Genomic DNA, 72089 nt, shown 5'->3' on the forward strand with positions numbered 1-72089 from the left:
TGATATGCGCTCCGCAGCAGGTTGGAGCCCGGTTTTCCTCTCAGCGTGCAGTGAATGTCAGAGGGATGTGAAGAGAGTATTGCCTATTTGAATTCAATGATCTCCTTCTACGGGGTCTATGTCATAGGTTCTCTGTTATCGGTCGTAGAGATTCATCTCTTACCTCCCTTTTCAGATCGACTATATACTCTTATATATACCATTACCTCTACTGATTCTCGTTTCAGTACTGGTTTCGCTTTCTACTACATGTAGATGAGTGTCCTGGGGTAAGTAAGTCTTATTTTCTGTGACACTCTAAGCTATGGTTGGGCACTTTTATATAAAGTTCTAAATATATGTGTTCAAACATTTATTTGCCTTGATTCAGGATGTTCAACGTTCCTTATTTCAGACAGTCAGTTTCATATTTGGGATAATGCATATGAATAAATCAATTTTTTTCTTACCTTAAAATTTGACTTTTTTTTTGTTAGGCTCGCGGGGGCTGAAAATGCTTCATTTTATTGCGTCATTCTTGGCGCGGACTTTTTTGGCGCAAAATTTTTTTTCTTTGTTTCCGGCGTCATACGTGTCGCCGGAAGTTGCGTCATTTTTGACGTTTTTTTTGCTCCAAAAGTGTCGGCGTTCCGGATGTGGCGTCATTTTTGGCGCCAAAAGCATTTAGGCCCCAAATAATGTGGGCGTCTTTTTTGGCGTTAAAAAATATGGGCGTCACTATTGTCTCCACATTATTTAAGTCTCTTTGTTTATTGCTTCTGGTTGCTAGAAGCTTGTTCACTGGCATTTTTTCCCATTCCTGAAACTGTCATTTAAGGAATTTGATCAATTTTGCTTTATATGTTGTTTTTTCTAATACATATTGCAAGATGTCCCAGATTGACCCTGAGTCAGAAGATACTTCTGGAAAATCGCTGCCTAGTGCTGGATCTACCAAAGTTAAGTGTATTTGCTGTAAACTTGTGGTATCTGTTCCTCCAGCTGTTGTTTGTAATGAATGTCATGACAAACTTGTTAATGCAGATAATATTTCCTTTAGTAATGTTACATTACCTGTTGTTGTTCCATCAACATCTAATACTCAGAGTGTTCCTGTTAACATAAGAGATTTTGTTTCTAAATCCATTAAGAAGGCTATGTCTGTTATTCCTCCTTCTAGTAAACGTAAAAGGTCTTTTAAAACTTCTCATTTTTCAGATTAATTTTTAAATGAACATCATCATTCTGATTCTGACAATGATTCGTCTTGTTCAGAGGATTCTGTTTCAGAGGTTGATGCTGATAAATCTTCATATTTATTCAAAATGGAATTTATTCGTTCTTTACTTAAAGAAGTCTTAATTGCATTAGAAATAGAGGATTCTGGTCCTCTTGATACTAAATCTAAACGTTTAAATAAGGTTTTTAAATCTCCTGTAGTTATTCCAGAAGTTTTTCCTGTCCCTGATGCTATTTCTGAAGTAATCTCCAGGGAATGGAATAATTTGGGTAATTCATTTACTCCTTCTAAACGTTTTAAGCAATTATATCCTGTGCCATCTGACAGATTAGAGTTTTGGGACAAAATCCCTAAGGTTGATGGGGCTATCTCTACTCTTGCTAAACGTACTACTATTCCTACGGCAGATAGTACTTCCTTTAAGGATCCTTTAGATAGGAAAATTGAATCCTTTCTAAGAAAAGCTTACTTATGTTCAGGTAATCTTCTTAGACCTGCTATATCTTTAGCGGATGTTGCTGCAGCTTCAACTTTTTGGTTAGAAGCTTTAGCGCAACAAGTAACAGATCATAATTCTCATAGCATTATTAATCTTCTTCAACATGCTAATAACTTTATTTGTGATGCCATCTTTGATATCATTAGGGTTGATGTCAGTTATATGTCTCTAGCCATTTTAGCTAGAAGAGCTTTATGGCTTAAAACTTGGAATGCTGATATGTCTTCTAAGTCAACTTTGCTTTCCCTTTCTTTCCAGGGTAATAAATTATTTGGTTCACAGTTGGATTCTATTATCTCAACTGTTACTGGAGGGAAAGGAACTTTTTTACCACAGGATAAAAAATCTAAAGGTAAATTTAGGTCTAATAATCGTTTTCTTTCCTTTCGTCACAATAAGGAACAAAAGCCTGATCCTTCACCCACAGGAGCGGTATCAGTTTGGAAACCATCTCCAGTCTGGAATAAATCCAAGCCTTTTAGAAAACCAAAGCCAGCTCCAAAGTCCACATGAAGGTGCGGCCCTCATTCCAGCCCAGCTGGTAGGGGGCAGATTACGATTTTTCAAAGAAATTTGGATCAATTCAATTCACAATCTTTGGATTCAGAACATTGTTTCAGAAGGGTACAGAATTGGCTTCAAGATAAGGCCTCCTGCAAAAAGATTTTTTCTTTCCCGTGTCCCAGTAAATCCAGCGAAGGCTCAGGCATTTCTGAAATGTGTTTCAGATTTAGAGTTGGCTGGAGTAATTATGCCAGTTCCAGTTCTGGAACAGGGACTGGGGTTTTATTCAAATCTCTTCATTGTACCAAAGAAGGAGAATTCCTTCAGACCAGTTCTGGATTTAAAAATATTGAATCGTTATGTAAGGATACCAACATTCAAAATGGTAACTATAAGGACTATCCTGCCTTTTGTTCAGCAAGGGCATTATATGTCCACAATAGATTTACAGGATGCATATCTGCATATTCCGATTCATCCAGATCACTTTCAGTTTCTGAGATTCTCTTTCCTAGACAAGCATTACCAGTTTGTGGCTCTGCCATTTGGCCTAGCTACAGCTCCAAGGATTTTTACAAAGGTTCTCGGTGCCCTTCTGTCTGTAATCAGAGAACAGGGTATTGTGGTATTTCCTTATTTGGACGATATCTTGGTACTTGCTCAGTCTTCACATTTAGCAGAATCTCATACGAATCAACTTGTATTGTTTCTTCGAGATCATGGTTGGAGGATCAATTTACCGAAAAGTTCATTGATTCCTCAGACAAGGGTAACCTTTTTAGGTTTCCAGATAGATTCAGTGTCCATGACTCTGTCACTAACGGACAAGAGACGTCTAAAATTGATTTCAGCTTGTCGAAACCTTCAATATCAATCATTACCTTCGGTAGCCTTATGCATGGAAATTCTAGATCTTATGACTGCTGCATCGGACGCGATCCCCTTTGCTCATTTTCACATGCGACCTCTTCAGCTCTGTATGCTGAACCAGTGGTGCAGGGATTACACAAAGATATCTCAATTGATATCTTTAAAACTGATCGTACGACACTCTCTGACGTGGTGGACAGATCACCATCGTTTAGTTCAGGGGGCTTCTTTTGTTCTTCCGACCTGGACTGTGATTTCAACAGATGCAAGTCTGACAGGTTGGGGAGCTGTTTGGGGGTCTCTGACAGCACAAGGGGTTTGGGAATCTCAGGAGGTGAGATTACCAATCAATATTTTGGAACTCCGTGCAATTTTCAGAGCTCTTCAGTCATGGCCTCTTCTAAAGAGAGAATCGTTCATTTGTTTTCAGACAGACAATGTCACAACTGAGGCATATATCAATCATCAAGGAGGGACTCACAGTCCTCTGGCTATGAAAGAAGTATCTCGAATACTGGTATGGGCGGAATCCAGCTCCTGTCTAATTTCTGAGGTTCATATCCCAGGTATAGACAATTGGGAAGCGGATTATCTCAGTCGCCAAACGTTACATCCGGGCGAATGGTCTCTTCAGCCAGAGGTATTTCTTCAGATTGTTCAAATGTGGGGACTTCCAGAAATAGATCTGATGGCTTCTCATCTAAACAAGAAACTTCCCAGGTATCTGTCCAGATCCAGGGATCCTCAGGCGGAAGCAGTGGATGCATTGTCACTTCCTTGGAAGTATCATCCTGCCTATATCTTTCCGCCTCTATTTCTTCTTCCAAGAGTAATCTCCAAGATTCTGAAGGAATGTTTGTTTGTTCTGCTGGTGGCTCCAGCATGGCCTCACAGGTTTTGGTATGCGGATCTTGTCCGGATGGCCTCTTGCCAACCATGGACTCTTCAGTTAAGACCAGACTTTCTGTCACAAGGTCCTTTTTTCCATCAGGATCTCAAATCCTTAAATTTGAAGGTATGGAGATTGAAAGCTTGATTCTTAGTCAAAGAGGTTTCTCTGACTCGTAAATCTGTATCTAGGAAGATATATTATTGAGTCTGGAAGACTTACATTTCTTGGTGTCTTTCTCATCATTTTTCCTGGCATTCTTTTAGAATTCCAAGAATTTTACAGTTTCTTCAGGATGGTTTGGATAAAGGTTTGTCTGCAAGTTCCTTGAAAGGACAAATCTCTGCACTTTCTGTTCTTTTTCACAGAAAGATTGCTAATCTTCCTGATATTCATTGTTTTGTACAAGCTTTGGTTCGTATAAAACCTGTTAAGTCAATTTCTCCTCCTTGGAGTTTGAATTTGGTTCTGGGGGCTCTTCAAGCTCCTCCGTTTGAACCTATGCATTCACTGGACATTAAATTACTTTCTTGGAAAGTTTTGTTTCTTTTGGCCATCTCTTCTGCTAGAAGAGTTTCTGAATTATCTGCTCTTTCTTGTGAGTCTCCTTTTCTGATTTTTCATCAGGATAAGGCGGTGTTGCGAACTTCTTTTAAATTTTTACCTAAGGTTGTGAATTCTAACAACATTAGTAGAGAAATTGTGGTTCCTTCATTGTGTCCTAATCCTAAGAATTCTAAGGAGAGATCATTGCATTCTTTGGATGTAGTTAGAGCTTTGAAATATTATGTTGAAGCTACTAAGGATTTCCGAAAGACTTCTAGTCTATTTGTTATCTTTTCCGGTTCTAGGAAAGGTCATAAAGCCTCTGCCATTTCTTTGGCGTCTTGGTCGAAATCTTTAATTCATCATGCTTATGTCGAGTCGGGTAAAACTCCGCCTCAAAGGATTACAGCTCATTCTACTAGGTCAGTTTCTACTTCCTGGGCGTTTAGGAATGAAGCTTTGGTTGATCAGATTTGCAAAGCAGCATCTTGGTCTTCTTTGCATACTTTTACTAAATTCTACCATTTTGATGTGTTTTCTTCTTCTGAAGCAGTTTTTGGTAGAAAAGTACTTCAGGCAGCTGTTTCAGTTTGATTCTTCTTCTTATAATTTCAGTTTTTTTCATTATAAGATTTAAACTTTATTTTGGGTGTGGATTATTTTCAGCGGAATTGGCTGTCTTTATTTTATCCCTCCCTCTCTAGTGACTCTTGCGTGGAAGATCCACATCTTGGGTAGTCATTATCCCATACGCCACTAGCTCATGGACTCTTGCTAATTACATGAAAGAAAACATAATTTATGTAAGAACTTACCTGATAAATTCATTTCTTTCATATTAGCAAGAGTCCATGAGGCCCACCCTTTTTGTGGTGGTTATGATTTTTTTGTATAAAGCACAATTATTCCAATTCCTTATTTTTTTATGCTTTTGCACTTTTGTCTTATCACCCCACTTCTTGGCTATGTGTTAAACTGATTTGTGGGTGTGGTGAGGGGTGTATTTGTAGGCATTTTGAGGTTTGGGAAACTTTGCCCCTCCTGGTAGGAATGTATATCCCATACGTCACTAGCTCATGGACTCTTGCTAATATGAAAGAAATGAATTTATCAGGTAAGTTCTTACATAAATTATGTTTTTGTCCTTTTTAAGCTTTTGGAATAAAGTTCGTTTTTTACTTTGCTGCCTGGAATCCTTCATTGTGTATACAGCGCTTTCTATTGCTTCTTCATAATAACTTTCCTTTCTATCAGAGCACCATCTCTGCACCTTGTATTATATTTACATTTAAGATTCAAGCAGTGACTAAAAAAATGCACTTGAGTTGGATTTTTTTTTTTTAAATTGCATACTGTTTCGGTTTCATATCGCGGCAATTTAAAATCCTGATTAATCACATCATGCGATTAATCATGCAGCCCTACTCTATATCCACTCACAGTAACCTGTGTCCTTCCTAGACAGGGAATATAATGATTAAGCTAAACACTGGGTATGAGGTCACTAGAAAAGCTAGCGGTGTGGTAACTCAATGGAAAAGCACAAATTTGTATAAACACATCTATTGCCTTCATAATACAGATACCAACTCATGTCTAAAAATATCTTCAAATTTAATAACTGTTGAGAATTCATAAAATCTAAGTATCCTAATATATAAAATGTTAATAATCAATATATATATATATATATATATATAAAAAGCAATAAATATGTATAAAAATGGGAACTTCTCCCCATATAGCAGAAATAATTATCCAGTAGCGAATCCTGATGGATGTATCAGTCTGAATGGCCGTGGCAAGTTTGTACCAACATAGGTTACCACCAAGGGAATACCTCCAAGAAAAAACACACAATCTCGTCTAAAAGGATACTTTGACAAAATTACACTGTCTCAGTATAGCACATGTAGTTTTAACGCTGTATCAGCCGTCAGTTTTAACTTCTTATACAAAGTTTCAATGTCTTGGTGTGATAGATTTAGTAGTACCGCTGTGTCAACCGTTTAACTTTATCTTCCCAGTCAGGCCAGTTCCCTGACAGGCGTCTCACCAAAGGTCCGTGTCTGATGACGTCACAATCCGTTTCATATTTGAGCAAGTATCTTTACCGGAGGGATTCTTTAACTTTGCTATGGAGCAATTTCCTGTCCCCCTGCACTTTAGTACTTTGTGAACGCAAGGGCTGATCCTCCCTTAGTAGCAGAATCCAGGTGGCAAAGTTCAAATTAACTTCCATTGATGCTAATGGCTTGAGCGAGTTATTTCCCAATATGTCAGTAATTCCAACCAACACTGCCTTCAACGTGTTTCACCCTTATTTGGGCTTTATCAAGATGCTCAGTGTCAGTTGATTGCAGTAGAGCTGCAACAACTAATCAATATAATTTATTATTAAAATAATTGTCAACTAATGTCATTATTGATTAGTTGGTTTGCAATTAGTTGGTCTCTGCACAACACCAGCTGCTTCACTCCAATGAGCTCCTGCACATGGTATTGTGTTTTATGGTTATGCCTTTAGCCTAAAGGGCATCTACATACGTGTACTTTTCACTTTTTCAGGTACTTTTCACTTTTTCAGGACAGTATAAGTTTGCAACTACTCCTGGCTTATGTGCAACTCAGAAATAATAGAGGATTCATCAATTGGATTGTTTATATTAAATCAGGTAATTTTGGACTATCCATTGCATCATCAAGTGCTGAGCTAGTTATTTACACATAGCCCCAGATGTATGGGATTTGTTATTTGAATTGATGTGCACTATTATATGTTGGCACAATTAGCAGATCGCTTGCTATTGCTGATTATATCAACAGTATAGATAAAGGCTTTGCGCGTTTATTGATGTATAGTCCTTAGCGCTTTTGACTTTTTTTAATAGTTTTTTTTTTTAAATATTTTTAATTAATTGTAATATGTACCAAATTCAACCTTTATAAGTATATATCTGTAAAGAGCAGACTAGATATGTTTTCCCTAACCTTATAGCTTGGTATTTACCATTGCATAAAGATATTCAAGATATTTTTATGTTAGAATGAAGTCCAGGCTTACTGTGTTAAGAGGCCCCTTGCATTGGTGGAGCTAACAAAGATAAATATCCTACTTTGGCGAAATTGGCAAAACTCTACTCATGCATCTTGGGCACCTCAACACCATCTTAGCGCCTCTTTTCTGCTGCAGGCAAAATAGCTTACAAAAAGAGAGCCAGCCTCAGCCAGGCGCATGTAGCCATGTTGACATTTTTGCATTTTAATGCAAGGTTTCTGAAAGAGTGAATAACAGAATGTTATAAACAGTGCTAGCCTACCTCTTTCTAGTTCTTCCTCTTTTCAAAGAGTTTGTGGTTCTGCTTTGCTTAATTATAAAAATTTGTATTGCTGCTTAAAATGTTTATTTTATCCGATAAGTCGATTAATTGAAAAAATAATCGGCTTATTAATCGATTATGAAAATAATCGTTAGTTACAGCCCTAGATTTCAGATTTAAATACCCTTTTCCAGTATTCTCATTGGTTGAACAGTCTCTCATTCCACTTTAAATAAAGACAGAATTTCCTGCGGAATCTGTTGGTGCTCTACAAATAACCGATAGTAATAATAATAATAACTGTGTATGTACTGTAAATATTTCACATTCAAATGTTCTTATATATATATATATACAGGTAGCCCTCAGTTTACGCCGGGGTTAGGTTCCAGAAGGAATGGTTGTAAATCGAAACCGTTGTAAATTGATACCCAGTTTATAATGTAAGTCAATGGGAAGTGAAGGAGATAGGTTCCAGGCCCCTCTCAAAATTGTCATAAGTAACACCTAAATCATTATTTTAAAAGCTTTGAAATGAAGACTTTAAATGCTAGACAGCATTATAAACCTAATAAAATAATCACAATACACAGAATATATAATTAAACTTAAGTTAAATAAACAAAAACTTTTGCTAGACAGCATTATAAACCTAATAAAATAATCACACAACACAGACTTCACTTGCATTTTTCTGCAAACAGTTCTTTCTATGCATTCCAATCTGGACTGAGTCGATAGCTCAGGTCTGGTTAAACTGATTAATTTCAGCTTGCTTGGCTTTGCTGCGACACAAGCGGACAGCTCCACCTACTGGCTATTTTAATAAATGCACTGCTTCTCAATGCTTTTCAATAGCAGTTACATGACTGGAAACAAAAGGTTGTTATTCTGAAACGGTGTAAATTGAACCGTTGTAAAACGAGGGCCACCTGTATGTATGTATATATATATATATATATATATATATATATATATATATATATATATATATATATATATATATATATATATACCTATTTATATAGGTATAGCTATATATGTTACCAAAAATTAATCAGGTATATATATAGAAATATGTATTTATGAATAAATAGAGCATATTCTACTATGTGAAGAACATTGGAATGTGAAATATTAATATTTCATGTTGGGTTAGCGCACTTGAGAAAACGCAATCTGGTTTGCGCGTCTTGGGTGTTTTTTTTCCACGTTTTGCATTCCATTGAAGTCTACGTTAACACGGTCTCGATATTCCAAGTTCATTTTTTTGTCGGGTCAGTGTCAGGTTAACGCTCGTGCAAAAACTTTTTACTTTCAACTTGTAATATGCACGCTACCGACTCGCGAAAAACTTCTAGCAGAGTTAGAGCAGGAACAATAAATAACACTCCACTCGTAATCTAGCCCTAGTAAGTCCCAAATTTCAATAAATTAACAGTACAGTTTCCATTTCCCACCAACCATGTTCACAAAATTGCTTTGTTTTTTGCTAAAACAATAACGTGGGAATTCTGATCCCTTTTATAAAATAATCAGAGTAGGGGAGAACTTTTTTTGGTAACATATGTTATTCTTAATGTTACTGGGTTTCTTTACATGGCACAGCGTGATTTAAATAAAATTTCTCATCACAACATTTATTCTACTTTCAAAAGTAATGGGTGTATGTAGCTTTTAATTTAAGAAGCAGCGTACTTGACTAAGAAATTTCAGTTGTGTACCAGATTCTGAATTTTACAGTGAATTTGTTGAATTAGTACTAAAACAAATTGATTCTAAAGTGGTAATTTTAAGATTTTGTCTGCTTAGTTGTTTTGGTGTAATCAGAGTTTATAACCGTCTTTGTACTACATACTTCCTTCTATGTCCTTTCAAAATACTCACTAATGCTTAACATTCAGAATAAAACTGACATAAATAATAGATCATTTAAGACAGTAACAGTGTCGGGTTTCAGCTATAGTGCAAATGGTCCATGTGGGGGGAAAAAAAAAGTTAAGTTTGAAGGCTGTATAGGCCAGTTTGCTAAAATTTAATTTTACTTTGTTTAATATATATATATATATATATATATATATATATATATATATATATATATATATATATATATTTATTGTAACATTTAAAAAAAAAAAAAATATATATATATATATAAATACAAATATAAGACTCTGCACTTAATATGAATAAATAAATGATGAATGCGTAAATGAGCATAAAGAAAGATTTAATGAAAACAAAAAAGCAAGACAAACAAATCCTTAGTTGCACTGCATACAAGAACCAAGATGCAACAACCATACATACAAACATACAAACTGGGCGTCTCCAGTTATCAAGCAGCAATGGAGTGGTGGAGGTCAGATTTAGAGCAAAAAGCAAAACCCTGGTTATATATGAAAAGCCATGGGTATATTTGTATAGGATGCAAGCACTGAAGGAACAAAGTTAAGGCAGTTCATGCACTTTTAGCAGTTCATGCAGTATCAGATGCAGTGGTTAGTAGGCTGGCAGTAACAAAATATGCCAAGAAATCACGGGTATATAGCAATTAAAGCAGTTCATGCACTTTAATCACTGCATCTTATACTGTATGAACTGCTTAGAGTAGCAAAGATGACAAATTATGCCCAGCAATCACAGGTATGTAGCAATATGTTTCCAAACATGTCAGCAGTATTCATGCATAAACTATTGCTATATTGGTGCAGCTCCGGCACTCGAGGACCAAAGTCCGCCGGAAAATGGAAGCTGTGTACGTATAACGCTCTATGAGCGATCTCACCCAAACCGTGTCAGGTTTAAGGACATCAAATGGATACTGTCCTTTAAAAGAATCCAGTAGCAGTAGTGATTCCAGCAATGCTCAGCATGTATCAAGCTGTCAGCGATCCAAACCAACGTGCAAGTATCCAGCTCTATTGGCGTCTGATGTCACTTCCACGACAGCAGGCAACGCGTGTTTCGGGCTCCGCCCTTCAACTTGGCCTGTCAGAATTCGGATAACCACCTCCTTTTAAAGCTTGCTCACTGTGTGTAGTAGTCACGCCCACCTGGCGTAACCACTCTGAATATCATGGACAAGTGTCAGACACATCACAGACATGCGCGAATATACATAGATGCAAACAGCTGATGTATCAGACACAAAGATTTCATGTGATGAGCAGTAATATGTGCCATTTATGAAATGAAGGTGAACACTTAATCGTCACATTATAACACATTCTACTCATATGTAAACGTTGATATCGGACACAGGAACTAAATGTATTGAGTAGTGAAATGAACCATTTGCTGAATGTAAATCAACAATTGATCGTCACTTTGTGACACCTACTACTTACATATGAAAGCTATTTTTAGAGGTAACATACATACAAACATTGTGGATATAATCAAAAATAAAAGAAATAAAAAATAAAAAGCATAATAATGCTTAGTTGAAAGGACAGAAAATACATGTTTCAACAAATAAACAATAATTTTTGCAGGGTTCTATGTCACAATTCAAACTTCCATATAACTATCCACACTCATCCAAAAAGGAAGGGTGAATCCACAGTCCCTAGACAAAGGTACCCCATGTAATCTCTCTATTTAGGGCATAGGGGGTCAAATAATCCATTTTTTGGATCCAAAGTGCTTCCTTTTCAAACAGTAATTTTTGTCTATTACCACCTCTCCTTAAGAGGCCAACCCCATCCACCACCTGAAATTTGAGTTGACTTTTGTTGTGACCTAAAAGTGTGAAATGATGGGTGACAGGAGCAGAAGGATCAAGTTTACCAATGGCTACTTTATCTGTTTGATCCTTTCTCTGATAGGTTTGGTGGTCTCGACAATATAGGCTAGACCACACGGACATTTAATTACATAAACCACGTAATTAGAATCACAAGTAAAATGTCCTCTGATAGATGGGTGTTTCCCCGATCTAGGATGTGTGATTGTATCACCTAGTTGTATGGAATTACATTGTGCACAATTATTGCAGGGGAATGTGCCATGTGCAATGGGATTCTCGACTACTCTAGTATGCCCAGTTCCTATGTCAGCTTTGACCAAGGTGTCTCTCAAATTGCGATTTCTCTTATATGAAAATAATGGAAAATCCTTGAAAGTACTAGCAAGAAGTCTGTACTCTGATAACAGACCCCAGTGTTTCCTAAAAATCATTTTCAAAGGTGGAATGTGGTAACCATAAGGTACCACAAAGGGAATTCTATCATTCAATGTTTTTTTAGAGGATTTTTTCTGTATAAGGTTAGCTCGGGGAATTAGATCTACCTTTGATTTGTGAACATGTAACAAGTCAGCTGGATATCCCCTGCTCTCAAAGCGATCAAAAAAGTTTTTGAATTGTTCGTTCAAACGTAATTCATTATTAACTATCCGTTTGACCCTTAAAAGTTGACTGAAAGGAAGGCTCTTAATGGTTTGTGGAGGATGAAAACTAGAAAAGACCAAAAGGTTGTTTCTATCTGTATCCTTCCTGAACACATCTGTCAACAAGGAACCATCTCTCAAGGAAACAGTTATATCAAGAAAGTTTAGTGTCTGAGAGTCATAATTGATGGTAAATTGAAGATTTGGATCAAATGTATTCAATTCATGAAAAAAAAGACATCAATGAGGTGTTATCCCCTGTCCAAACCATAAAGACATCATCAATATATCTTTTTCCAAAATTTGCAATGTTCCGTAAAACTTTCATTGTTATAAAGAAACTTATTCTCAAACTCATGTACATAAAGGGATGCGTATGGGGGGGCCATATTGGCCCCCATAGCCGTTCCCTTAGTTTGCAAATAAAAAGATTCTCCAAAGAGAAAATAGTTCCTTGTTAGCACTATTTCAAGTAGATCCATAATGAACATACGTTCCCTGGGTGAGTAGAGAGCCATTCTATTAAATTGTTCACCAATACATTTCATACCCTCTCGGTGTGGTATGGATGTGTACAATGATTTAATATCCAATGTTACAAGGATAGAGTCCCTATTGAACTGTAAGTCTTCAATTTGTCGCAAGAAGTCTGAGGAGTCTTCCAAATGCGAAGGAACATCATCCAAGAGTGGTCGCAAAAGTTTGTCAAGAAATATTGAAATAGGTTGAAAAATGGAATTGGTGCTGGCCACAATTGGCCTACCCGGAGGGTTATTTAAGCATTTATATATTTTGGGCAAAACAATAGATTACTGGTATGACGGGATCTTTTTGAATTAAGAAGTCTGCTTGTTTCTTAGTAATAATGCATTGGTCTAATGCCATGTCTACTATAGAATGTATATAAGATTGAAATTTAGCAGTAGGATTGAATGTTAACATCTAACTAATTTTGGACCTCTGTCATATATTGGTAACTATCCATGACAACTAAGGCCCCGCCCTTATCGGCCGGTTTGATGACCAGATCAAATTTGGAGTACCCATTTTAGTGCCCTTGGTGCTAAGTTTCTCAAAGTCTTTTTTAACTAGTGTAATAAAGGATTCTACCGTGCTGTTTGTTACTGGCGCGTGTGCTGTACTTTTGGATCTAAGGCTTTGAACCTGTGTATGAAATTGACTCAAAGTATCTACAAATGCTTTGTGTTTGTTTTCCTGAGGGTGAGTAGCAAAAAAAGCTTTGAATCTAAGATTCCTAAAGAATCTCTGCAGGTCCGCTTTTAAAGAAATTCGGACTTGTTGTGGGGATAAAGGATAATCCTTTTTGTAGAACTGAAGTAGTGAGGGGGTCAAGTGTAATAGAAGAAATATTAATTACCAAATCCTCAGCTATCTTTTGCTGTGTCTTGTTTGCATATATATATATACCTCACTTAAGCATAATGGTTCTGGTAGAGTTGCATTTATGGCTATGGGAATAGTATTTTACTATTTTAGATGCACATAATAATCAGGAGCAATTTTGATATGTTTATTACATTATAGTAGTGCAACCATAGCCAATGTTTGATCAAAGTAGGTCCATTAGGAGTTAATCTAGGACAATCGGATTTTAAAACAGGACATTCAAACTGAAATTTATTAAATTTATTTCTGTCTTCAAAGTCAGAGTTTCAGATTAAAAGGGATTTTATAAAAAAAAAAAAAAACACTTGGATGGAAGACAATCTGGGAAACTATTCTAGATACCTTGCAGACATTTTAAAAATATGTAGGTAAACTATCACTTTCATTGCTATAAACAAGAGCTCAGAAAATCACGAATCCAGCTGTGAATTCTATCGATCTAATGACAGAAAATAATGAGCATACATTATTATTATCAGAACTGTAAATGAGATTTAGAATGCATTTGAACAAAGTATAAATTTGTTTGAAAGTTGTTCTGACCTCGGTACCATTACCTTTCTGATATTTTTTTCAAGCTTGTTTATTGAAAACAACATAAGGACAAAATCTACGTATTACCAAATAATGATGATGATGGTTCCTGATTACTCTATAAGTAGTTCAAGAATAACATTTCAAATTGGCTAAATACAGACATATGTTACATTGTAATATTTGTTTTCAAACAATTGAATTTCACAAGCCAGACAGATAATATAGAGATGAAAGATATTGCCCTTATTTATTAATTATATGTTCATAATAATAGTCAAAGGGACATGAAACCCAAAATGGTTTTTTTTTAACAAATTTCCAATTTACTTCTATTATCTAATTTGCTTAGTTCTCTGGGTATTCTTTGTTGAAATGGACACTTAGGTAGGTCCATGAGCTGGGTGCTAGCTGCTGATTGGTGGTTGCACATATACTGCCTCTTTTCATTGGTGTACCTATGTTTTTAGCTAGCTCGCAGTAGTGCATTGCTACTCCTTCAATAAAGGATCCCAAGAGAATCAAGCAAATATGTTAATAGGAGTAATTTGGAAAGTTGTTTAAAAATGCATGTTCTATCTGAATCATACAAGATCAATTTGGGCTTTCATGTCGCTTTAATGTATCAATAGAAGCTAAAGTGATGTGTTTAAATCATCTACCCAGAGGCAGAACTTTTTTCACTTTTTGCGATGAGATTTTCTTTTTTAATTATTTTTTTTTTCGTTTAATTTGCTGTTGGTCTAATGTCACATAATTATAAGGTAAAATGTAGTTAGAAAAAAAAAGTGCATTGCTCACAGGAAAGTCTTACATTCAGGAGTCTCAGCTTTGCAGACTGGGAAAGACTGAGAGCCAATCATCAATCAATACACTTCTGCTTTCCAGCACTGCATTTGGTGTACTGTGTTAAGGAAAACTTACACACTGCAGCCAGAGCACAGCACTGTTTGAAAAGAAAAAGCACTAACAGTTCCTCCATTTAGGATAAGCTGCATTTTCTGTGATGACATCTCAGATCACAGCATGTCTTGTCTTGGGGACCATCTAGTTTAATATTTTCCATTTCATAGGTTAATATATGTCCCTATATCTTCTCTAAGTGTTTAAGCCTTTAAAGGGACATAAAGCTGTAAAAAGAAAATGTTCCAATGCATTAGAGCATTTTAGTATGGTAATATTGCTTGCATGTAACTATGTGTTTAATCTGCAAAGGTATTAACCCCTTAGTGACCACACCACTTTTCCATTTGTTGAACGTTTGGGACCAAGGCTATTTTTACATTTCTGTGGTGTTTGTGTTTAGCTGCAATTTTCCTCTTACTTATTTACTGTACCCACACATATTATATACTGTTTTTCTCGCCATTAAATGGACTTTCTAAAGATACCATTATTTTCATCATATCTTATAATTTACAAATTTTTTCTAACTTTGACCCCCAAAATCTATTACAAATCTACAACCACCAAAAAACACCCATGCTAAATAGTTTATAAATTTTGGCCTGAGTCTAGAAATACTCAATGTTTACATGTTCTTTGCTTGTAGCACTTTGCTATTTTCAAACCATTTTTTTTTTCAAAATTAGCGATAGTTACATGGAACACTGATATCTGTCAGAAATCCCTGAATAACCCTTCACATGTACATATTTTTTTTTACTAGACAACCCAAAGTATTGATCTAGGCCCATTTTTATATATTTCATGCCACCATTTCACCGCCAAATGCGATCAAATAAAAAAAATTGTTAGCTTTTTCACAAACTTTAGGTTTCTCACTGAAATCATTTACAAACAGCTTGTGCAATTATGGCATAAATGGTTGTAAATGCTTCTCTGGGATCCCCTTTGTTCAGAAATAGCAGACATATATGACTTTGGCATTGCTTTTTGGTAATTAGAAGGCCGCTAAATACCGCTGTGCACCACACGTGTATTATGCCCAGCAGTAAAGGGGTTAATTAGGAAACTTGTAGGGTTAATTCTAGCTTTAGTGTAGTGTAGTAGACAACCCAAAGTATTGATCTAGGCCAACTTTGGTATATTTCATGCCACCATTTCACCGCCAAATGCAAATAAAAAAATAGTTAACTTTTTCACAATTTTAGGTTTCTCACTGAAATTATTTACAAACAGTTGCAATCATGGCACAAGTGGTTGTAAATGCTTCTCTGGGATCCTCTTTGTTCAGAAATAGCAGACATATATGGCTTTGGCTTTGCTTTTTGGTAATTAGAAGGCTGCAAAATGCTGCTGCACACCACACGTGTATTATGCTGATGGCACAAGTGGTTGTAAATGCTTCTCTGGGATCCTCTTTGTTCAGAAATAGCAGACATATATGGCTTTGGCTTTGCTTTTTGGTAATTAGAAGGCTGCAAAATGCTGCTGCGCACCACACGTGTATTATGCCCAGCAGTTAAGGGGTTAATTAGGTAGCTTTTAGGGTTAATTTTAGCTTTAGAGATCAGCCTTCTACCTGACACATCCCACCCCCTGACCCCCCTCAAACAGCTCTCTTTCCTCCCCCACCTGACAATTGTCACCGCCATCGTAAGTACTGGCAGTACCCAGTTTGCCCAAATAAATGTGTTTATTTTTATATATATATATATATATATATATATATATATATATATATATATATATATATATATAATTATCAATTTTCTGTAGTGTAGCTGCCCCCCCTCAATACCCTCCCTCTCCCAGATCCCTTCCACAAACATGTATTCCCCCCTCCCTCTCCTTTCTTCTTCCGATACATTTGCCTTCTAATAATGCAAATGTAGCATACGCACGCCCCCGCCGCAATCACGACTCAACGTGCACACATCGGTGTGCCAAGAACCGGAACTAGAAATTGATGAGCCACCCACCCGCCTCCCTGCTGCTGCACCCACCCACCCACCAATGATCGGCACCATCGATGGCCGATGCAGAGAGGGCCACAGAGTGGGTAAAAAAGGAGATTGCAGTGATGCCTCAATATCGAGGCATCACTACAATACCCTGGAAGAAGCTGGCAACAATCACGATCGCTTCCAGCGCTTCAAACCACAGTGGACGTGCCAGGCACGTCCTTGGTCTTTAAGGGTAGTTTTTTGGAGGACGTACCTGGCACGTCTTCGGTCGTTAAAGGAATACTAAACCCAAATTTTTTCTTTCATGATTCAGATAGAGCATGAAATTTTAAGCAACTTTCTAATATACTCCTATTATTAAAATTTTATTTGTTCTCTTGCTATCTTTATTTGAAAAAGAAGGCATCTAAGTTAAGGAGCCAGACAATTTTTGGTTCAGACACCCTGAACAGCACTTGTTTATTGGTGCTGTCCAATCAGCAAGGACAACCCAGGTTGTGAACTTAAAATGGGCCGGCTTCTAAACTTACTTTCTTGCTTTTCAAATAAAGATAGCAAGAGAATGAAGAAAAATGTATAATTGGAGTAAATTAGAAAGTTGCTTAAAATTGCATGCTCTATCTGAATTAGGTTCAGTGTCTCTCTAAACAAATATTTAAGTCAAAATAAAACTTTTATGATTTAGATAGGACATGCAATTTTAAACAACTTTCCAATTTATTTTTTAGCGTCAAATTTGCTTTGTCCTCTTGGTATTCTTTGTTGAAAGCTAAACCTAGGTATGCTCATAAACTGATGCTCTTTGCATCTCAACAGTGGTACTACACATGTGTTTAGAAGTGCATAGTACCCCATAGAACCTTCCCTGCTAGCAACCTCCTAGTAGTGCATTGCTGCTCCTGAGCCTATCTAGGTATGATTTTTCAACAAAGGATACGAAGAGTAAGTAAAGTAAGTTTATAAATAGAAGTGCATTGAAATGGTTTTTTTTTAAATTGCAAGCTCTGTCTGACCATGACCATATTCTGTCTATTTCACCAGCTGGTCATACCTGATCATCAGCCATATTCTTGATGATTCATCAGCTGGTCATCTTTGTATATTGCTGATCACTATCATATTTTGTATATACCTAACTTGCTGACATACCTGCCTGTGTTAGACCTCAGTTTATACTTGTCTAAACTAAAACTGGTGCCAGACCATTATTGCTTTGACTTGTCTGTACCTGGATGCTAATTTCTATATCTGCTGTCACCCGACATCTGGCTATCTGCCTGCCCCTGGTTTCTCACAATTTCTATTTCAAGCTAAGGTATTGCTAGTAGCCTATATCTTGCCTCTAGTTGTACATCCATTTGATCCTTTGTAGGTCTAACCATATATATCAACCATATGCCATTTCCTGTATTTGTTATTATTGTTATTACCAACCAAAACAGAGCGCATTAGTGGAAAAACATGTCAGAAACAGGGTTATCACTAAATGGAGCATTTTACATCATAAATTAAATAAGCTATATAAAGTTTTAAGAACTTTGAAAACAAAGTGTTTCTATATGTTTTATGCTGACACATCTATAATTTCAGTACACAGTAAGTCATGCTTATAGGCAACCTAAAGTAGGCAGTGATTAATGGAGATATTTTATTGTTCTCACTACCTACACTGTCTAATGTAACAACATAATCACATATTAAAAATAATCATAATAAAAAGGCTATAACTGGTTGTCTTATGCTTATCACCTGATTTACTCCCAAACACGTCAGTGCAAATATTTAACAGTTCTCTCTGCCAGCTGAACTGTAAAAATGATTACAAAAACAAATTAAAACAATTTCATATTGCTGCATTTTAAAACAATAAATTATTTAATTATATGCATAATTGTTTAAGTAGTTGTCTTTCTCTGTTAAAATTAAATCACAAAGAAATAAACACTGATTCTATTTAGTTATTTAATGTGCCTTGCTATGCCCTTCTGTGATACAACCCATATGCCACAACTGGCAGTTTTGTTTCCTCTGTTAATTCCCTAATTGCATACAGTATAATTATTAACATAGCTATTTTGACCACAGTGCTGTGGTTAAATTAGCAATGTTACAAGTACACTGTATGTAAAAACAAAGCCTTTACAACATATTCAATACAATCATTGTTCTGTTTATTTCACTAAAAGGGGGATATTGTTCTAGCTATTTATTATTCATTATTACAGAGTAAATGCTATTGAGTCATTATGAACTTTTTATATTACAGTATTTAATTTAGGCTTAAAAAGCTGTATATCAAACAAAAGTTTATTTACCTATTGTTGAGTAATGTTTAATATTCTTGTTAATGTCTGCAAAGGTTTGGTGCTGCTGATGTATGCAGCAGCATGTATTTCATACTTTCTGCCATATCTTGTAATTCCATCCAAAGGCAAAACATATAGAGCCCATATAGATTTTAGTAACTAACTAATTAGAATAGTTAAAGGGACATGAAACCCAACGTTTTTCTTTCATTGTTCAGATAATGAAACATTCCAATTTACTTCTATTTTCTAATTTGATAATAGAAGTAAATTGGTTTAAAATAGCACGCTCTTTCTAAACCATGAAAGACAAAAATTTGGGTTCCATATCCCTTTAACCTCATTTGAGAGACAAGATGTTAGGCGCGATCAAATCAGGGTGACTCATGGTTTGACTGGAAGGAAAAAACTTTGTGTAAGGTTCTATAAAACATTTTTGATATAGAATGGGTTACATAACTGCATTTATTCCCTCTCTTCTCCCATTGTCATATAGAAAAATAAGCTTGTCTTCCTTTTTAAGTAATTTCCAGCCCCTTCTGTAATGTAGAAACGCATTAAGGTTATGAGTCTGTTATCTCCATACAATATTTTCCTTAATGATATTTTATGTGACGGCAAACTATATTATGTTTAGAAAGGGTGTATTTCAGGGTGAGAAATGAAGAGTGGGTTCGGCCTTGTATGTGCAATAGTTGTGTATTTAGTTTTGTGTTGCCCAAGGCTCTGTGAAACCTGCTGCCCCCATACCCTCCCACCACAATTTTAGCTCACATTTGCCTTACATATTTCTTACAACTGGCTGGCAGGAACACACGCAGGAGTCATACATGCCCACTACACAACCAGGAGTGTTGCCAAATATAATTAATAAATACATTTAGAGAGCATAGCAGCAGGAAGGCATTGTGCAATATAATTCTCAAAATGTGCTGTCCCCATACTTAGTCACAGGCGTCGTTGCCCTATATCAAACTACCTGTAACAAACCGCAAAGGGCTTTCCTGACCAGGCCCACATCTTCATAAGTGTCAGGTGAAATATTATTGTTCCAAAATGAAACAAGAACGAAACTAGAATTCTAATCACTACTAACAAAATAAAAGAACAAATAAGTACAATAAAGTAACTGTAAATTTATAAATCTTAATACCAAAGAAAAGAAATAAATTTAGAAAAATTTTACCTTTTTACTAAAGGTGTTTTAAATGCAGATCTCCTGATAGCAGGGGGATCGAAAGTAAAATTTCAAAGTCAAACAAAAATAGAAAGGAGTCCTCAAACAGTTACAAAGTAGATACAATTCAACTTTATTTAAACATTATAAAAAAGAAAGCATCAAGTCTGACGTGTTTCGGCTGTACATAGTGCCGTAATCATAGACCATAGTAACTAACTGATTATTTGCTTCTTAAGTAGACCTGTCTGGGTCAAAGCCTCACAGGGAAATGCAGTACAGAAAAATTAAACAAATGCAGAGTCCAGAAACAAGCTAAAGTCAAATATAAAGTCAGTCGAAAATCAAGGGGTTGATACAGAAGCGTAGTCAGGAGAAGCCAAAATCAAACCCGTATAGGCAAACAAAAAAGTGCAATTATTTGCGTTGTGGGCTTTGGCGGTTTAGGGTTTAATACTTTGATAGGTTTATTGCGTTGTGGGCTTTGGCAGTTTAGGGGTTAATACTTTAATAGGTAGTTTGCGTTGTTGGTTAATGGCAGATTAGGGGTTAATAGTTTTATTAGGTAGTTTGCGACGTTGGGGTTGGCAGATATAGGGGTTAATACTTTATTTGTAGTTGCGGTGTGAGTTTGATGGCGGATATAGGGGTTAATATATTTTATTAGTTATTGCGGTGAGGGTTAGCGGTTGACAGGTAGCTAGATATTGCGCATGCGTTAGGTGTTAGTTTATTTTTTAAGGCAGTTTCGGGAGTTACGGTGCTCCCATACTCAGCGCAAGGCCTGCTGCACCTGCCTTAGTATGGCGAGGTGAAAATAGAGTAAGATTTCTCCATTTTCGCCACTTAAGTCCTTGCGCTGAATATTAGCTACCGATTTGCGACGCAGTCCCATGTTAGCTTATGGGAGTAAAAATTGCGGGTGACAGGGGAAATATACGCTCGTAACTTGTATACTATGCCGTATATGTAATACCAAAATTGCGTAAAAACTGGCGTTGACGGCCAGAGCAGGAGGAGAGGAAGTCCTGCACTGACCAAGTGAGGATTCTCTGAAAGGTTTTAAATGATACAGGTGAAGCACAGGAAGAATTTTAAAAGAAGGTGTCAATTTCAAGACAAACTGCCACTGGACTCCCCAAATTCACAATCTTAAAAGAACCCAAAAATTGAGGACCCAATTTTTTAAAAGGACACTGCAATTTTAAATCAGCAGTAGCCAACCAAACCTTATCTCCAATTGAACCTGAAATCAGCAGATCTCAACTTATTGGCATAATGCTTCTGTTTTTCCTGAGCACTAAGTAAAGCTAGCTGAACTTTTTTGAAATTGCTGTGAAAAAGCAGTCAGTCTCTCATTAAAAAAGGGTAACGGAGGGTGGCGTGTCCAAGCAGTGGCTCTGAGCGGTTGCATCTTTCTGGAGCTCTGGAGGATTACGCAGTAATCCGCCGATTATTTTCAAAATTTCACAGCATCCCACAAAATTTACGATTCTTATTGTACTCACAGTAACTTGCTCTCAAAATCAATACCTTAATTGCTGTGCTAGTGATTCCAGAGCCAGAATCGGAAAACTAAGGCCTGTAACGGCAGCAATCTCTCAGGCAGCGTTCCCCCCCCCCCACCCCCCGGAACCCCGGGGTATCTAGCCACTGCTGGCTGCACATTCAAGTACAAGCCTACCATAATCTCACCCTTCAACAAGTCCTCATCTTTTTACTAAACTGGCAACAAATATCAGCCTAAAGAACTGCACATTCATCGGCAATGGCGACAAAAATGTAGCCATGAGGAGTGACGACTTTCCGGATAAACTGAATCACCTATTTGCCAAGATTGAGGCTCTATTACAATCTTTAATCGATACATTACCCACGAAGCACGAGCTTCTCTTATACACAGAAAATAATAAACCTGCAAAGACAAGGAATCACCCACACAGTATTACCCGGACACAACACCAAGCCTGGCCTCACATCTCAATGTGACCAAACATTCCGAGTTGCCGACACCACCAATGATAATAACATCAGATACTTCCATATTGATACCTCCTGACTGCCCATCTCTTATAATGAATAACATTCAGGAACATGCTCATGAACAGAAAGGCACCGGCATTCTTGGATTTTCCTTGGCGGTAAGCCCTTATATGATACGGATGCCATTTTTAATTGAAAGTGGAAGGGATACACAGTTCCCTATGGGTGGGGGGGTCTACACACCTGCACTTGGCTATAATTATTTTGCAATGGGACACAATACCTCACAATATATTATCTGACAATTTTACTCTAAGTGATGCTCTTTCCTGGCAACTATTCCTGAATCAACATGACCAGTACGATTCTTATATTTGCTCACTAACTAATATGCATAATAGATGTGCAAATAAGGCAATCAGATTTTTTACAGTTTTCAAATGTTATAAAATATATTAAGACACGCGTTTTACAACAGGGGCCTTGCATACTGAATTAGCTCTGTTATCTTGACTTTTCTGTTTGTAAGTGGTATACATGTACGCTTTGTAACCATGGCCAGCGGCCGGGGCCGTGGGAAGAGGCTAAGACCTTTATATCTAGAACACTATAATGCCATATTTTATCTGATAGACAATCTTTCTAAAATTTATTGGACCCCTTTTAGGATGGTTTAATACACTAAAGTTTTTTTAGTTACCTCATAGTTACAGCTTTACAAGATTATCCTTTCCTATTATCTATCTGACTGATACTACGGTAAAGAGCAGCTAAACATAAGCTTGAATCACCATACCTGTATATATACATACATATATATGTTGAATAACAATTATTTCAGAACTAAGGGAATTTATTCATATGAAAAATATTAACTACATTTTGCATTTTAAATTTGTGCGAAGTGAAAGTGCACAGGGTTAAAGGGACATAATACTCATATGCTAAATCACTTGGAACTGATGCAGTATAACTGTAAAAAGCTGACATGAAAATGTCACCTGAGCATCTCTATGTCAAAAAGGAAGATATTTTACCTCACAATTTCCTCAGCTCAGCAGAGTAAGTTCTGTGTAAAAAGTTATACTCAGTTGCAGCCCAGCTGCAGGTAAAAAATAAAATAAAAAAATGAAGAAATGAACAGCAGCCATTCAGCATCAGCAGTGCTGAGGTCATGAACTCTTTTCTGTGATCTCATGAGATTTCACTTAACTCTTATGAGATTTCATAGCAAACTTCATTTAAACTGAATAGGGAAGTAAGATGAGAATGCACGTAAGCTCGCCCCTTCCGCTGTCCCGGGACAGACATACTGATATGCTGCTTAGAAGTCCTTTACAATGGGATGTGGCTACTGAGAAACTTTTGAGGTAAAATATCTTTCTTTTTTACATAGAAATGTTCAGGTGATATTTTCTAGTCGGCTTTTTACAGCTATGCAGCATCACTTTCAAGTGTTTCAACATTTGGGTATTATGGCCCTTTAAGTATTCAGTAGTTATTAAACAAAAAGCCCTATAGGGTGACAACTATAAAGACACAATTGTCACCTTAGAGGTAGATTAACCTATCCAGCATAATAACAATACTGGATTTCAAATTATAATTTATTGGTTAGTATTTAAACTACCACATAATTAAAGCAATATTAACCAAATAATAAGCTATATTCAAAGTATGTCCAAACATCAAGCGTTATATTATGCAAGCAATTCACGGTTAAATGCTGTGTTAGTAATACAGTCCCAATATGCAGCTTTTAGGTCATCAGAATATTGCCGGACGTAAGACGTTTGTATTAAAAGACAGTTCACGGTCAGATGCTGTGTTAATCATTTACAGTCCCAATACACAATGTGAATTCAAATTGAACTGCAGTTTGTTACATTTGTTAATAAGTCTGTTACAAACTATCTTCGGCTAAGGCTCAAACATGCTATCCTCAAAAGGAGAAACAAACAAACATTCTTATTTACATTTAATTGGCTGTTTTATTTGAAGCCTACCAAACTGAGATTTTGCTTCGACGTAAGCAGTAACGCCGCATAACTCCAAGACGCTGCCTAATATAACGCCTGATCAGTGCCTTTTGGCATTCATACTGCGCTATATATATATATATATATATATATATATATATATATATATATATATATATATATATATACACATATCAATATTATTTGTACTGCTATCTATATATATATATATATACATATCAATATTATTTGTACTGCTATCTATATATATATATATATATATATACATATCAATATTATTTGTACTGCTATCTATCTATATATATATATATATATATATATATATATATATACATATCAATATTATTTGTACTGCTATATACAGGGAGTGCAGAATTATTAGGCAAGTTGTATTTTTGAGGATTAATTTTATTATTGAACAACAACCATGTTCTCAATGAACCCAAAAAACTCATTAATATCAAAGCTGAATAGTTTTGGAAGTAGTTTTTAGTTTGTTTTTAGTTATAGCTATTTTAGGGGGTTATCTGTGTGTGCAGGTGACTATTACTGTGCATAATTATTAGGCAACTTAACAAAAAACAAATATATACCCATTTCAATTATTTATTTTTACCAGTGAAACCAATATAACATCTCAACATTCACAAATATACATTTCTGACATTCAAAAACAAAACAAAAACAAATCAGTGACCAATATAGCCAACCTTTATTTGCAAGGACACTCAAAAGCCTGCCATCCATGGATTCTGTCAGTGTTTTGATCTGTTCACCATCAACATTGCGTGCAGCAGCAACCACAGCCTCCCAGACACTGTTCAGAGAGGTGTACTGTTTTCCCTCCTTGTAAATCTCACATTTGATGATGGAACACAGGTTCTCAATGGGGTTCAGATCAGGTGAACAAGGAGGCCATGTCATTAGATTTTCTTCTTTTATACCCTTTCTTGCCAGCCACGCTGTGGAGTACTTGGACGCGTGTGATGGAGCATTGTCCTGCATGAAAATCATGTTTTTCTTGAAGGATGCAGACTTCTTCCTGTACCACTGCTTGAAGAAGGTGTCTCCCAGAAACTGGCAGTAGGACTGGGAGTTGAGCTTGACTCCATCCTCAACCCGAAAAGGCCCCACAAGCTCATCTTTGATGATACCAGCCCAAACCAGTACTCCACCTCCACCTTGCTGGCGTCTGAGTCGGACTGGAGCTCTCTGCCCTTTACCAATCCAGCCGCGGGCCCATCCATCTGGCCCATCAAGACTCACTCTCATTTCATCAGTCCATAAAACCTTAGAAAAATCAGTCTTGAGATATTTCTTGGCCCAGTCTTGACGTTTCAGCTTGTGTGTCTTGTTCAGTGGTGGTCGTCTTTCAGCCTTTCTTACCTTGGCCATGTCTCTGAGTATTGCACACCTTGTGCTTTTGGGCACTCCAGTGATGTTGCAGCTCTGAAATATGGCCAAACTGGTGGCAAGTGGCATCTTGGCAGCTGCACGCTTGACTTTTCTCAGTTCATGGGCAGTTATTTTGCGCCTTGGTTTTTCCACACGCTTCTTGCGACCCTGTTGACTATTTTGAATGAAACGCTTGATTGTTCGATGATCACGCTTCAGAAGCTATGCAATTTTAAGAGTGCTGCATCCCTCTACAAGATATCTCACTATTTTTGACTTTTCTGAGCCTGTCAAGTCCTTCTTTTGACCCATTTTGCCAAAGGAAAGGAAGTTGCCTAATAATTATGCACACCTGATATAGGGTGTTGATGTCATTAGACCACACCCCTTATCATTACAGAGATGCACATCACCTAATATGCTTAATTGGTAGTAGGCTTTCGAGCCTATACAGCTTGGAGTAAGACAACATGCATAAAGAGGATGATGTGGTCAAAATACTCCTTTGCCTAATAATTCTGCACTCACTGTATATATATATATATATATATATATATATATATATATATATATATATATATATATATATATATATATATATATATATATATATATATATATATATGCATATCAATATTATTTGTACTCCTATGTAGCTACATTATGTGAAAGGTTCTTGTTTTGGGAGCTCCCTATTTATTCGCATTATCCATGTCTATTGAATATTGCTTATTATTTTTTAAATATTGCTTTCATTTTGTGGTAGTTTAAATACTAACCAATAAATTATAATTTGAAATCCATTATTATTATTATGTTGGATAGGTTAATCTACCTCTAAGGCGACAATTGTGTTTTTATAGTTGTCACCCTATAGGGCTTTTTGTTTATTATATATATATATGTTACAGTTAAAGTGCAGAAATCAGTTAATGTGCACATTACCTAGCTAATCTGCAGATTAACTAGGATGATCAGTTAAAGTGCAGAAAAATTGTTTCATTTCTCACATTACCTAGGTAATCTGCAGATTACCTACTAGGCACTAATTAAAGTACAAAAAAAAAAAAGCATTTTAGCTTTTTAGAAAAGTTTGTTTCTCTCATGTAAACTGTTTATTTCGGCCGAGGGCAGATACGCTCCAGAGTGCTCTGTTCTAATCAGAGCCTCGGGTGCCGCAACTGCCTCTGGGAACCTTACCATGGGTCGCAACCCGCACGTCTTGAAATTCTCTGTCTGGGAAATTATCTATCTATCGAATCTATAATAAATAGATAGATAGATAGATAGATAATTTCCCAGACAGAGAATTTCAAGACGTGCGGGCTGCGACCCATGGTAAGGTTTCCCAGAGGCAGTTGCGGCGCCCGAGGCTCTGATTAGAACAGGGCACTCTGGAGCGTATCTGCCCTCGGCCGTAATCAGAACATTCTGTTCTTTATTTATTTCGTTAAACTCAACTGTTATTTAACATCATGTTCTTTATTTCGTTAAACTCAACTATAACAATTAATGAAATTAACATAATGTTATTATTTAACATCATGTTCTTTATTTCGTTAAACTCAACTATAACAATTAAAAAAATATAATACAAACAATCAAACGGTTTAAAATATTAGATCTAGGAAATTAATTTGCAGTCACAAATTATTTTATTGCAGTTTTTAGATTTGATATAGGAAATGAATTTGCAATTGCTTACTTATTTGTGCAGTCTAAAAATTGGTGACACTTGGTGAATTACATAGATAGATTCGATAGATAATTTCCCAGACAGAGAATTTCAAGACGTGCGGGCTGGGACCCATGGTAAGGTTCCCAGAGGCAGTTGTGGCGCCCGAGGCTCTGATTAGAACAGAGCACTCTGGAGCGTATCTGCCCTCGGCCGAAATTGGAACATTCTTCAGCTTCTTTTTCAATAAACAGTTTACATGAGAGAAGCAAACTTTTCTCACTTTAACTACACGGAAGCAGTTAATGTGCACATTACCTAGGTAAAGTGCAGATTCTGCACTTTAACTGAGCAAATCAGTTAATCTGCAGATTAACTAGGTAATGTGCACATTAACTGATTCTGCACTTTAACTGTAACATATATATATATATATATATATATATATATATATATATATATATATATATATATATTTATTTAATATGGAAGCTTACATTCACCTATCCACTAGATAGCCTCTAGGATAGCGCAGTCTCTAAACCGTTTTAATATCTACTTGTATATCTGTACAATTGTACAATTAAGCTTCATTAGTTTACACATTTTATCCCCATAGTTTATATATACAAGCTTCAATCCCCTACCTCCCTGGAAATATCCTTAATTTATGGTGACCACACCTAAGTATGCTGACTAAATGACCAGCTTTGGCCTTCTATTTTCTCTCTTGTTATCTCTCTTTTCTTCTCTCTTATATCCCTTCCTTTTTCTCGTCCTTTAGCTTTACTTTTATAAAACCCTGATATCTTTTTTATATAATCTTGTTGAGGACCCAAAAGAGGTCTAAGTATTTGTCAAAAGGGCTAAAAAAGAGGATATTAGTTATATATTCATAAATATAAAGAGGTCTTACAGACCAAGGTTACAATTTTGATTCTATCTAAAGTATATTATAGTGCTGGTTTCATATGTTTGTCAATTTACAAAAAATCAAGACATTTTCAGAGATTACTGTAAACTATTATTGTAAGCAAATTCAGCAGTTGAAATCAAATCTAACCAATCATCCTGCAAATATGAAGTATAACACACAAATATTGTTCCAGTATCTAATTTGTTCTATCAGTCTGGCCATTTGATTGTGGATCATAAGCAGGTGTAAGAGTACTAGAAATTTTCAAATATTTGTAAAAATGTTTCCAAAATTGAGATGTAACTTGTATACCCCTGTCCAAAATAATATCTCCTGGAAGACCATGCAGCCAAAGAAATTTTCTAAGAAAATATATAGCAGTCTCTCTAGCTGACGGAACCCCTTTCATAGGTAAAAAAAAAAAAAAAAAGCCATCCTTAAAAACCTATCAACCACAACCTTAAAGGGACAGTAAACCTTAAAAAATAATGTTATATAATTCTGCACATAGTGCAGAATTATATAACATTATTTAAGTGCTATAGTTCTAAACGTTTTTTTTCCCTTTTAATATGTAAAAATTATGGCGCTTTTACAGACCCGCTCTCTGCTCTCTGCTGAGCGGGTCTGTAATATTTAGTCAGCGCATCGGGCCAGCTGTATAGTCACAGCCCGGCCCGACCGCGCCATAAGACTAAGTGCAGCTCGCTCCTGTGACAGGAGCGAGCTGCACTTAGTGCTATGGCACTTAAATAATGTTATATAATTCTGCACTATGTGCAGAATTATATAACATTATTTTTATTTTAAATATTTTTATTGAGGTACAATGAGAGGCATACATCCGTTATGTAAATAACTATTTGCGCTACATGTTACATACAATAAAGGCTTCAATTTTCCTGGAGTAGCAAAATAGACACATAAGAAATGAAAACAAAAAACAAAAAAAAAAAACAGTTTACATACCATGTAGACATTGTATATAGGGGATGTCCAACATTAAGAGACCTTCTAGAAGCATTAAGATAGAGGAAGGCAAATATAGGCCAAAAAGACCATCTTTGGATCTCATCATATACCTCGGTTTTATAACATTTAAATTGTAAGATGTAATATATTAAATATGCTGTAACAAAATCAAGATCAAGACCAAGACCAAAACCCCCTTAATAATAACAAGCAGGAACCATGAACCATATTAGGGCCTACCGACCCACACATCAAGGTATTAACTGCTATATATCTGGTCTCAGAAAGGCCCCTGGTATATGTTGAAGGAAGAAAAACTTAGCAGGTACAAGTCAAGCAGACCTATTAGTTTGATTAGATTGGATAGGTTCCGTATTATGGTGCAATATGAAACAGAAATGGATACCAAGGGGGTGATGGAAGGTGCGGTATAAGCAAGAGAAACCGCTTTTTTAATTCTCCTAAAGCTAGGAGACATATTATGGAATAGTAGGGGTGGGGGGGGAGGTGGTATGATAGATACAGTGAATGGAACACATGCCAAGGGAGACTTTCAGGGCGTAGGGTGCCAGGTATATAATGTTACTGTGTCGAGGAGGAAAGCAAGTGAAACTGTGAGGAAGACAGGGTATGACTAGAGGTTATAGACTCAGCTAGCTAATATTATCGATCAGTCCAGCTGATCTAAATAAAGTAGGTAAAGTCAGAACCTTGGTATTGAGAGTAGATAGTAAGAGAGTAAATAAGTTGTGGATATGCTTTTGCAACTAGGGTAAAAAAGGTTTTACTAGGGATGTTGTGCAATTGACTATTGGTTGGTCTATGCAAACTAAATATAAACGTCATTAAGCTTTGGGGGGATCAGAGTTATTGCCCTTGTGCAGCATGATTAAAACACGCAGAAGAATTATTTTTTTTTTTTTTGTTCTAGGAGTTAGCCTTATAAGGTACAAAATGATAAGTTAAGCTTAGTGAGGAAGGGGAAGGATGTGTGAATCATTCTGACATACCAGGACAGTGCTTGGTATTGGGGAGATATAGCTGCATACTTATAGTTTTTTCGCCAGCTTAATATAAAAATGCGATTGTAGCAACATTGCTCCTATGGGGGTACGGGGTAGGGGTATAAGTCAGCCTTTATGGCAATAATATGTCTTAGTAACCATGCTAGTTGGATATGGGCCCTATATCCAACAACAGGCCATTGTGTCAGAGTGAATTACCCCCATCCCAAATTTACAGTAGATAGGTAGTTACCAGTTTCTCAACATGTCAGAACAATTGAAACTTATATGAGCATAAAAAAGAAAAATATACATAACCCATCATGTAAGTGAGAGGCTAGATTCTCAAACAGGAGAAAACTGACCATTGCTAAGGACATTTATACATGCATCCCAATACAATACAATTGAGCTAACTATATAGCAAACATAATTAACCTAGTCATCTCACAATTGTGCTAATGCTCTAGGGATATGCGCAAAGGTCAGTAACCCTCTTTTAAACTGGGAAACCCCTAGCAAGTGGTAGTTTAGCTTAGCTTTAATAAGTGTGATGAGCCTTGTCTAAATCCAACACTAAATATGAACTCTTGGTAGCATGCTCTGCTTTAACAAATTCACAATTAATGACAAAGAATCTGTGAGAGTAACTTAGGATGGCTTACAACAGTATAAAACTTTGTGAGAATAGTACAAAATAACAGTGGCAGATCCATTACAAGCAATGTTGTAGAAGTTCTGAGAAACAAACAAAACTACTTATATCACAGTCTTACGTGGTGGAACAAGGGCTGAAAGGAGCACTTTTCAAATTTAACCTACTCCGGTCCTCAGGATAGAAACTCCAAGGTAATAAATCAGGAGAGGCTTTAGCCTGCTTCGTGTGGAAATCCTGTCGCGTAGTTTGCTCTGTGTAGCACTGTACTCATCCATAGTCCTCTGCATAGATGGTTCTGGGGTGAACTCACAATGTTGTCTAATCTGAAGGGACACGCTACTCCCATTCTGCTTCACTGCCTTCGGATGGAGTATCATATGTCGAGCCGGGAGGTCTGCCGTTGCTGCTCTCGCTATTGCAGGCGTCTGTATTGAGGGGTCCGTGCTGAGAGCCTTTACTGTTAGATGATCGGGGTAATCATGGCTCGTTGTGGCCCTCCCATCTTCTCTTACGTTACCTCGCCGCCAGTCTACTGTCTTCATCTGTCGCTGTTGGTAAGGTTCACTGGCAATATTCCGTGTGGTCTTCGCTGACTGCTGTGACTCAGGGTTAGTTGATTCAGCCGCCTCCCAAGTCTTCTGCCTGGCCACAGGTTGCAATATTGAGGTGACACCCGGAGTTGCCGGGGCGGTGCGGTGTGTATCGGCACTTACAATTTTTTCAAACATTTCCTCCAAGCACCCCTCCAGGCGTAGAAAATGTTTGTTAAGTAGGCATTGTAGCGCATCAAGAAAGGTATAGTGGAAAAGCGCCATTGCGTTGGTATTCCGTTGTTTCCCCTGCAGGATCTTAAAAATGGCTGCTCCACTCAGCATACGCAGGCCAGTCTCATTTATGAAGCGGAATTCCGCTATTTGTAGGCGCTCTCTAGTTCCCAGATTTCATATGTAGGATCTCTGATTCTCTGGCTATATGATGTTTTTAGCAGTTAGGCTGATTTGAGCAATTTATAGCATATTTAAAGATGAAAAGTTGCTAGAGGTATGCTAGCATGCGACTGCTCCGTGTCAGCGTTGGCTCCGCCCCCCTAACATTATTTTTAAGGTTTACTGTCCCTTTAATACAAAATTATTATATGATTTTATATGATTTTATTGTTGACCTTCCTCCATCTAATGGTTATTGTTGAACAATAACCATTAGATGGAAGAAGGTCAACAATATAATCAATGCAGATATGTGACCAAGGTTTCTGGGGAAGAAGTAAAGGCTTTAATAACCCTGTAGCTCTATGGGTACTATGTTTTGATATTGCACATACCCCACAATACCAAATAAAATCCTCCACCTCCTACGGTCACTTAGGCCACCAAAATAACACAAAATTAATTTCTTTGTCTTAAAGTACTAATACCCCCATCACCAGCTGACAAATTCTCATGAAAATAATTTAATATTTAAGCTCTAGGGGAATTACTACATTACCATTACACAAAGTCAAACCATTACTGAGAGAGATAGAATATTCAGGAGGAAGATAAACAGTATCAGCACTATGAAATGTATCCATAACAGAAACAGTTACTACAATTAAATTAAATAGAGGAAGAATAATTGCAACAGCTATCAGAATCCTCTAACATTGTAAACAAAGCACCTGCCACCATTTCTTGATCCAAGATGAAAGGTAATCAATAAATTCAACCTTTCAAAAAACAAAGCTCAACAAGCTTGCCTGGGCTTTAAAAGTTTCATATATCTCAAATATTCAATGTTTCTAAGTTTAGTGTAAACTCTCACCAGATTTAATGCCCCCCAACAAATGTCTCCATTCCTCTAGAGCATTTAATTACCAGCAGCTGCTTCTCCCCTACATCGTAGTTTCATTCAGCAGGTAAATAGGCCACTGGAAACACCTCTTTATCCTATGTCCTCTGTGACAATACTGTTCCAATAGCCACCTCAATAGCATTTTGAGGACCATTAAATTCAACATTTAAAAAAAGCCCAAAATGTTTCATTAGTAAAAGTGAAATATTATGGCAATATTCATTAATTATTTATTTTGTTTCCCTTTGTTGAAAAATATATCTGAAATTTGTACTTGTTCTACTTTCTTCCAGGAAGGCTTGTGTTAATAGTTTTAGCTAATTTATCTATCAGCTTTTGGTTTACCCCCTCCTAACTCCTTACTGTAGTCATTTGTTTTTTAAGGGGGATTATCAGTTTTGCAACAACAATGATGATTTGGAAAGCATTTTATATAAGAACAGTAGAAATACATGGTAGTTTAGGTGTTCATATTATTGCATATAAATAAATATATATCTTGCTTGATAAACCTACCCCTATATCTGCATATTAGTTTGTGATTGATTAGTAAGGGTTCTTTTGTTTTGAGGGACAGAGAAATCTGTGAAAAGAAAAATTTGACAAACTAAATCTGCATTATTCGTAGTAACATTCTTTAAAGTTATGAAGGCACATTATCATGCAACTTACAATTTGTGATTCATGTCCCTTTAACTTATCAAAAAATTCCTGGGCTTCAACAGACCAATGGCATTTTGACTTAGAACTAGTCAATTTAGTTATTGGGTGCAAAAATGGCTGAAAATCCCCTGGTAAATGTAGGATAATTAGCAAAACCAATAAATCTTTCACAAATTTCACATTAGTGGGAACCGGCCAATCAATAATAGCTTGAACCGTTTTTAGGTCCATCTCAATATGCTATAGAGATAATATAAAACCCAGAAAATCAACAGTAACATCAACAAGACATTTCTCAAGTTTGACATAAATATGATTTTTACATAAGAGACAGAACCTCTTTTACATGAAACTCAAAAAATATATTATCAAGATATCTGACCAAAAAAGTGTCAAGAATATCTCACAGGCATTTGACCAAAAGACATTACCAAATATTCAAAGTGCCCATATCTGGATTGAAAAGTAGTTTTCCACTCATCATCCTTACACATTCAAACCAGATTATAAGCACCTTTGAGGTCAGTCTTAGAATGTTTTGTGCTGACTTCACCCTATCAAATAACTCATTAATTAAAGGAAGTTTATGATTTTTAACTGTAATTTCATTAGGAGACCTATAATCCACACAGGGCCTTAAACCCCTATCCAAAGAAAATAACAGCCCAGACAGGAGAGGTAGAAGGTCTTATAAATTCCTTGGCAAGATTATCTTCAATATAATCTTTAATATGTTTAAATCCAGGCCCTGATAGAGGAAAATTCTGCCAAGAGGTAAACTAGCACCTGATAAAAGGTCAATGGGGACAATCATAAGGTCTACAAGGTGGTAAGTTATAAAAAATTATTTTCAAAAACATCCCTAAACTCATTGGCCTCTATGTATGAAGCCGTCTACTTTCCTGCATTCGCCTGCCCAATACGCTCGCCTAAGCTCGCCTACCATTGCTGCCGCGGACCTGAATACGTTCGCCAAAGTTATCAAGAAAGCTGTCAAGAAGCCGCGCACCAAGTACGGAGCGATGAGCAGCAGACTGTTGTTAACTGACAGTCATTGATCTCGCTGCTCATCGGCTTCTTTGCAGCTTTTTTGCTAGCCTGTCACTAAGCACCCACACTAAACTATACTGTTTTACCCCCTAAACCGCCACTCCCGGAGCCCCCCGCACCTAAATAAAGTTATTACCCCCTAAACTGCCGCTCCCGGACCCCGTCGCCACTATAATAAATATATTAACCCCTAAACTGCCGCTCCCGGACCCCGCTGCCACCTACATTATACCTATTAACCCCTAATCTGCCGACCCCTATACCGCCGCCACCTATATTCAAGTTATTAACCCCTATCCTGCGGATCCTGGACCCCGCCGCAACTAAATCAATTGTTTAACCCCTAAACCGCTGCACCCGGAGCCCACCGCCACCTACATTACATTTATTAACCCCTATCCTGCCCCCCACTACACCGCCACCACCTACATTAAACTCATTAACCCCTAAACCACCGCTCCCAGACCCCGCCGCAACTAAATTAAATGTTTAATCCCTAAACCGCCGCTCCCGGACCCCGCCGCCACCTATATTAAACTTATTAACCCCTATCCTGCCCCCCTATACCGCCGCCACCTATATAAAACTTATTAACCCCTAAACATAAGTCTAACACTAACACCCCCCTAACTTTAGTATTATTTTAATAAATCTAAATAAAACTTACTATTATTAACTAAATTATTACTATTTAAAAATAAATACTTACCTGTAAAATAAACACTAAGATAGCTACAATATAATTAATAATTATATTGTAGCTATTTTAGGATTTATTTTTATTTTACAGGCATTTTTGTATTTATTTTAACCAGGTACAATAGTTATTAAATAGTTATTAACTATTTAATAACTACCTAGCTAAAATACTTACAAAATTACCTGTAAAATAAATCCTAACCTAAGTTACAATTAAACCTAACACTACACTATCATTAAATTAATTAAATAAATTAACTACAATTACCTAAAATTAAATTCAATTAAATAAACTAAACTATAGTACAAAAACAAACAAACACTAAATTACAGAAAATAAAAAAGAATTACAAGAAGTTTAAACTAATTACACCTAATCTAAGCCCCCTAATAAAATAATAAAGCCCCCGAAATAAAAAAATGCCCTACCCTATTCTAAATTACAAAGTAATCAGCTCTTTTACCAGCCCTTACAAGGGCTTTTTGCGGGGCATTGCCCCAAAGTAATCAGCTCTTTTACCTGTAAAAAAAAATACAAGCCCCCCAACATTAAAACCCACCACCCACATACCCCTACTCTAACCCACCCAAACCCCCCTTAAAAAACCTAACACTAACCCCCTGAAGATCATCAGCCAATCGGATTGACCTCACATTGTATTGGCTGATCGGAACAGCCAATAGAATGCAAGGTCAATCCGATTGGCTGATTGGATCAGCCAATCGGATTGAGCTTCAATCCGACTGGCTGATTGAATCAGCCAATTAGATTTTTCCTACCTTAATTCCGATTGTCTGATAGAATCCTATCAGCCAATCGGAATTTGAGGGACGCCATCTTGGATGACGTCCCTTAAAGGAACCTTCATTCGTCGGGTAGTCATTGAGCCAGCAGGATGTTCCGCATCGGAGGTCTGCAAGATGGAGCCGCGTTTGAATGAAGATAGAAGACACCGCTTGGATGAAGACTTCTACCGGATGGAGGACCTCTTCTTGCCCTGCTTGGATGAAGACTTCTACCGGATGGAGGACCTCTTGTTGCTCCACTTGGATGAAGAATTCGGCCCGGCTGGGTGAAGACAGCTAAAGGTAGGGTGATCTTCAGGGGGCTAGTGTTAGGTTTTTTTAAGGGGGGTTTGGGTGGGTTAGAGTAGGGGTATGTGGGTGGTGGGTTTTAATGTTGGGGGGGTTGTATTTTTTTTTTACAGGTAAAAGAGCTGATTACTTTGGGGCAATGCCCCGCAAAAAGCCCTTTTAAGGGCTGGTAAAAGAGCTGATTACTTTGTAATTTAGAGTAAGGTAGGGCATTTTTTTATTTTGGGGGGCTTTATTATTTTATTGGGGGGCTTTATTATTTTATTAGGGGGCTTAGATTAGGTGTAATTAGTTTAAACTTTTTGTAATTCTTTTTTATTTTCTGTAATTTAGTGTTTGTTTTTGTACTATAGTTTATTTAATTGAATTTAATTTTAAGTAATTGTAGTTAATTTATTTAATTAATTTAATGATAGTGTAGTGTTAGGTTTAATTGTAACTTAAGTTAGGATTTATTTTACAGGTAATTTTGTAAGTATTTTAGCTAGGTAGTTATTAAATAGTTAATAACTATTAAATAACTATTGTACCTGGTTAAAATAAATACAAAGTTGCCTGTAAAATAAAAATAAATCCTAAAATAGCTACAATGTAACTATTAGTTATATTGTATCTATCTTATGGTTTATTTTATAGGTAAGTATTTATTTTTAAATAGGAATAATTTAGTTAATAATATTAATTTTTATTTAGATGTATTTAAATAATATTTAAGTTAGGGAGGTGTTAGGGTTAGACTTAGGTTTAGGGGTTAATAAGTTTAATATAGTGGTTGCGGTGTAGGGGGGGGCAGGATAGGGGTTAATAAGTTTAATATATGTGTCGGCGGTATGGGGGGGCAGGATAGGGGTTAATAAATTTGATGGGTGGCAGCGATATAGGGGTTAATAAATTTAATATAGGTGGCGGCGGTATAGGGGGCGGCAGATTAGGGGTTAATAGGTATAATGTAGGTGGCGGTGGGGTCCGGGAGTGGCAGTTTAGGGGTTAATATATTTATGATAGTTGTGGCGGGGTCAGGGAGCGGCGGCTTAGGGGTTAATATATTTATTATATTTGCGGCGGGGTCCGGGAGCGGCGGTTTAGGGGTTAGTAAGTTTATTATAGTTGCAGCGGGGTCCGGGGGTGGTGGTTTAGGGGTTAGTAAGTATAATGTAGGCGGCGGCAGTGTAGGGAGGACAGATTAGGGGTGTTTAGACTCGGGGTACATATTAGGGTGTTAGGTGTAAACGTTTACCATAGGAATCAATTGGATATCGGGCAGCAGCAAATATGAGCTCTCGCTGCTGTCAGACTTCCATTGATTCCTATGGGATCCGCCGCCTCCAGGGATTGAAAACCAGGTACGCTGGGCCGGAAAAGTGCCAAGCGTACCTGCTAGTTCTTTGATAGCTAGCAAACGTAGTCAGATTGTTCCGAACTTGCGTTCGGAACATCTGTAGTGACGTAAGAATCGATCTGTGTCGGACTGAGACCAATGGATCGTAGCTTACGTCACTAGATTCTACTTTTGTCGGTCTCTAGCCTTTGATAACTAAGGCGAATCAGCCTCGCCACAAATACGCTGTAGAATTCCAGCGTATTTGCGGTTGACGACTTGATAACTAGAGGCCATTGTATTTATAGGAAAGAGCAGGCTCAATCTCAGAATTGCTAGTACAAATGACAGAATTTTTTTTAGAGAAACACTCCTGTTCACAAAAAATAAGAGGAAAAGCATAATTTATGTAAGAACTTACCTGATAAATTAATTTCTTTCATATTGACAAAAGTCCATAAGCTAGTGACGTATGGGATATACAATCCTACCAGGAGAGGCAAAGTTTCCCAAACCTCAAAATGCCTATAAACCTATAAATACACCCCTCATCACACCCACAATTCTGTTTAACGAATAGCCAAGTAGTGGTGCGATAGAAAAAGCAGTAAAAAGCATCAAAAAAAGGAACTAGAAATATAATTGTGCTTTATACAAAAAAACATAACCACCATAAAAAGGATGGGTCTCATGGACTCTTGCTAATATGAAATAAATGAATTTATCAGGTACGTTCTTACATAAATTATGTTTTCTTTCATGTAATTGGCAAGAGTCCATGAGCTGGTGACATATGGGATAGTAATACCCAAGATGTGGTAATCCACAGAAGAGTCACTAGAGAGGGAGGGATAAAAATAAAAACAGCCATTTTCCACTGAAAAAATTAAATCCACATCCAAAAAAATAGGTTTTTCTCATAATTAAAATGAAAAAAAAATTAAAACGTAAGCAGAGGAATCTAACTGAAACAGCTGCTTGAAGAACGTTTCTACCAAAAACTGCGTCCGAAGCGGCAAATACATAAAAACGGTAGAATTTAGTAAATGTATGCAAAGAAGACTAAGTTGCTGCTTTGCAAATCTGATCAACTGAAGCTTCATTCTTAAAAGCCCATGAAGTGCAAACTGATTTAGTAGAATGAGCTGTGATTCTCTGAGGCGGGGCCTGACCCGACTCCAAATAAGCCTGATGAATCAAAAGCTTTAACCAGGATGCCAAGGAAATGGCAGAAGCTTTCTGACCTTTTCTAGGACCAGAAAAGACAACAAATAGACTAAAAGTCTTTCGGAAATCTTTAGTAGCTTCAACATAATATTTCAAAGCTCTTACAACATCCAGAGAATGTAAGGATCTCTTCAAAGAATTCTTAGGATTAGGACACAAAGAGGGAACAACAATTTCCCTATTAATGTTGTTAGAATTCACAACTTTAGGTAAAAATTTAAATGAAGTCCGCAAAACTGCCTTATCCTGATGGAAAATCAGAAAAGGAGACTCACAAGAAAGAGCAGATAATTCGGAAACTCTTCTAGCAGAAGAGATAGCCAAAAGGAACAACACTTTCCAAGAAAGTAGTTTAATACCAAATAATGCATAGGCTCAAAAGGAGGAGCCTGTAAAGCCTTCAAAACCAAATGAAGACTCTAAGGAGGAGAGATTGATTTAATGACAGGCTTGATATGGACCAAAGCCTGCACAAAACTGTGAATATCAGGAAGCTTAGCAATCTTTCTGTGAAATAAAACAGAAAGAGCAGAGATTTGTCCCTTCAAGGAACTTGCAGACAATCCTTTATCCAAACCATCCTGAAGAAACTGTAAAATTCTAGGAATTCGAAAAGAATGCCAGGAGAATTTATGAGAAGAACACCATGAAATATAAGTCTTCCAAACTCAATAATCTTCCTAGAAACAGATTTACGAGCCTGTAACATAGGGGCCTAGTTATCAAGCCGTCAACCTCAAATACGCTGGAATTCCGTAGCGTATTTGTGGCAAGGCTGATTCGCCTTAGTTATCAAAGGCTAGAGACCGGCAAAAGTAGAATTTTGTGACGTAAACTTTGATCCGCCGGACTGAGTCCGACACAGATCGATTCTTACGTCACTCCAGATGTTCCGCACACAAGTACGGCACAATCGGACTACTTTTGCTAGTTATCAAAAAACTAGCAGGTACGCTCGGCACTTTTACGGCCCAGCGTACCTGGTTTTCAAACCGCCACCCTGGAGGCGGCGGATCCCATAGGAATCAATAGGAGTCTGACCATAGCGAAAGTACAAGTTCGCTGCTGACAGACATCCCATTGATTCCTATAGGAGCTGTCTACACCTAACACCCTAACATGTACCCCGAGTCTAAACACCACTAATCTGTCCCCCCCTACACCGCTGCAACTAAATAAAGTGTTTAACCCCTAAACCGCCGCTCCCGGAGCCCACCGCAAGCTACTCTATACATATTAACCCCTAAACCGCCGCTCCCGGAGCCCACCGCAACTATAATAGATGTCTTAACCCCTAAACCGCCGCTCCCGGAGCCCACCGCCACCTACATTATACCTAGTAACCCCTATAGTAACCTATATTAAATTTATTAACCCCTATCCTGCCCCCCCTACACCGTTGCCACCTATAATACATTTATTAACCCCTATCCTGCCCCCCCTACACCGTCGCCACCTATATTAAATTTATTAACCCCTACCCTGCCCCCCCTACACTGTCGCCACCTATAATACATTTATTAACCCCTATCCTGCCCCCCACTACACTGCCGCCACTGTAATAAATTTATTAACCCCTAAACCTAAGTCTAACACTAACCCTAACACCCCCCCTAACTTAAATATTAATTAAATAAATCTAAATAATATTTCTCTTATTAACTAAGTTAATCCTATTTAAAACTAAATACTTACCTGTAAAATAAACCCTAATATAGCTACAATATAAATAATAATTATATTGTAGCTATCTTAGGATTTATTTTTATTTTACAGGTAACTTTCAATTTATTTTAACTAGGTACAATAGCTATTAAATAGTTATTAACTATTTAATAGCTTACCTAGCTAAAATAAAGAGAAATGTACCTGTAAACTAAAAACTAACCTAAGTTACAATTACACCTAACACTACACTATACTTAAATAAATTATTCCTATTTAAAACTAAATACTTACCTGTAAAATAAACCCTAAGATAGCTACAATGTAATTAATAATTACATTGTAGCTATCTTAGGATTTATATTTATTTTACAGGTAACTTTGTATTTATTTTAGCTAGTTAGAATAGTTATTAAATAGTTATTAACTATTTAATAACTACCTAGCTAAAAGAAATACAAAATTACCTGTAAAATAAATCCTAACCTAAGTTACAATTAAACCTAACACTACACTATCATTACATTAATTAAATAAATTAACTACAAATAACTACAATTAAATACAATTACATAAACTAACTAAAGTACAAAAAATAAAAAAAATAAGTTACAAACATTTTAAAAATATTACAACAATTTTAAGCTACTTACACCTAATCTAAGCCCCCTAATAAAATAACAAACCCCCCCAAAATAAAAAAAATGCCCTACCCTATTCTAAATTAAAAAAGTTCAAAGCTCTTTTACCTTACCAGCCCTTAAAAGGACCTTTTGTGGGGCATGCCCCAAAGAATTCAGCTCTTTTGCCTGTAAAAGAAAAATACAACCCCCCCAACATTAAAACCCACCACCCACATACCCCTAATCTAACCCAAACCCCCTTTAAAATAACCTAACACTAATCCCCTGAAGATCATCCTACCTTGAGTCGTCTTCACTCAGCCGAGCAGCGATGGAACCGAAGTGGACATCCGGAGCGGAAGAAGTTATCCTCCAAACGGCGCTGAAGAAATCTTCCATCCGATGAAGTGATCCTCCAAGCGGCGCTGAAGAAGTCTTCGATCTAGGCGATGTCATCTTCCTGATCGGAACAGCCAATAGAATGCGAGCTCAATCTGATTGGCTGATTGGATCAGCCAATCGGATTGAACTTGAATCTGATTGGCTGATTCAATCAGCCAATCAGATTTTTCCTACCTTAATTCCGATTGGCTGATAGAATCCTATCAGCCAATCGGAATTGAAGGGATGCCATCTTGGATGACGTCCCTTAAAGGAGCCTTCATTCGTCGGTAGTCCGTCGGTAAAGAAGGATGTTCCGCGTCGGCGGGATGAAGATTGAAGACCCGGCTTGGAAGATGACATCGCCCGGATAGAAGACTTCTTCAGCGCCTCTTGGAAGATGACATCGCCCGGATCGAAGACTTCTTCAGCGCCGCTTGGAGGATCACTTCATCGGATGGAAGATTTCTTCAGCGCCGCTTGGAGGATAACTTCTTCCGCTCCGGATGTCCACTTCGGTTCCATCGCTGCTCAGCTAAGTGAAGACGACTCAAGGTAGGATGATCTTCAGGGGATTAGTGTTAGGTTATTTTAAGGGGGGTTTGGGTTAGATTAGGGGTATGTGGGTGGTGGGTTTTAATGTTAGGGGGGGTTGTATTTTTCCTTTACAGGCAAAAGAGCTGAATTCTTTGGGGCATGCCCCACAAAAGGTCCTTTTAAGGGCTGGTAAGGTAAAAGAGCTTTGATCTTTTTTAATTTAGAATAGGGTAGGGCATTTTTTTTATTTTGGGGGGCTTTGTTATTTTATTAGGGGGCTTATATTAGGTGTAAGTAGCTTAAAATTGTTGTAATATGTTTGTAACTTATTTTTTTTTATTTTTTGTAACTTAGCTTTTTTTATTTTTTGTACTTTAGTTAGTTTATTTAATTGTATTTATTTGTAGTTATTTGTAGTTAATTTATTTAATTAATTTAATGATAGTGTAGTGTTAGGTTTAATTGTAACTTAGGTTAGGATTTATTTTACAGGTAATTTTGTATTTCTTTTAGCTAGGTAGTTATTAAATAGTTAATAACTGCATTTATTTTAGCTAGTTAGAATAGTTATTAAATAGTTATTAACTATTTAATAACTACCTAGCTAAAAGAAATACAAAATTACCTGTAAAATAAATATAAATCCTAAGATAGCTACAATGTAATTATTAATTATATTGTAGCTATCTTAGGGTTTATTTTACAGGTAAGTATTTAGTTTTAAATAGGAATAATTTATTAAAGTATAGTGTAGTGTTAGGTGTAATTGTACCTAATTAGTTTTTAGTTTACAGGTACATTTCTCTTTATTTTAGCTAGGTAAGCTATTAAATAGTTAATAACTATTTAATAGCTATTGTACCAAGTTAAAATAAATTGAAAGTTACCTGTAAAATAAAAATAAATCCTAAGATAGCTACAATATAATTATTATTTATATTGTAGCTATATTAGGGTTTATTTTACAGGTAAGTATTTAGTTTTAAATAGGATTAACTTAGTTAATAAGAGAAATATTATTTAGATTTATTTAATTAATATTTAAGTTAGGGGGGTGTTAGGGTTAGTGTTAGACTTAGGTTTAGGGGTTAATAATTTTATTACAGTGGCGGCGGTGTAGTGGGGGGCAGGATAGGGGTTAATAAATTTATTATAGGTGGCGACGGTGTAGGGGGGGCAGGATAGGGGTTAATAAATTTATTATAGGTGGCGACGGTGTAGGGGGGCAGGATAGGGGTTAATAAATTTAATATAGGTTGCGGCGGGTTCAGTGAGCGGCGGTTTAGGGGTTAAACTATTTATTTAGTTGCGGCGAGGTGCGGGATCAGCAGGATAGGGGTTAATAACTTTATTATAGAGGGCGACGGTATAGGGGGGCAGGATAGGGGTTACTAGGTATAATGTAGGTGGCAGCGGTGTCCAGGAGCGGCGGTTTAGGGGTTAATACATTTATAAGAGTTGCGGCAGGGTCTAGGAGCGGCGGTTTAGGGGTTAGTAACTTTATTTAGTTGCGGGGGGCTCTGGGGGCGCCGGTATAGGGGGTAGAACAGTGTAGTTTAGTGTGGGTGCTTAGTGACAGGCTAGCAAGAAAGCTGTCAAAAAGCCGAAGAGCAGCGAGATCAGATGAGTGATAACTATCACAGTCCACTGCTCATCGCCCCGTTCTTGGTGCACGGCTTTTTGACAGCTTTTTTGATAACTTAGGCAAATTTTGGCAGGTCCGCGGCGGCGATGTGAGGCGAGCTTAGGCGGGCGTATTGGGCCGTCGAAGGCAGGAAAAGTAGACACGTTGATAACTAGGCCCCATAGTATCAATCATTGAGTCAGAGAATCCTCTATGACTAAGCACTAAGCGTTTAATTTCCATACCTTCAAATTTAACGATTTGAGATCCTGATGGAAAAACAATCCTTGAGACAGAAGGTCTGGTCTTAAAGGAAGTGGCCAAGGTTGGCAACTGGACATCCGGACAAGATCCGCATACCAGAACCTGTGAGGCCATGCTGGTGCTACCAAAAACACAAACGATTTGGAGATCACTCTTGGAAGAAGAACTAGATGGGAAGCCATCAGATCTATTTCTGGAAGACCCCACATCTGAAAAAACACATCTGGATGGAGAGACCACTCCCCCGGATGTAAAGTCTGACGGCTGAGATAATCCGTATCCCAATTGTCTAAACCTGGGATATGTACAGCAGAAATTAGACAAGAGATGGATTCCGTCCAAGAAAGTATCAGAGATACTTCTTTCATAGCTATGGGACTGTGAGTCCCACCTTGATGATTGACATATGCCACAGTTGTGATATTGCCTGTCTGAAAACAAATGAATGGTTCTCTCTTCAACAGAGGCCAAACCTGAAGAGCCCTGAAAATAGCACAGAGTTCTAAAATATTGATTGGTAACCTTGCCTCTTGAGATTTCCAAACCCCTTGTGCTGTCAGAGATCCCCAGACAGCTCCCCAAACTGAAATACTTGCATCTGTTGTGATTACAGTCCAGGTTGGATGAACAAAAAAGGCCCCTTGAACTATACAATGGTGATCTAACCACCAAGTCAGAGAGAGTTCAACATTGGGATTTAAAGATATTAATTGTGATATCCTTGTATAATCCCTGCACCATTGATTCAGCATACAAAGCTGAAGAGGTCTCATATGAAAACGAGCAAAGGGGATCGTGTCCGATGCTGCAGTCATGAGACCTAAAACTTCCATGCACATAGCCACTGAAGGGAATGATTGAGACTAAAGGTTTCGACAAGCTGAAACCAATTGTATTCGTCTCTTGTCTGTTAGAGACAGATTCATGGAGACTGAATCTATCTGGAAACCTAAAAAGGTAACCCTTGTCTGAGGAATCAAGGACCATTTTGGTAAATTGATCCTCCAACCATGTCTTTGAAGAAACAACACTAGTTGATTGTGTGAGATTCGGCAGAATGTAAAAACTGAGCTAGTACCAAGATATAGTCCAAAAAAGGAAACACCGCAATACCCTGTTCTCTGATTATAGAGAGTAGGGCACCGAGAACCTTTGAAAAAATTATTGGAGCTGTCACTAGGCCAAATGGAAGAGCGACAAATTGGTAATGCTTGTCTAGAAAAGAGAATCTCAGAAAACGATAGTGGTCTGGATGAATCGGAATATGAAGATATGCATCCTGTAAGTCTATCGAGGACATATAATGACCTTGCTGAACAAAAGGCACAATAGTCCTTATAGTCACCTTTTTGAAAGTTGGCACTCTTACAAAATGATTCAAAATTTTCAGACCCAGAACTGGCCTGAATTAAAAATTTTTTTTTAGGACAATGAATAGATTTGAATAAAACCCGAGACCCTGTTCCTGAAACGGAACTGGTATGATTACCCCTGAAAGCTCTAGATCTGAAACAGTTCAGAAAAGCCTGAGCCTTCACTGGATTTGCTGGAACGTGTGAGAGAAAAAAATCTTCTCACAGGAGGTCTTACTCTGAAACCTATTCGATACCCTTGAGAGACAATACTCTGAATCCATTGATTTTGGACAGAATCTTCCCAAATGTTTTGGAAAAAATTTAATCTGCCCCCCACCAGCTGAGCTGGAATGAGGGCCGCACCTTCATGCGGACTTGGGGGCTGGCTTTGGTTTCTTAAAAGGCTTGGATTTATTCCAACTTGAAGAAGGTTTCCAATTGGAACCAGATTCTTTGGGGAAGGATTGGCTTTCTGTCGAAAAGAACGAAAATGATTAGAAGCTTCAGATTTACCCTTAGATCTTTTATCCTGAGGTAAAAAAAACTCCCTTCCCCCCAGTGACAGTTGAAATAATTGATTCTAACTGAGAACCAAATAAATTATTACCTTGGAAAGAAAGAGATAGTAATCTAGACTTAGATACCATGTCAGCATTCCAATATTTGAGCCACAAAGCTCTTCTAGCTAAAATAGCTAAATACATAGATTTAACATCAGTTTTGACGATATAAAAAATAGCATCACAGATACAATGATTAGCATGTTGAAGCAAGTGAACAATGCTAGACAAATCAGGATCTGTTTCCTGTTGCGCTAAGCTTTCCAACCAAAAAGTTGATGCAGCTGCAACATCAACCATGGATATAGCAGGCCTAAGAATGTAGCAAGAGAATAAATAAGCTTTCCTTAGATAAGATTAAAGTTTCCTATCTAAAGGGTCCTTAAAAGAAGTACTATCTTTCATAGGAATAGTAGTACGTTTGGCAAGAGTAGAAATAGCCCCATCAACTTTGGGGATTTTTTCCCAAAACTCCAACCTAACTGCTGGCAAATGATACACCTTTTTAAACCTAGAAGAAGGAATAAAAGATATACCAGGTCTATTCCATTCCTTTGAAATCATATCAGAAATAGCATCAGGAACTGGGAAAAAACATCTGGAGTAACCACAGGAGGTTTATAAACAGAATTTAAATGTTTACTCGTTTTAATATCAAGAGGACTAGTTTCCTCAATATCCAAAGTAATCAACACCTCTTTTAACAAGGAACGAATATACTCCATCTTAAAGAGATAAGTAGATTTGTCAGTGTCAATATTTTAGGTTAGGGCTTTGGGCCGCAATAGAGCTAAATGCCCTTTTAAGGGCAATGCCCATCCAAATGCCCTGTTCAGGGCAATGGGGAGCTTAGGTTTTTTTAGTTAGTTTTTTTTTGGGGGGGTTGGTTGTGTGGGTGGTGGGTTTTACTGTTGGGGGGGTTGTTTGTATTTTTTTTTTACAGGTAAAAGAGCTGATTTCTTTGGGGCAATGCCCCACAAAAGGCCATTTTAAGGGCTATTGGTAGTTTAGTTTAGGCTAGGGCTTTTTTTTTATTTTGATAGGGCTATTAGATTAGGTGTAATTAGTTTAAACATCTTGTAATTTGTTTTTTAGTTTCTGTTATTTAGTGTTTTTTTTTAAATTTAGCTAATTGTTTTGAATGTAGTTAATTGTATTTAATTTAAGGAATTTATTTCATTGTAGGGTTAGGTTAGGTCAATTTGTATTTATTTTAGCTAGGTAGTTATTAAATAGTTAATAACTATTTAGTAACTATTCTACCTAGTTAAAACAAATATAAACTTATCTGTGAATTAAAAATAAACCCTAAGCTAGCTATAATGTAACTATTAGTTATATTGTAGCTAGCTTAGGGTTTATTTTACAGGTAAGTATTTAGTTTTAAATAGGAATTATTTAGGTAATGATAGTAATTTTTATTTAGATTAATTTTAATTCTATTTAAGTTAGGGGGTGTTAGGGTTAGGGTTAGACTTAGATTTAGGGGTTAATAAATTTAATATAGTGGTGGCGACATTGGGGGCGGCAGATTAGGGGTTAATAAATGTCGATAGGTGGCGGCGATGTTAGGGACAGCAGATTAGGGGTTAATAATATTTAACTAGTGTTGCGATGCTGGAGTGCAGCGGTTTTGGGGTTAATATGTTTATTGTAGTGGCGACAATGTCAGGAGCAGCAGATTAGGGGTTAAAAATTTTATTTTAGTGTTTGCAATGCGGGAGGGCCTCGGTTTAGGGGTTAATAGGTAGTTTATGGGTGTTAGTGTACTTTTTAGCACTTTAGTTATGAGTTTTATGCTACAGCTTTGTAGTGTAAAATTCATAACTACTGACGTTAGAATGCGGTACTAATCTTGATGGGATAGGGTGTACCGCTCACTCTTTGGCCTCCCAGGACAAGCTCGTAATACCGGCGCTATGGAAGTACCATAGAAAAAAAGACTATACGCAATTTGCGTAAGTTGATTTGCAGTAAGGCCCCTAAAAGTGTGTGGTGCCCCTAAATCTGCAAGACTCATAATACCAGCATTATGAGGCTTAAAGCTGCTTTTTTACTCAAAACGCAAGACTCGTAATCTAGCCGTATGTGAGTACAGGTAATTTAAATTTATACTTATTTATAATTTAGTGGGGAGATAATGGTATGTGTTAGTCTGATAGTTAAATATACAAACTAACAGCTAGATTACAAGTTGTGCGTTAGGCTGAAAAAGCAGCATTAACAGGTCCTAACGCTGCTTTTTCACTAACGCTGGTATTACGAGTCTTGCAGGTTTAGGGGCACCGCACACTTCTTTGGCCTTACCGCAAAACGACTTACGTAAACTTTGTAAAGTCTTTTTTCTATGGGACTTCCATAGCGCTGGTATTACGAGTCTGTCCTGGGAGGCCAAAAAGTGAGCGGTACACCCTCTACCTCCAAGATCCCTAACGAATTTTAAAGTCAGTAGTTAAGAGTTTTATGGTACAATGCTGTAACATAAAACTCATAACTAAAGTGCTAAAAGTACACTAACACCCATAAACTACCTATTAACCCCTAAACCGAGGCCCTCCGGCATCGCAAACCCTAAAATTATATACTTATAAACCCCTAATCTGCCACCCCCAACGTCGCCGCCACTATTCTAAATTTATCAACCCCTAATCCGAAATCTAATCCTAAACCTAACACCCCCTAACTTAAATATAATTAAAATAAATCTAAATAAAATTACTATCATTAACTACATTATTCCTATTTAAAACTAAATACTTACCTATAAAATAAACCCTAAGCTAGCTACAATATATCTAATAGTTACATTGTATCTAGCTTATGGTTTATTTTTTATTTTACAGACAAGTTTGTATTTATTTTAACTAGGTAGAATAGTTATTAAATAGTTATTAACTATTTAATAACTACCTAGCTAAAAGAAATACAAAAGTACCTGTAAATTAAAACCTAACCTAAGTTACAATAACACCTAACACTACACTACAATTAAATAAATTAACTAAATTAAAAACAATTAAATAAATTAAATTAAATTAGCTAAAGTAAAACAAACAAAATACTAAATTACAGAAAATAAAAAACAAATGACAGATCTTTAAACTAATTACACCTAATGTAATAGCCCTATCAAAATAAAAAAGCCCCCCCCAAAATAAAAAAAAACTTAGCCTAAACTAAACTATCAATAGCCCTTAAAAGGGTCTTTTGCAGGGCATTGCCCCAAAGTAATCAGCTCTTTTACCTGTAAAAAAAAAAAAATATAAACACCCCCCAACAGTAACCCCCCCACACACAACAAACTCCCCAAATAAAAAGCTAACTAAAAAAAACTAAGCTCCCCATTGCCCTGAAAAGGGCATTTGGATGGGCATTGCCCTTAAAAGGGCAGTTAGCTCTATTGCAGGCCCAAACCCTAACCTAAAAATAAAACCCACCCAATACACCCTTAAAAAAACCTAACACTAACCCCCTGAAGATCGACTTACAGTTCTGAAGACCAGACATCCATCCTCAAGGAAGCTGCAGAAGTCTTCATCCAACAGGGCCGAAGTCCTCAATGAAGCCGGGAGAAGTCTTCATCCAAGCCGGGTGAAGTGGTCCTCCAGACGGGCAGAAGTCTTCATCCAGACGGCATCTTCTATCTTCATCCATCCGACATGGAACGGCTCCATCTTCAAGACATCCGACGCGGAGCATCCTCTTCTTCTGAAGACTACCTGATGAATGAAGGTTCCTTTAAGTGACGTCATCCAAGATGGCATCCCTTAGATTCCGATTGGCTGATAGAATTCTATCAGTCAATCGGAAATTAAGGTAGAAAAAATCCTATTGGCTGATGCAATCAGCCAATAGGATTGAGCTTGCATTCTATTGGCTGATTGGAACAGCCAATAGAATGCAAGCTCAATCCTATTGGCTGATTGGATCAGCCAATAGGATTGAACTTCATGCAGTGGATTAGGGGTGTTTTGACTAGAGGTATATTTTAGAGTGTTAGGTTTAAACGTAACTTTTTTTACCCATAGACATCAATGGGGTTGCGTTACAGAGATTTTTCATTCCGCACTTCAGGTGTTATGTTTTTTTTCTAACACTCTCTCCCCATTGATGTCTATGGGTGAAAGCGTGCCCGAGCACGTCAAATTAGCCCTCGGTTTTTGTGCGGTATGGAGTTTAACACACCATAACGCACAGCACAAGAAGGCTTTTCAGTAACTCGTAATGGCAGCGCTATGGAGAGTGAAATAACGCAACTTTTTTGGCTTTAGTTTCGCACCCTGTTTAGCGCAAAACTCGTAATCTAGGCGATACTAATTCCAAAATAAAACAGCCTCACCCACACTGAATTTAATAATGTAATGTATTATTTGTTCTGGTTTATTTAAAGGGGCAGCTACAGTACGCTAATACTTATATGTACACTGTTTATAAAGGCATTGAATAACAGAATGATTACCTGTGTGTATGTATATGCTGCTTCACTATTTTTTATGTTAGAACTTGAGAATTAATTTTTACAACTGCAATAAACCACATTTCTTGCGTTTCTTCCTGTTTGATAAGTATCCTGCCCTAGCTCCCATGTCAATAGAAGCTCATTGGTTTTACAATCATGTCTGTTTATATATTTGTGTCTATTCATTTATTAAATATTATTACTATTCATTTAGTTATTTTACATAAAGAGAGAAAACTCCAGTAAAGCTATTTGAGGGGATGAATAAATGTTTTACACTTGCATACCTTTATTATGTTTAACCAACTAAAACACGTCATAATTAATCTAATCATTGCAGGTCAGGCATCTCTATGAGTTGTGGCCAACACTAGTTTATTTGAGCACAAGTGTCAAAATGTCCCTTTAATGACTTCCTATGAGCCTTTCAGAGCAAGACATAAATAATCTCCACCTGCTTTGAAGCTGCTAAGACATGTTGCTGAGTTCACATGATGATGAAACGCTAGACCTAGATGGGAGCAGCCAGATTGTATTTTCATGTGCCAGTAAATTTTTCATCACTGATTGTAAAATGTCTTTGTCAGGGCACCATAGGTCATGAGAACACATTTACTAATTTAGGATTTCTATTAATTAAAACAAATTGCTCATAGTTCTACTAAAAGGGATATTTAGTGTAAATGAAAAAGTGGTAAATAAGCATGTTAAGGATACTCAAATGGTGAAGCATTTCAAAGTGATGCAGCATAGCTGTAAAAAGCTGACTAAAAAATATCACCTGTACATCTCTATGTAAAAAAGGAAGATATTTGCCTCAAAATTACCTAAGTATTCATACCCCACTGTAAAGAGACTTTAGTCCCAGGACTTGCAAGGGGAGTGTGCATCTAGCATGTGCAGGCACAGTCGTGTTATTTTCCTATTCAGTTTAAGTAAGTTTAATGTGAAATCTCATGAGATGTATGTGAAATCTCATGAGATCACAGCAAAGCAATACATGAGCTCAGCATTGCTGATCCTGATTGGCTTTTGTGTTGTTGTTTTATTTGTTGTTTGTTTATTTTCCAACTTGCAGCTTTACAGGAGCTCTAACTGTTCACAGAGCACTTACTCTGGTGAGCTGAAGAAATCTTGAGGTAAAATATCTTCCCTTTTTACATAGAGATGCTCAGGTGATATTTTCATGTCAGCTTTTTACAGTTAGGCTGCATCACTTTTAAGTGATTTAGCATATGAGTATTATGTCCCTTTAAGTAAAAGTTGTTTAAATTCTAACAGAAAATATATGCCTGTGTATTGCAGATAGCTAGGTGTATATTGCTCATTAGCTGTTACAACTGGATTGCAGTGTCTCTTTAAAAGGGTTAAAAGGACATGCTATCCATATGCTAAATCCCTTGAAAATGATGCATGATTTGGAAGATATTTTACCTTACAATTTCTCCAGTAAGTTCTCAGTGAGCAGCTATCCTTTGGCTAATCTTTTTCACTGTTATTTGCATGGTGGGGGGAAAACCCCCCAGACAATAAGCAATATCAGTGCTGAAGTTACACTTTCCTTTACTGTGATCTCATGGGATTTCAACATAATCTTGTAAGATGTCATACTAAACTTCCATAAAGGGACACTAAAGTCAGAATTAAGATTCATGATTCAAATAAAGCATACAATTCTACAAAACTTTCATTATCAAATTATACACAGTTATTTTATATGCACCTTTTCTGAAGCATCAGCATCTATTGAGCATGTGCAGCAGGTCACTGTGTATATGTATAAGACATTTGTTAGAAAACATCTGCCAAACGTTGTCTTTTTACTATGCATTTGTTAATTATTCAGTTCAACTGTATTTAATGGTTCTTTAAACTGAGAGGAAATAAAGTGGCTGTGCTTCCACATACCAGATGCATGCTCTCTTTTCCAATCCTCTATTAAAGGGATTTGAAACTTAAATGCAGTATATGTTTGTTTAGGAACCTATTAATGTTTTGTTTTGTTTTTACTGATTTTCTGTAATCTCTAAATAAAATGTAGAAAGCTGCCAAACCCATTATTTACCTTGTTATGCCAGGCCAGTTACAATGTGCTACCTAGGTAGAAATATCATGGTGTCCCATATGCGAATGATAAGCTTTCTTTCCTCTACCTGGCTACCAGGAGGAGGCAAAGACACCCCAGCCAAAGGCTTAAATACCTCCCCCACTTCCCTCATCTCCCAGTCATTCTTTGTCTTTCGTCACAGGAGGATGGCAGAGGAGTGCCGGAGTTTCGGAGTAGTCTCTTATGGCGGGTAGTACTGTTCGCAGTGGGACTGGAGTTTTAAGTAGTCCTGTCAGTCTCTCAGTGAGGGCCTGGGCGAAAGTTAGAGTCCGGAGATACAGGAAGTTTCTTTCTGTAAAACCATCCCGACTCAGATTAACAGCTCCTCAAGCAATCAGCATTGTCGAACTTCGCTTTGCTGCCTGCTTTCTTCTCTGAAGTCCATGGCGGGGGCGATGCTACTATTCGTCACACTTGAAAGGCCGTGTTCCTGTACCATGGCGTAGATTCTGGTAGGATCGTTTCATTTTTTATTGATGATGATAATGATGATAACATAGAAGTCAGAGTCACAGTGTGGCACCTTTTTATCTTTACAGAATCAAGGGTTAATATTTCTGGAAGGGGGATTATTGAACAGGGGCTGTTTACATAATATTGTTTATTGTGTCATTGCTGCGTTATGTGCGAGATGAGGCTCTGGCAATGTGTGGAACTTTCAGGTGACTTGCGGGAATCTTGCGCGTCCCTTTTTGTCACGTTTTCCCTAGTGCAGGGGCGGTCCTGCCAGGCATTCCACGTGACGGGGTGTGTCTATCTATCCTTCTCTGTGGATCTGTGGCGCAGGAGACATTGCGGTTTCTGTAGTCCAGGTCCTAGGAGGTGGTGAGTTGCCCCGGCCATTGGTGGTTTAAGGTGCCTTTTTGTAAATTAAGTTAGTCTTCCCATAAACGCAAGCGATGGAGGACTCTGACGCGTTAGAGGGCTCTCCCTCCTTAACAAAGTCTCATTACTGTGTTTTTTGTAAGGAGGGTCTGGTAGATCAGCCTGCTCAACTATGTTCCACATGCCTTGATAAAGTTACAACATCTAAATGTAAACGGATGTCTAGTACTACTGAGCCATCCACCTCTGAGGGTTCTTCGTCCCGTGAGGTGTGTCCCCTGCATTCATCTCCTATTGCACATGCAGCGCCCTGGGGTCCAACCATCCAACCAAAAATCACCACACTTAGATCTTCATTTGCGCACTATTTGTGGTGAGGCAGAAAGCTTAGCTGGTAACAGTGAATCACACACCTGCTCATGATCAGTTATAGTTCAGATGTTTCTATGTTTAGCACATGTATTTGTAGATCACACAAACCAAATAATAGACTTTGTCTTATTAAAGGGACACTGAACCAGTATTTTTTCTTTCGTGATTCAGATAAAGCATGACATTTTAAGTAACTTTCTAATTTACACCTATTATCAAATTTTCTTCATTCTCTTGGTATCTTTATTTAAATTGCAAGAATGTAAGTTTAGATGCCGGCCCATTTTTGGTGAACAACCTGGGTTGTTCTTGCTGATTGGTGGATAAATTCATCCACCAATAGAAAAGTGCTGTCCAGAGTACTGAACCAAAAAAAGCTTAGATGCCTTCTTTTTCAAATAAAAATAGCAAGCAAACGAAGAAAAATTGATAATAGGAGTAAATTAGAAAGTTGCTTAAAATTGCATGCTCTGTATGAATCACGAAAGAAAAAAAATGGGTTCAGTGTCCCTTTAATATAAGGGCACCCTGGTATAAGTGGTAGTAAAATACTTTTGTAAATTATGAGTACTTAATTTTTGCTTCTAGACATGTCCAAATATATTGTATGAAGAGAAAGAGCATTAAGCAACTTTTATGTATTTCTTTAAGGTACATTTGTTCCTTATATCAGTGATTTTTAACCTTTTTTTTGCCGTGGCACACTTTTTTACATTAAAAAATCCTGTGGCACACCACCATCCCAAAATTTTAAAAAATCACACATTGTAGCCTAATACAGCACATATATTTACACACATACACACAAACACACACATACTGTATGTATTGTGCTGTTATGCCATGCCTCCTACAAACTACCCCTGCACTGGGAGTAAAAAACAAGCAAAGTTTAAAAAATATGTCACACTGTTGTCAGTCTGCCGTGGCACACCTGAGGATCTCTCACGGCACACTAGTGTGCCACGGCACACTGGTTGAAAAACACTGCCTTATATCACTTGCTCTCTATTAGTGAAATTCCTTTGTCTAAACCTTAGGTTAATTCCACCCCTTCCCTCTCAGTATGTGCTGCAGTTAAGGGGCCCTGTTCCTATTCTTTATTGCTGCAGGCTGGTGTCAGTGGAACTTGGTGTTTATGAAGACCTGCTCGGCAAGTTTAGAGATTAAACAACTGATACTCTTTATAATGACTTTTTGTTTTTTTACTTTTTTCCAGGAACCTGGGAACATTAAATTAGCGAGTCAGAGGAAATAAATAATTCCCATAAGAATGTCATTCATAATGCAAATATAATGAGCTGAATAAATGTCACAATAAACAATTATTCCACAGTTTTTCAGCTGGAAGAATACATAAATGCCTCCCTAGATTATATGCAAGTTTCAGGTGTGTTTTTTTCTATTGAAAGCAAAGGAGGCATTACAACCATACAATTAGAAGCAATAACAGAGGAATGTATTCAATCTAATTAGCATGACTCATTCCCTTCCCAAATTACTTTATTTATGTATTATCAATAAATATACTTAGCAGTGTAATTAACTAGGAAAAGTAACTAGTGCTTTTCACTAATAACCAGCTGCAGTATGTGCACATGGGTGGATTTTATGACCCCCTGTAAAAACATCTAACCACAGCTTCAAAGCAGAATTTAATATAGCCTCAATAAATAACAACTGACACCTTTATAAAACAGAAATCAGTGTACCTCCTATATCCTGAGAGGATAGTCTAATTCCCCCAGACCCTCAGATATAAACTTTAGGGTTATTACATTTCAATTCGTTTTTCCCCCTGAAATTATCAGCATTCCACAATTTAATCCTGCTGCTGTTAATAACTGCTATACACTATGAAAATGCATTTCCCCACATTTCTTATAAACCTTGGCGTCCACAGATATTTTTTTTAATGTAGCCGAACAAAAATAAATGAAAAATGTCCTGAATATAAGAATATCTCTGCACAGAAGAAAAGCTCTTTGATATTTCAATCCACTTTAGAAACTTCTATATCTTTGGTAGCATTAGAATTGAATATGAAAATTTGACACAGATGGTACTTTACACCCCAAAACCTGCATTGTCTTTTTCACAATGCGTGGTGATGCAGTCATGTGGGCAGTAGTATGACCCATATGTGGTGGTGTTACTTTTTCATTCAGAACAACCATAAAAGAAATAGAAGATATTCTTGAAATTCAATGTCCATTTGATCTATTGATCTGGTTGTTAAAGAAACCCCCTAAAATAAAATATAAACCACACCTCAAATTGTTCTAAATAATGACAAACAGTACAACATTTTTAATTGCAAAAAATTGAAAGAGTAGAGTTCCCCCTTTTTTAAAATGTAAGTTTGTAGCGTTTTAGAACTCTTTGAGTTAGAAGATCTTTAATATTTATTACATGGGAAAACTATCTTAATCAATGCTCAAATGCACTAAAACATATGAGTCCTTCGAACCGATTTTATATACATTAACCACAAACCATAGTGATTTCAAACTGTTGTCTATGTCATTACAGGTGAGGATTAGCTATAAAACGTATTATTCGCCAATCTGTTAGTTTGTATGTTTTACTTTTATTATTTGTTTAGTTTTGACTTTTATGGACTGTTACAAATTACTCTCCAAAATGTCATTGGGCTCTGGGCTGAAAGTTTCCACTAGTTCCAGACAAGTAGAAGAAAATTGCAGCGGATAAGTAAACAAATAAGTAAAATTGACTTTTTTCTGATCTTTAACATTGAGTGGGTTACTAACTTTTGCCCTTAGGACTAGTAGCTTTTCTGCTATGACTACACACATACACATAAATACACATACATACCTGCACATATAGACTTACACTCTCATACATACACACCTTTGAACCCTTACAAGTCCAAAATTTTGTCAAATACCACATCCTTTTAAACATTTGTGTGTGTTTATGTATATGTGTATATATATATATATATATATATATATATATATATAGTTTAGTGCTTTGTGAAGAACTCTACTGTTTCTCCTTTGGTTTTGCTCACCTTCAGCTGAGTGTTTGAGCAACAGCTAGGACCTGAGCATTTTAGCATGCCCCACATTAGTCTATTACGCAAGGAATTTACAGATGTTAGAGCGCCACAGTGCTGCTATTTTTATGCTCCATGTGTAATCTCTGCCATTATTTTATCAGTCTGCTTCAAGATGGAAGACATCTATCTACTAAAGAATCTTGATGATCAACATAGGGTAGCCACCTCGACCATGTTTTCCTGGACACTTATGAGTGACACATGCTGCAGGGTGTGCAGGGAGGAACCTGAATAGTGCTGTCTACGGTCACTATTTTTATGCTGTCCGGCAGCACAATGCATGTTTCCCTCTGCACACCCTCCAACATGTATAACTCATAAGTGTCTAGGAAAACATGGCCGAGGTGGCAACCATAGATCAACATGATGAAATCTGAAAACACAAGAATGCTTATTTAACAATCACAGTCTGTTGTTGACACAGACAATATTTACAGTGTCTTTGGCATAAACAAAAGGTTGCTATTTATGTGTTTACCCTTTGATCTGATTTTTACTGCATCGTGCTTTGCCAAATACCTATGATGTTATATTTATGATTTTGAGTTATGAGAATTATTCTCTATTAGTCCTATGTTATCAGAATATTGGGCATTTATGGTGCATCAAACAAATATTGTTATTCACCAAATCCAGCATTTAAATGGACATATAGGTTGATTAAGAAGTGTGCTACAGTGCATTTCAAATATGATTAAAATATTTTTTGCAATATACTGGCACTTGCATAATATTTTCCTTTAAAAGTTACCATTTATTCAGTGATAACTTTTCACTTCATTGTAATCTGCTGTCAACACTACAGTAAGCACCCTTCACTTACACATGCTCAGAGTGCAGGTCACATGACAGAACTCTTGTAAGAAAATATTGTTACTAGAGAAAGTGTATTGCAAAAATCCCCCCTAGTTCAACCTTTATGTCCCTCTAAGATTTGTTTTCACTCTTGAGAAGTTCCAAAAAATTCTCCTCAACACCAGAGTTTCTGGGACTCAAAATACATAATCAAAGCATAGTTATGATTGCATAGCACCATAGCTGGATCTGAATGTGTTTGAATAGAGGTGTGTACATTCTTTTGATGTTACAGTTGCCTGATGTTAGCACAATTTTCCTATTCTTTGTTCTCTGACTTTTTGTTTTAAAAATAAAGATCCAGCATTGTGTAATGCTTTGAGAGCAACAAGTATCTGGGATGATTTGATATTTTTTGATTGAAAGTGAATTCCTCTTAATTACCTAAAGGGACCGTAAACACCTTTCTACAGTCTTGAAATAAATTTAAATATTAGGTGAGTTTGATTTTTTTTTTAAATGCATGAATGCGTGTTTGTTGCAACTGTTTTTCATTATTTTAACTATGCTAACCTCATGCTTTGATTTGGAGGATACAGGACGAATTTGTTAATGAAGTAGGCACAGTTAGCCAGAGTCATATCAATTGTTTTGCAGTTATCTTATGATCTCAGTCATAAGTAGCATCAGATATTTTATAGGTTTTCTGTTTATGAAGCCTGATACTTCTTAGAACTGAAAAACACAACATTTTCAAAAAAAGGGGGACAAAATAAATAATGAAAATGTACTGCAAAGTTATGTTAGAATGCATAACTTAATATTACATATAATAATCTCAAGGTGTTTAATGTCCCTTATAGTTGATATATCTTTCTACAACAACAGTCTGGTAAGCAATTTAAAATTCTGGCTTAGGTAACTCTTACTGAATTGTTTATTTTACAAATTCAGGGGGGGTGGTTATTTTAATTTCATTGCTGAATAAATATTTAATTATGATGTTTTACTTTCATCTAATATCAGAACTACACTACCAAGGGGCAAGACACAAGGCAAATACTTTTGTAATATTTTGCTTTATGTATCTCATTATTTCCTTATGCAAGTGCTGCTGTAATACTGTGTCTTATGTGTTTAATTGGTGTCCACTTTTGTAAAAATGCTCAATATCTTCATATTCTTTTTTGCTACCTCCTTGTCTCTCTAACAAACTACTTTATTCACTTGCTCCTTCTCTCTCTCCACCTGCACTGTTCATTAGCCCATCTCTCTTAAACTCACCTTACCTTTGTACTCATGAACTTTACCTATTCTTAAACACTCTCTCTCCCCCTTTGCACCTTGTCTGAAAAACAGTCTCATTACTGCAAATCTGTATCTCATCTCATGTCACTCTCCCTCTTGCTTATACTAGCTGCTGGTGACTTCTCCCCTAATCCTGGTCCCCAACAACTTCCTAGCCGTGCACATCCATGTGTACCGTTCCATAGACTCAGAAAACAACTCTGGTAACCTTACTCACATTCCTCTTGCATCTAAAGCCAGTACCCCTTTCACTTGTGCACTCTGGAACTCTCGCTCTGTTTGCAACAAGTTCACTTCTATACATGACCTCTTTATCTCCCGCTCCCTCAACCTTCTGGCTCTAACAGAAACCTGGCTCACTCCCCAAGACACAGCATCCACTGCTGTTCTGTCACATGGGGTCTCCACTTCAGCCACACTCCTAGGTCTGGTAATAGACAAGGAGGTGGTGTAGGTATTTTACTTTCAACAAATATATCCCATCTCTTCCCTCACATTTTTCTTATTCGAATCCCACGTGATTTGCTTATTCTCTCCCTTCTCTATACGTGTTGCAGTCATGTACTGAACCCCTGTCTCCTCAACTCAATTTCTAGATCACTTTGCTACCTGGCTACCTTATTTCCTTTCCCCAGATACCCCTGCCCTCATTCTTGGTGACTTCAACATCCCTCTTGACAATCCCACTGCCTCCTCTGCAAAACAACTTCTGCAAATCACTTCCTCTTTCGGTTTGTCACAATGGATCGACTCTCCCACTCACAAAGATGGTCACTCCATTGATCTGATCTTTAGCTATCAATGCACTATTTCAAACTTCAGAAACTCCCCTTTTCCTCTTTCTGACCACCATCTCCTCACTTGCAACATCTCATCCCTCCCTACAACTCTCCCTCCTTCTACTTCTCACACCAAACTTCACAGAAGCATTGTGTCATTAGATCAGCAACAGCTTGCTAATTCTCTACCTCTCTCATATCCATCTCCTCCTTTTCCTGCTCAGACCAATCTATCTGCCACTATAATTCCACCCTTACATCGGTCCTTGACAAACTGGCCCCTCTTACCATAGCTCGGAAATCACACACTCATCCTTATCCCTGGCATACTCCTCTGACACCATACCTACGCAGATGTTCCCGTACTGCTGAGCAGGAATGGAGAAAATCTCGGAGTTCAGCTGATTTTCTTCATTACAAGTAAATTTTGAACTCCTACTATTCTGCCCTTAATCTCTATAAGTAACATTACTTCTCTACTCTTATCTCTACTCTTTCTTCAAACCCAAAACGTCCGTTCTCCACTTTCAATATTCTTCTCCGCCCACCCCCACTTCCTAATACAACTTCTCTGTGAGCTCAAGACTTTGCCAGCCACTTTAATAACAAAATCGACTTCTTCAAAAATTAAATCAGCTCTCAACATATTTCCATTCTCTCACCCCCGCAAATGCTCGCAATCAACCACAACCCACATAGCCATACATTTAGCTCTTACTTCCCTGTTACTGAGCAAGAAGTTTCTGCACTTATACTCCACTCTCATCTCCATTACCTGTCTCCTTGACTCTATCCCCTCACAGCTACTTCCACCCCTCTCTTCTACCCTTACCCCTATACTCACACACATTTTCAACCTCTCCCTCAGCACCAGTATATTTCCCTCATCTCTGAAACATGCACTGGTCACACCTATCCTCAAAAAAACATTCTTTTGATCCAACCCCCCCATCCAACTACCACCCTATTTCCCTACTCCCTCTTCCCTCAAAACTTATCGAAAAACTAGTATATGCACGCCTATCCAATTTCCTTACATTAAACTCCCTCCTTGACCCACTGCAATCTGGATTTTGTCCCCATCACTCCACAGAGACAGCAATTGTTAAGGTTACCAATGACCTACTTACAACAAAATAAAAAGGCTACTTCTCTCTGCTTATCCTCCTTGATCTGGCCGCAGCCTTTGATAGTGTTGACCCCCCTCTTTTGCTTCAAACCCTCCAATCCTTCAGCTTTTATGACACAGCCCTCTCGTGGTTCTCTTCCTACCTGTCAAACTGTACCTTTAGTAAAGCCTTCCCTGGGGCCTCCTCTGCCCCGTCACCAATTTCTGTTGGGGTACCGCAAGGCTCTGTCCTTGGTTCCCTTCTCTTCTCAATCTACACGTCGTCATTAGGTTTCCTAAAAAAGTCCCACGGGTTCTAATTTCATTTGTATGCTGACGACACCCAAATCTACTTTCTGCACCAGACCTATCTACTTCCATGCTAATCCGTGTCACTAACTGTCTTTCTCACATTTCTTCCTGGATGTCCTCTCACTACCTCAAGCTAAATCTCTCCAAAACTGAGCTCCTTATTTTCCCCCTTCTTCCAAAATCTCCACCCCCAATATCTCTATAACTTTCAACAACTCCATCATTACCCCTACCCCGCATGCCCGATGTCTTGGGGTCACACTTGACTCAGATCTTTCTTTCCCTCCTCACATTCAGTCCTTGGCTAAATCCGGCCATTTCCACCTTAAAAACAAAAAATTAGACAGTTCCTTACACAAGACACAACTAAAATTTTAATCCACTCTCTTATCCTTTCCCGCCTCAATTACTGCAACTCTGTCCTCTCTGGTCTCCCCAGCTGCCGCCTAGCTCCTTTACAATCCATAATGAATGCCTCTGCCAGGCTCATCTTCCTTACACATCGCTCTTCATCTTCTGCACTTCTCTGCCAATCCCTTCACTGGCTTCCTCTTACCTCCAGGATTAAACACCAAATTCTCACTCTGACATACAAAGCCCTCAACTGCACTGCCCCCCCCCCCCATATCTCAGACCTTGCCTCCAGATACTCTCCCTCCCGCAGGGCTAAATTTACAGCCCAGGTGCCTGTAGGCACCAAAATCTAAAGCGCCCCGCTCGCGCTCCCGGTTCACATGTATGAACATATAGATACAGCCTAAGGGGTAGATTTACTAAGGGTTGAGCGGACACGATTCACTGTAGCAAATTATGTCCACTCAACGTCACTAAATGCAGACGGTATTTATCATTGCACAAGCATTTCTAGTTAAATGCTTGTGCAATGCCACACCCTGCTCACCAGGGGCCAATCGGCCACTAGCAGGGGGTCTTAATCATCACAATCATATTGGATTGGGATGATTTCAGTCCGCCACCTTACGACCGCTGCTTCTTAACTTATATTTCAGGCGAGTCTGAAACGATGGTGGTAGGAAGCAGCAACCGCTGCTTAATAAATCTACCCCTAAAACTTTATAGAATTATGATTTTTTTTTTACAGCAGCTGCTAATTTTACCACATAAAAAGCAGTCCATGATCTATAATAAAACACTCCAGACAGTATTTGCCCAGATGAGATTCCAGTCAGAACAGTATTTTTTTAAAATATAATTTATACAAGAAAAGTGCAGGTTGTCTAGACTGGGGCTTAATTTAGAAACTTTGCTGACCAAGCCTGCAATGTGCACAATCAACCAAGGGTCAGTTGTTTTCTTAAAGTGTGTTATCCTGTGCAACAGCCCTAGCATTTTGCATTTTAGCAATAATATTCATACTTATGGTATTTTATATGAAAGACAGCCCTCTGACTGTACTATCTGTCATTTTGATTTTGACAGCCGCTGCAGCTGATACAATCCCACTGTGCACACAGAGCGCTCTGCAATAGTGCAAAAATAGTCCCTCACTTTCACTCCCCATAAAAGAACCAACCCCCACATATTTACTCTCAGGCTACTCTGTCCGGTTTTACTGGAAAAACGGACTGAACCGGCCAGCGTGGTGGCCATCTTTGTTAAGGGCAAAGTTATTATCTACTATAGTGAGTGAGGGCAGAGCTGCAGAGGTGTGCAGAAAAGGCACATGGAGCAGAGAGACAGGCGCCCCTCTATGGAAGGTGCCTGTAGGTGGTAAATCCGGCCCTGTCCTCCCGTCCCATTCACTCTGCTCATGACCTCCTACTCTCCTCCTCTCTTGTTATCTCCTCACACTCCCATTTACATAATTTCTCCAGACTGGCTCCCATCTTGTGGAACCCTCAGCCTCGCTCCACAAGACTCTCCCCTATTTTTGAAAGCGCTCCCTAAAGACTCTACTGTTCAGGGATGCATAAAACCTACACTAACCTTTCTTTATTCCAGTTCCTCTCCTCAATTGCTATCCCTTTGAACCCCCTTAGCATGTAAGCCTAAGAGCCCAGCTGTTTGTAGATCACCTTCTTTAGAGCTGACTACAAAAGGGTGACTCTTGGCAGGGCCCTCTACCCATTTGAGCCCTTTAAATGTCTCCTTGTAATCCGCCTATGTTTATAGCGCTGTGGAATCTGTTGAATCTGTTGGCGCTCTATAAATAACCAATAACAACAAAGAGACAGAAATAAAAATGTGGGTTTTTTTGCCAAATAGTGCATGGATGTTAATCTGTTAAATTGTCCTGGGTGGTGGCAGCGGATAAATGTATATCAGTGTGGGTGGCAAAAAAGGGGATTTATTTGGTAATTTTCAGCTAGATTACGAGTTTTCAGCGCTATTGGGAAATTAACGACCGCCACAAAAGTGGCGTTAATTCACCTCCCTATAGCGCTGCTATTACATGTTTGTAAAAAGCAGGCTTGTGTGGGCGATATGGTGGCGTTGAGCTCATACTGCACCGAAATACAAGTGCTGCTTTGACGTGCTCATGCACAATTTCTCCATAGACATCAATGGGGATAGCCGGCAAAAAAGAAGCCTAACACCTGCGATCGTGGAAACAAAAGCTCTGTAACGCAGCCCCATTGATGTCTATGGGGAAATAAAAAGTTATGTTTAAACCGCCTAACATAAAAACCACGTCTAAATACCCCTAATCTGCCGCCTCTGATATCGCTGCCACCTACATAATGTTATTAACCCCTAATCTGCCGCCCCCAATATCGCCACCACCTACATTACAGTTATTAACCCCTAATCTGCCGCCCCTATACTAAAGTTATTAAGCCCTAAACATCTGGCCTCCAACATCACTAACACTAAATAAATATATTAACCCCTAAACCTAACCCTAAGCATAACCCTAACCCTAATGTAACCCTAACCCTAACGTAACCCAAAGCCTAACACCCCCTAACTTAATGGGCCACTCAATCAAAATTAAACTTTAATGATTCACATAGAGCATGCCATTTTAAACAACTTTCCAATTTACTTCCATTAACTAAATGTGCACACTCTTTTTATATTTAAACTTTTTGAGTCACCAGCTCCTACTGAGCATGTGCAAGAATAAGTGTGTATGCATTTGTGAATGGCTGATGGCTGTCACATGGTACGTGTATGCATCTGTGATTGGCTGATGGCTGTCACATGGTGCAGGGGGAGTGGAAAAAGACATAACTTTTAAAATTGTCAGAAAAAAAAAATCTACTACTCATTTGAAATTCAGACTGTGCTATTGCATTGTCTTTTTATCTTGCATTTGTTGATTATGCTAATCTACTGTGTTGACTGGTCCTTTAAATATAATTAAAATAAAGCTAAGTAAACCTTACAATTATTAACTAAATAATTCATATTTAAAACTAAATACAAACTTACCTTAAAATTAAACCTAACATAGCTACAATATAACTAATAGTTATATTGTAGCTATCTTAGGTTTTATTTTTATTTCACAGCTAAGTTTGAATTTATTTTAACTAGGTAGACTAGTTAGTAAATAGTTATTAACTATTTACTAGCTACCTAGTTAAAATAAATACAAAGTTACCTGTAAAATAAAACCTAACCTGTCTTACACTAAAATCTAACATTACAATAAAATAAATTAAATTATTAAAATGCAATTTTCTAAATTACAAAAATAAAAAACTTAATTATCAAAAATAAAAATGAATTACTCCTAATCTAATAGACCTATCAAAATAAAAAAGCCCCCCAAAATAAAAAAAAACCCTAGCCTACACTAAACTGCCAACGGCCCTTAAAAGGGCCTTTTGTGGGGCATTGCCCAAAATAAATCGGCTCTTTTACCTGTAAAAAAAATACAAAGACCCTCCAACAGTAACCCCCCCCATATAAAAACATATTTAAATAAACCTAAGCTAACCATTGCCCTGAAAAGGGCATTTGGATGGACATTGCCCTTAAAAGGGCATTTAGCTCTTTTACATTGCCCAAGCCCTAAGCTAAAAACAAAACACCCCAAAAAAAACTTAAAAAACCTAACATTAACCCACGACGATCCACTTACAGTTATCGAAGTCCGGACATCCATCCTCATCCAGCCGGCGAAGTCATCATCCATGCGGCAAGAAGTCTTCATCCGGGCGGCCTCTTCCATCTTCATCCAGATGGCAAGCAGTCTTCATCTAGATGGCATCTTCTATCTTCATAGAAGATGGAGCAGGTCCATCTTCAAGACATCCGGCGCTGAGCATCCTCTTCTTACGATCGTTGCTGGAAAATGAGTTTTCCTTTAAGTGATGTCATCCAAGATGGTGTCCCTTGCATTCCTATTGGCTGAAAGATTTCTATCAGCCAATAGGAATTAAAGGGGAAAAAATCCTATTGGCTCTTGGAATCAGCCAATAGGATTGAGCTCTAATTCTATTGGCTGATTGGAACAGCCAATAGAATGAGAGCTCAATCCTATTGGCTGATTGGATCAGCCGATAGGATGAAAGCTCAATCCTATTGGCGGATTCCAACATCCAATAGGATTTTTCCCCTTTAATTCCTATTGGCTGATAGAAATCTTTTAGCCAATAGGAATGCAAGGGACGCCATCTTGGATGACGTCACTTAAAGGGAAACTCATTTTCCAGCGCTGATCGTAAGAAGAGGATGCTCCGCGCCATATGTCTTGAAGATGGACCCGCTCCGCGCTGGATGGATGAAGATAGAAGATGCCATCTGGATGAAGACTTCTTGCCGTCTGGATGAAGACTTCTTGCCGTCTGGCTGAGGACTTCCTAGGCTGGATGAAGATGGAAGAGGCCGTCCGGATGCAGACTTCTTGCTGCCTGGATGATGTTAGTTTTTTTTGGTTTGGGCAATGTAAAAGAGCTTAATGCCCATTTAAGGGCAATGCCCACCCAAATGCCCTTTTCAGGGAAATGGTGAGCTTTGGTTTATTTAGTGTTAGGTTTTTTATTTTGGGGGGTTTGGTGGGTGGGGGGATTTACTGTTGGGGGTGTTTGTAATTTTTTTTTTACAGGTAAAAGAGCTGATTTCTTTGGGGCAATGCCCCATTAAAGGCCCTTTTAAGGGCCATTGGCAGTTTAGTGTAGGCTAGGCTTTTTTTTATTTTGGGGGGGCTTTTTTATTTTGATAGGGCTATTAGATTTGGAGTAATTCGTTTTTATTTTTGATAGTTTCAATTTTTATTTTTTGTAATTTAGTGTTTATTTTTTTGTAATTTAGAAAATTGTATTTTAATAATTTAATTTATTTTATTGTAAGGTTAGATTTTAGTGTAAGGCGGGTTAGGTTTAATTTTACAGGTAACTTTGTATTTATTTCAACTAGATAGCTAGTAAATAGTTAATAACTATTTACTAACTAGTCTACCTAGTTAAAATAAATACAAATTTACCTGTGAAATAAAAATAAAACCTAAGATAGCTACAATATAACTATTAGTTATATTGTAGCTAGCTTAGGTTTTATTTCACAGGCAAGTATGTATTTAGTTTTAAATTATTTAGGTAATAATTGTAATGTTTATTTAGCTTTATTTTAATTATATTTAAGTTAGGGGGTGTTAGGCTTAGGGTTACATTAGGGTTAGACTTAGGGTTAGGGTTACGTTAGAGCTAGAGTTAGGGTTAATATATTTATGTAGAGTTTATGTAGAGTTAGTGATGTGGGAGGTCAGAGGTTTAGGGGTTAATAATTTATTTTACTATATTTTGTTGTGGGGGGCTTGCGGTTTAGGTGTGGGCAGACGGCAGATTAGGGGTTAATAATCTTTAAATAGTGTTTAAATAGTGTTTGCGATGCGGGAGGGCGGTGGTTTAGGGGTTAATAGGTTTATTATATTGGCGACGATGTCGGGGAGTGGCGGAATAGAGGGTAATCATTTTATTTAGTGGCGGCGATGTCCGGAGCGGTAGATTAGGGGTTAATCATTTTATTTTAGTGTTTGCGATGCAGGAGGGCCTCGGTTTAGGGGTTAATAGGTAGTTTATGGGTGTTAGTGTACTTTTTAACACTTTAGTTATGAGTTTTATGTTACAGCTTTGTAACGTAAAACTTATAACTACTGACTTTAGATGGCGGTACGAATCTTGTGGTTATAGGGTGTACCGCTCACTTTTTGGCCTCCCAGGCAAACTTTTAATACCAGCGCTATGGTAGTCCCATTGAAAAAGGACTTTTTAAAAAGTGCGGTACTGACGTTGCATGATGGCCAAAAAGGTGTGCGGTACACCTATACCTACAAGACTTGTAATAGCGGCGTTAGGGAAAAAGAAGCCTTATGAAGCATAACAATGCTTTTACACTCATAACGCCAAACTCGTAATCTAGCTGTTTATTTGGTAATTTTCTATGTCTAGGTCAAACTAAACAGTGGTTTGGTTAACCCTTGCTCCCACTGAACTAAGTCAAGGGCTTGCCTGGAGCGGCCTGGTAGTGACAGAAAGGCATTGTTCAATAGAAAACAAAAAAACTTATATCAAGGCAGGCAGTGTTAGTCCAATGAGAGCAAATTGTATTAGCTAAAGAAATAGAATATTATTATTTTACAAACAGTTCCTAGGAGGTCATTTTACTGTACTAAAACAGTCATTGCAGGTAATTAAATTTAGATTACTACTGGTTCATTGAGTAAAATCTATAAACCGTAGCAAGAAAAAGTTTCCCTTTATAACCTATCCTGTTGAATGGTTTGATTTGCATAGAAGAGGCAGTGTTCCTTTATACAATGACTGACATTCTGTGGCCTCAGGCTATTCAGCACATGCCCATCTTGTAGTCAAGAGGGTGGGCTGACTTTGCTCCTTTTAACAATAATTCCAGATTAAAAGGCATTTCATCACCTCATCTGCTCCTTTAGTGACCTTGATAAATCTGCACACTCCAGGTCACAACCTCCTATATTCCTATTACATTGATGAATTGTTTAATTTTAAAAGTCAAACCTCAGACTACTGAAGCCTTTTATAATTCATTAGCAGTCACCCTAAGACTAACCTGCTGATAGTAATCAGAAGTGTTAGTCTATCACATCTTCTACAGGTGCCTCTCTGACCTTCATTAAGCAAAGGTAGAAAAACTAATCTTGCTCAGTGGAGTGGACTTCATTTTACAATAACTGTCTGGATTATCAACCAGCTGGTGTATTTTATAGCTGTCACACAGAGACCTTTCTAGAAGACCTATCAACACCACACATTATAAACAAAACTTGCCTGCAAAATGATGGTAAGGGGGTAAACATGACAGACTGACTTTTATTGTTTATATTGGCCTTTGTGGTTTATTGCTGTATATATGGTTTGTAATTAATTGACTATAAAACAAAACAGATTGGCTCCTCCAATAGGTCATAAATGGAAGCAGAAAGTTCTCTTTCTTTGCATTACACAAAATCCATATTTCTGCAGACTAAGGACTGACAGGTAAAGGCCCAGTTTGATTGCATATAAGACATATTACATTCCTAACAAACACAGAAAAAGAGGTTTATGATGAAACTGAAATTGAAAACAAATTTCAAATATTTGTTAGAAAAAATGTAATCCATTTGGGAAAAAAAGAGTATTCCAATAACACAAAGACATTATGTGTAAATACCAAGGTGGCAGTTAAAGATGAAAGTTGTGGAAAGAGGTTTATTTAAAAAAATAAAAATTAAAAAATGCATTTTTCTTTAACTATTTCTTAATAGAAGTTGTTAGTTCAGGCTAGGGTTGCCAGCTGGCTCCACAAAAATACTGGACAACCTGTAGACCTGTGACTGGGCAAGTGTGGTAGGTTAAGCCACTCAATGGTATCTCTTCAAAGCTCTACCTTATGCTCCACTCTAGACCCCCAATATGTATTTATTACAACTGAGCAGTGATTTTATACATTTGACTAGCAGTGCCACACACAGCTGTTTGGTAGGAATCAGGTAGGGATTAGGATTATCAGGTGGGAGGTTAATCTCTACACTACAGCTAAAATTAATCTTTATGGAATCAATGAATGATAGGGAAGAGACCTAATTCCATTTTGACCAGAATGTCCCTTTAAATTCTCACTTGCAGTGCGAGATGTTATGTATTAGGCACCACTCACAACTATAAATGTTGATGGCAAGGCTGTGGGAAATATAGGTAAATGCACAATAAATTTTGAAACATGATCTCGCTTTACATTAAGCGCCATTCAATAATCTTACGTTTATAAACCCTGGCTGCTAAGAGAACTTAGTAAGAAAGCTATGATATCATGCTGATAGAGGGAGTAAATATCTCAAAGATATCTATTTACATTTATAACAAATAACAGAAGGCTATCTAGGAAGAGAATGAAATATCTTCAGTATACTGCTGAGCGTTTTAATGATACAGGTAATGCCATCAAGCTCACAACGCTATACTATTTCAGTAACTCTCTTGGTGTCTTTATTCTGCTTTGCTGAGGTGTAATATTGGAGATGCATTTCCCAGTCAAACGATTTGTTCCATCACATGAATCTTCCTTTTTAGTTTCTTGAAGCTCAGTAGGTGAGCCTGGCACCAATACAATCTAATTAACTACAAGTGACTCTCTGCTGAGCCTATTCTATCATGTCTTTTATCAGATTAATAGGGAATCTTTACAAAGCCAAACTTCTTAGAATATTGGATTTGTACATCAGACGTAGATTTTGATGAAACACTTTTGAAGCAGCAAAAATAATTGAAGTGACTAAATACATACTGTTTCAGGTCTCTTAGAATTACAACACACAACAGCAGAAGTATTGTATCCACTTTTGAGGGGTAATTTTATAATTACTAGCAAAAAGACAGATTTGTTAGCATGTGTTATTTATTGCTTCCATAATGTGGGAAATACAGCAGCGCAGTGTATAGTATACTGGTACAGGCTAAATTAAATTATGAAAAAAATATATATATTTGTTATATAGAATATTTTTCCCCTCCGTTTTTCAGCGGGATATACACATATGCTGTGAGTGCCTGTGCACTAGCATTCAAACACCACACATTCAAACACCACACAAACACCATACCTTCTCAGAGAGCTAGCAGTGGCTTGTATGGCACAAATTACGTCTTCACAAAAACTACACACACCACCTGCTGGTTTCTGAGCTTGAATACTGGTGCTGGCCCTCACAGCATATGTATGTATGCCACTGTAAAAGAGCAATAACTGGTTTTCTAATTAAAACTGAAACTCTCCCATGCACATTTCAATAAAGAAGCAATAATACAATGCTGTAATGTGCTAAAGCATTTCATTATTGCACTATTGATTCAATAAAACTAACGGCTAGATTTAGAGTTCGGCGGTAGCCGTGAAAACCAGCGTTAGAGGCTCCTAACGCTGGTTTTAGGCTACCGCCGGTATTTGGAGTCAGTGATTAAAGGGTCTAACGCTCACTTTTCAGCCGCGACTTTTCCATACCGCAGATCCCCTTACGTCAATTGCGTATCCTATCTTTTCAATGGGATCTTCCTAATGCCGGTATTTAGAGTCGTTTCTGAAGTGAGCGTTAGAGCTCTAACGACAAAACTCCAGCCGCAGGAAAATAGCAGGAGTTAAGAGCTTTCTGGGCTAACGCCGGTTCATAAAGCTCTTAACTACTGTACTCTAAAGTACACTAACACCCATAAACTACCTATGTACCCCTAAACCGAGGTCCCCCCACATCGCCGCCACTCGATTAAAATTTTTTAACCCCTAATCTGCCGACCGCCAACTACGTTATACTTATGTACCCCTAATCTGCTGCCCCTAACCCCGCCGACCCCTGTATTATATTTATTAACCCCTAACCTGCCCCCCACAACGTCGCCGCCAGCTACTTACAATAATTAACCCCTAATCTGCCGACCGCAAAGCGCCGCCACCTACGTTATCCTTATGTACCCCTAATCTGCTGCCCCTAACACCGCCGACCCCTATATTATATTTATTAACCCCTAATCTGCCCCCCTCAACGTCGCCGACACCTGCCTACACTTATTAACCCCTAATCTGCCGAGCGGACCTGAGCGCTACTATAATAAAGTAATTAACCCCTAATCCGCCTCACTAACCCTATCATAAATAGTATTAACCCCTAATCTGCCCTCCCTAACATCGCCGACACCTACCTTCAATTATTAACCCCTAATCTGACGACCGGAGCTCATCGCTACTATAATAAATGGATTAACCCCTAAAGCTAAGTCTAACCCTAACACTAACACCCCCCTAACTTAAATATAATTTAAATCTAACGAAATTAATTAACTCTTATTAAATAAATTATTCCTATTTAAAGCTAAATACTTACCTGTAAAATAAATCCTAATATAGCTACAATATAAATTATAATTATATTATAGCTATTTTAGGATTAATATTTATTTTACAGGTAACTTTGTAATTATTTTAACCAGGTACAATAGCTATTAAATAGTTAAGAACTATTTAATAGTTACCTAGTTAAAATAATAACAAAATTACCTGTAAAATAAATCCTAACCTAAGTTATAATTAAACCTAACACTACCCTATCAATAAATTAATTAAATAAACTACCTACAATTACCTACAATTAACCTAACACTACACTATCAATAAATAAATTAAATACAATTGCTACAAATAACTACAATTACATAAACTAACTAAAGTACAAAAAATAAAAAAGAACTAAGTTACAAAAAATAAAAAAATATTTACCAACATTAGAAAAATATTACAACAATTTTAAACTAATTACACCTACTCTAAGCCCCCTAATAAAATAACAAAGACCCCCAAAATAAAAAATTCCCTACCCTATTCTAAATTAATAAATGTAAAAGCTCTTTTACCTTACCAGCCCTGAACAGGGCCCTTTGCGGGGCATGCCCCAAGAAAATCAGCTCTTTTGCCTGTAAAAAAAAACATACAATACCCC

Source organism: Bombina bombina, chromosome 4, assembly GCF_027579735.1.
Source record: "Bombina bombina isolate aBomBom1 chromosome 4, aBomBom1.pri, whole genome shotgun sequence".
NCBI lineage: Eukaryota > Metazoa > Chordata > Amphibia > Anura > Bombinatoridae > Bombina > Bombina bombina.